Genomic DNA, 72,089 nt, shown 5'->3' with positions numbered 1-72,089 from the left:
ACCAATTTCAAAACTTTGGTCGAGTTTGACTCACGCAAATTCGTTTCTCTCTCGCAAGGGTGGGAAAAAATTTTGCGATGATAACAGACACACAACAGAAACAGAAAATCTACAAGAAAATGAAAGAAAAAGATGATGAAAAATCACCGAAATGCACATAAAGACAAACTGACAATTACCCATTAGTATGAAACGTAACAAAGAACCAAGCAATTCAACTACGTAGACATGAACTCATGAAATAATTAATTAAGATACTCGCTAATGTACTCAACTAATGCAACTAATGTAACCACTACTGTATCAAATAACTAACAGAATGAACATGTATTGCAGCCACTCATTTAGTTAACTAAACTAATATTGCAAGGGTTGACTCACAGGTTATATTAATCTATCCATCACACACTATAATACTAAATCAAACACTCAATCAAAAGAACATTAAACATGCTAACACGGTAAAACAAAATACTAAGAATTAAACATATGCAAGACCCTGACTCCTTGACGCCTATTGTGAATTAAACTGTGAACAGTCAGCGTCAATCATGCTGGCTGTTGGATAGATGCTGAATGATATTAAATAAAAAATATAGCATCAGAACTATACCCAACATCAAGAAAACGGTGATGCTCAGGCCAGCACTCACGCTAATGCAAAACACTAACCTACTAATGATGAATGACTGTATTTAATGGTGAAAATGAATACTAACAGAACTAATCTTGCGGTTTTGAATCTACAGCAACAAAAAAATTAGACTATGCAAATCAATCGAACACATGGGCTTATAGACGTTAAGACTAACTAACATAAACACCGCAAAACAAAAACAGAATGCAGATCAATCAAACGCAGGCTAAAAACAACATCAAGACTAAACACGTTAAAGAAAAACAAAAACACAACTCATTGACAAACTATGACATGCTGAGATCGGGATGTAATGAAAACAATATCAAAACCGAATGGTGAAGGCAACCCAAACGACAGACCCACTTATCACAAAAACACATTAACCCTAGGATTAACAACACTTCTTAAGGAAGAACTCGACATATATGTATATTTTTTCATAAAGAAGACATGAAACGATGGGCAGTACGTTGAAACATGTAAAAAAAATGAGAAGAAGAAGAAGATCACTCACTAAGCGCGTCCGACGGACTGGTTGAGAAGAGATACGGCTTTTCCACTTGTGTGACGCCTCCCAATGAAGAAGAAAGAAGGACCAACGATGGTAAAGGCAAGAAGAAGAAAATAAAAAAAGAAAAGAGAAACAAGAAAAAGAAGAGGAACCGATGTAGAGAGAAGGAGAGGAAAGGAAGAGGAGAGGGCTAGAATTGGGGGTAGAGAGAGAGAGGCGTGAACTCCAACCAGGGAAAAACGCCTCCTCTTGAGCTTTAGTATCTTATTTATAATATAATATTAGGTTAAAGCAAAATTTTCAACACAAGTCCAATATTTTCAATAATTTTCAAAAAGACCCACTTTAGTAAAACTTGTTTTATTGTCTAAACAGAAAACTTCCTAAACTAATTAAAAATTAAAAACTAGCTAATACAAACATAAGCTAACTAATCTACCATTAAGAAAATCTATATCTAATAAAAATACTAAAATCGTAGGGAACACTTTGAAAACTTGATTTTCTAATAAGATTTAATTCAATGCGATTTCTCAGAACTAACAATAAAAATGGGTTTTTAGAGCGATTTTAACACAAATCATGCATAAATAATGATTAATAAAATGCAAATATTATGCATGATCAAATACCCCCATGCTTATCGGTTGCTAGTCCTCGAGCAACTGAAGCAAAAGCAAAGATACTAAACTAGACACAATAAAAACCTAACTCACTTTCGTAGGAATCACGGTTGTATTTAGCATATGCAACAAGCCCTTTCAACCCCTGAGTTACCATAGTGGACGAGTAAGGTCTCGTTAGGGTTTGCAGTGATGCTACCCACAAACATCTGTGTCAAGTATGCATAAGAATTTTAAAACACAAAGCATTAGGCAGTTAAGGAGTTCGTTTTCACAAATATTTCATGTTATTGCATCATCAAAACATGATTAGAGTCTTCTACTTGCCACCACAGAATAAAATCTTTTCCTTCACTTTTCTAAATAGCATAATCATTTATGTTTCATCCTCAGAAATTCAAATACATACATATCATTATTTACTTATCCTCACTCGTATGTGTTCTGCACAAGTTTTCTCAATATTTGCTTTTAAGCAATGAACTTTTCTCTTTTACACTCTTTTCTCTTTCTTGATTTTCAATTTTCCACATTTTTCAAATTTTTTCTCTCAGCACTATACCCAATTTCCAGTTTTTGTGACCCGTGTAACGAGCTTTGGGTCAGTGACTCCCATGCCAGACGACCTTAGGGCACTAGATAAAAAGTATCCCTCAGACTTAATTGCTCGAGTCACTAGACCTTCAATTTTTTTTTATAGTTTACGTATAGTCTACTTCTCTGTCATGTGCAATGTCAATATCTATTAGGCTCTCTATAATGTCCATGTTACGGGCTTTCAGACCGATGGCTCCCAAACCAGATGGCTTTAGGGCACCAGGTGTAAACACCCCTCAGGCTCTACTTGCTCGAACAAAATAGGCCACAGATATCAACGTAGACAAAGAATTGACTTCCTTCGTTATCCTTTTCAACATGGAACTCAAACACTTCAACTTGTGTCTAAACCCAGCTACTAGGGAGTACGAAGATATCAAACAACTAAACGTATGCTCGTTTCACTTTTTGAGCTCTTAAATGCAATATTGTTCATTTGCTTAGTTTTTAAAAAAAATAAAAATAAACTGTGCATATCCATACTTGTGATTCAAAATAAACTCTAACATGCATCTATAATCATTTCTTTGAAATCCACATAAGTAACCATGGTTTTCTAGATTCGTGTTAGAAAAAGTTTTTCGTGGGGCTTAAAAATTCTCTAAAAACGTTAGATGTTGCAAAGCAGTCATATAAGTTCAAACTCATTCCCTAAAAGCCTAATTTTAATGAGTTGACATAAAAAAATGCAAGTACAACGACATGAAAAGTTTAGGTGTGCAAACTAAACCCTCCACTATTTTTAGTAGGATCTAGTAAATATCCATTTCCAAGTGTCCAGGAGCCCATTTTAGTCCATTTCAGCTCTTTCAACTGAAATTGAGTCGAGTTCAGCCAATTGAGCTAGTGTTCAAGCTTTGATTTTAGTTCACCTCAGTATTACTGACCTTTGTTTCAGCTCAAACCCAGTTCAGGTTCGTAATTCACTTCATTCCAATGACCATTCCATACCATTTCTCTAAAAATGACAGCTTTTCTTGAAAATTCAGTTGGAAAGGTCAGTTGAGTCAGTGTCTGGTGAGTTCATTTGAGTTCTGAAACTCTAAAACCCAACTCAATCCAGTTCATTTCAGTTGAATCCAGCTCAAACCCTAATTTTCAGTGTTACTCTAGCTTGGCAGAGCTCGAAAATCATTTCTTCAACCATTTTTGCAAATTTTGTCAATTTTAACACTTTTTGAACTGGTACAAGTGTCAATCGGGGTCTAACATCCAAAATTCTTCATTCAGGGTTAGCATTTCGAATAGCATTTCATGTCATTTCTCATCATTTCATATCATTTCTCAGCATTTCATAACATTTCATCACATTTCATTCCATTTTCGAAGTCCAGAACTCCAGTTTTATAAATTTCAATCCAGATTGAGTTTTAAAAGTTTTCAGAAATCAATTTCAAACCCTGGGTTTTCAAAATTGACATTTTTACCCCCAAGATTCTAAATTTAGAAATATTTTCTCGAGAAAAACAATATGGATTTCTTTCAAAGTTAAATTTTCAAATTCTATACTGGATTTGCTTTGCAACGAGCTATTAAACTTCAAAATTGAAGCTCATTTCAAAAACTGCCAAAAATAGCTCATTTCGTTTGGAAATATTTTCTCGAGAAAAACAATCTGGATTTCTTTCAAAATCAAATTTTCAAATTCTATACTGGATTTGCTTTGCAACGGGGTATTGAACTTCAAAATCCGAGCTCGTTTCAAAAACTGCCAAAAATAGCTCGTTTTGTCTGAAAATAGATTTGGAAGCATTTTCTCAAGAAAAACAATCTGGATTTCTTTCAAAATTACATTTTTAAATTCTACATTGGATTTGCTTTGCAACGGGGTATTGAACTTCAAAATTCGAGCTCGTTTCAAAAACTGCCAAAAATAGCTCGTTTCGTCTGGAATTTTTTTGAAAAGACTATTTTACCCCTTTAATTGTCAATATGAATTTCAAAAGTGGAATTTGGACCCGCTCTGAGATGGCCCATCCATTTGCATTTTCTTGTTTTAATTTATAAGAAATTTTTTTTTATCTTTTTCTTTATTTATTTATTTATTTTTTTTGTTTGTTTTATTTTATTTATTTTAATTTTTTTTAATTATTTTATTCTTCCTAAGGTGGGACCCACAAGGGGGTCACCCAAACCTCTAGCCCATTCACTTTCTTTCTTCCTCCATTTTCTTTTTTTTATATTTTTATTTTTATTTTTATTTTCTTTTCTTTTCTTCTTTATTTCTTTTCTTTCTTCCTTTCTTTCCTCCTTTCTTTCCTCTCCCTCCACTCACGTATACCCCTTTTCAGCCCCCTTCTCTTCCTCTTTCTCTCTCCTTTTCCTCCCTTTCTTTCCTTTTCTTTCTCACCTCTTCTTTTCTTTTCCTTTTCCTTCTTCCCTTCCTTACTCCTTTCTTCCTCCAAAGCCATACGGCTGTAGCCTTGGGCGTTACACAGCCTTCTTCATTAATCAATGGTAACTTAGGGAAAGATATCATCTTTCCTAAGTTACCAATCAAAAACAAAAGGAAAAAAAGAACGGCTGGCCTCCCAAGCTCAATTCACGTCTCTCTCTTTCTCTCTCCCTTGAGCTCTCTCCTTCTCTCTTGGCTGTTGCAGCCACAACAGCCATCCTCCTTGTAGCAGCTCCTCACCATTGCTGCAACATCCACAGCAGCTTCTCCACCTCTCCTTCCTTGACAGCACCACCTACACTTGATGTAGCCCATCTTTCACCACAGCACAGTAGCTTCATCTTCAAGTTCCAGCAAGCTCCTCCCTAATCAAGGCAGCAGCAACATACTATCATCATTAGCTCCAACTTCCATCGTTGCAGCACCTTCAAACTTCAAGCTCTCCACAGCAGCAGCCTTCTCCAGCCACCTGTGTCAACCACACTTTGACAACAACACAGCCACCTCCAGCAGCAGCCCTTCATCAGGGAGCAACTCCTTCCTTTGTAGCAGCCATTGCCACGCCTCTTTACAGCAAGACAGCCTCCTTGGACGCCCTGCCCAGCCACACAGCAGTGCAACCAGCCACCGTCAGCCTCTTCTCCACCACTGGTTCAGCATAGTAGCAGTGATCTTGAAGCAGCCGCTGCAGCTCTTCCACCTTCATCCTTCATCCTTCATCACGACAGCAATCTCCAAACCATCCAACCTTGAGTCCAACAGCACCCTTCCATGTTGGCAGCATCAAAGGCCTCATTGGCGCCCAGCCTTTTGCTTCCTCTCCTTTGCAACTGGTTATCATCTACAACCCCATCAAGTGCAATCAGTCCACATCCATACCATTATCTCCAACCACCCTTTCGGGCCTCGAAACCTCATCCTCAACCGGTTCATTACCATCGTTCCCACCAGTACAAAGGTAAATCCAAGTCTTATTTATTTTTATGGATGCTATAACGTCAAGTCGAAGATTGAATTGGCAGTAGTATGAATGTTTTTTTTATATATATATATATAGTTCTTAAATTAAAAAAAAAATATGATAGTAGTTTCATCTCACGTATTTAGGCTAAGTAAACGATGAGATTCGTCTATCTATGGGATTGATTCTCTCGTTTTGAGAGCCAACATCAAAATAGGTCATATACCCTTCATGATGGTTTTGATTTTATTTCCATGTTTCATACAATTTTAGATTTAAAATTTGCATTTAGTTAAATTCCATTATGTATTTTGTTCATTTCATATAGTTCTATTAATAGTTGATTTAGAATCCATAAGAATTTCAATTTTGTGTAAAATCCATGCATTATTTTATGAGAATTTCTGCACCAATAAATTCTGTAAATTTTAGATCAAGTAGTATTATATGTCTTTGTTTTATTGCCGAAAATTTGATTCAATTTGGATTTTGGAACCTTTCTAAACTGATCAAACCCTAAATCGGGTTTTCTGTCATCCAAAAATTTCAATTCCTGCTTTAGCAGACAAAAACCTTCGGATTCACCCTTTTGTGGGATTTGAATCATTCTTTAAAAATCACAGTGGATTCATGATTAAATCTACTAATGATCTGGAAATTTTGAGGTTTTTCCAATTAGTTCTGACCTCTGTAAAAAATCGGATTTCTCAGACCCCTGGGAAAATATCGATTTTCTTTTATCAGGGTATAGACATACTCTAATTCACTGAGTCCATACAATCTGTAGCCCTTATGCGAAATCTTTCAACACAAAAGTTGTTCCTAACATAATTTCCTGTCATTTCCCAAAATTTGGGAGTTTTTAGATCTGTTTCATTATTTTTCCTTGATTTTCCCTTTCTGTCTAACAGATTCCAATGTCCAGAAATTCCAAAGATTTAGATCTCTGATAACAGTATGGCCTTTTCCAAACCATAATCCGAATCCAAATGGTGTCAAAATATCAAATCTTCCTCTGTTTGTCAGAAACATTTTCCCACAATTTCAGCCTTTTTCCTATCTTTATTCTATTTTTCCCATGTTTTCTACCGAAACCTGTCTGTTTCCCCTAAATCCTAGAGTCGTCGGATTCTGATCCGACTTGCCGGAGTGACACAGCTCCGACCATTGGTCAAAACCAGAAAGTGTAAAAGGGAAAAATCCTTGCCTTACTGTCCTCTGTCACCCCATAAAATATGGGAAATTTTTATGGAATTTTGATATCCTAAATTTCCTTTAGAATCAACATTTTAGGCAAAAATCACAAAATTTAGGGTTTTTATTTGTATTTTCATATTTAAAAAAACAAAAAAATTAGATTTTCGAGATCCATTCTGTTTTTAGTGTTATTTTAGGTTTCCATGCCAAATTTGGTTTAATTCCAAGCTCATTTTCTCCATGTGTTAGTTTATCTTTAAGTTCAGAAGCGAAAATCAGGTTAAATTTGATATTTTATGATATTTTCTTCATTTTAGGGTTTTTATCATGCACATAAGCATGTAGAATCATATTAGGGTTAATTTCAATCTCCTTTTCATTTCATATTTTTCAATTTTGCAAAATTTATTTCAGAAAACCCTGGTTTCAAGGCCATAGTCTTGTTATCAGGGGTATTTTGGTCATTTTGACCTAAATTTCGAAATTTTAATTTCTAATTCTCCAAAATTTCATGCATATCATCATATTTTATCATGTTATATTTGATTTATTTCATTTGATTTTCAAAATTCCAAAATTTATAAAATTTCTTATAGAAAAAACCCTGATTTCAAGGTCATCAAAGGTATTTTGGTCATTTTGACCTCAATTTCGAATTTTCAAGTTTATTTTCAAAATTTATTCATTATTTATCATGTTTATATCAAATAGGGTATGAATTTGGGTTTATATTTGAATAATATCCGATAATTTCCCATATTTTCGGATAAATTCAGAAAAACCTACATTTTTGTGCTAACATTGTTTTCTAGTTTTGCAGAAACATTCAAGAAGAAGACTTAGCTTTTATTTTTTTTTATTTCAATTCAATGTAACCTCAAATGTAATAATTTGGAATAAGAGTTACTTTTCTGCTTAGAATAGGGTTGCATTGCATATAGTTTAATTTATGCATATTTCAATATGTGATGTATGATTCATGCACATTATTTCAAATTCACTATGCTTTACACGAATGGCACGTGCACTAGCTTTTATGGAGTTTATAAACTCGGTGGGATTCATATTTATGGCCATAGTCAGAATATGAAGAAAACCAAGATTTATGATCTTTATATCAGCCACATTCAGCCTACACTCTTAGGCTAACTTCAAAATGCACTGCATTTTTCAAAGTTTTAAAAGGATTTCTCAATTCATCAATGAAATTCCCTTTTCAAATTCATATTCATTCATTCATATTATTCAAATTGCATTGTTTTCAAATTCATTTTCCAATTTCAATTTAAAAAAAAAATCAGTTTTCTCAAGAATTTCCAAGTCTTTCTCAGGATCTGATTTTCTCAAAATCCTTAGTTTTCAAATGACATTTCAAAGCATTTCCCAAGTTCAAATCAAGATTTTCCTATGTTTTCAAATTTTGAAAATTCAAAATCCCAAGTTTTCAGAAATCGATTTTCTCATATTTTCCAATTTTCCTGAGAATTCATTTTCCATTTCAAAAGTCATTTTCCAATAAATTTCTTAGATTTTCTCAGAATTCTCAAATCCATTTTCTCAGAAAAGCAATTCCAAATTTCAAAATCGATTTTCTAAAGTTCAAATTTTCTTGAGAAATCACTTTCTAATGCAAATTTCTTATTTCCAATAAAATTCAATGATTTTCCCAGGAATTCCATTTTCAAGCATTTTCCAGTCCTTTTCTAAATGCATTTCAAATTTCAAAAGCAAACATCATATTTTATCAAACTTGCATCTTTTCATAATTTCATAGCACTAGCCTGATTCTTTGTGCATTCTAGGAAAAAGAGAGCATAATTTAGATATTTGAGTCAAGTTAAAGCACATAATCGATCCTTGGTTCAATTACCCCTGGTAAAGGTGCCAGGAATGGTTGAACCTCGTACCGACAGGCGGATCCCATTCCACGGAATTTTCCCGCGAATTTTAAAAACGGAGGCGAGTAATTTTCAAAACCAATTTCAAAACTTTGGTCGAGTTTGACTCACGCAAATTCGTTTCTCTCTCGCAAGGGTGGAAAAAAATTTTGCGATGATAACAGACACACAACAGAAACAGAAAATCTACGAGAAAATGAAAGAAAAAATATGATGAAAAATCACCGAAATGCACATAAAGACAAACTGACAATTACCCATTAGTATGAAACGTAACAAAGAAACAAGCAATTCAACTACGTAGACATGAACTCATGAAATAATTAATTAAGATACTCGCTAATGTACTCAACTAATGCAACTAATGTAACCACTACTGTATCAAATAACTAACAGAATGAACATGTATTGCAGCCACTCATTTAGTTAACTAAACTAATATTGCAAGGGTTGACTCACAGGTTATATTAATCTATCCATCACACACTATAATACTAAATCAAACACTCAATCAAAAGAACATTAAACATGCTAACACGGTAAAACAAAATACTAAGAATTAAACATATGCAAGACCCTGACTCCTTGACGCCTATTGTGAATTAAACTGTGAACAGTCAGCGTCAATCATGCTGGCTGTTGGATAGATGCTGAATGATATTAAATAAAAAATATAGCATCAGAACTATACCCAACATCAAGAAAACGGTGATGCTCAAGCCAGCACTCACGCTAATGCAAAACACTAACCTACTAATGATGAATGACTTTATTTAATGGTGAAAATGAATACTAACAGAACTAATCTTGCGGTTTTGAATCTATAGCAACAAAAAAATTAGACTATGCAAATCAATCGAACACATGGGCTTATACACGTTAAGACTAACTAACATAAACACCACAAAACAAAAACAGAATGCAGATCAATCAAACACATGCTAAAAACAACATCAAGACTAAACACGTTAAAGAAAAACAAAAACACAACTCATTGACAAACTATGACATGCTGAGATCGGGATGTAATGAAAACAATATCAAAACCGAATGGTAAAGGCAACCCAAACGACAGACCCACTTATCACAAAAACACATTAACCCTAGGATTAACAAAACTTCTTAAGGAAGAACTCGACATATATGTATATTTTTTCATAAAGAAGACATGAAACGATGGGCAGTACGTTGAAACATGTAAAAAAAATGAGAAGAAGTAGAAGATCACTCACTAAGCGCATCCGACGGACTGGTTGAGAAGAGATACGGCTTTTCCACTTGTGTGACGCCTCCCAATGAAGAAGAAAGAAGGACCAACGATGGTAAAGGCAAGAAGAAGAAAATAAAAAAAGAAAAGAGAAACAAGAAAAAGAAGAGGAACCGATGTAGAGAGAAGGAGAGGAAAGGAAGAGGAGAGGGCAAGAATAGGGGGTAGAGAGAGAGAGGCGTGAACTCCAACCAGGGAAAAACACCTCCTCTTGAGCTTTAGTATCTTATTTATAATATAATATTAGGTTAAAGCAAAATTTTCAACACAAGTCCAATATTTTCAATAATTTTCAAAAAGACCCACTTTAGTAAAACTTGTTTTATTGTCTAAACAGAAAACTTCCTAAACTAATTAAAAATTATAAACTAGCTAATACAGACATAAGCTAACTAATCTACCATTAAGAAAATCTATATCTAATAAAAATACTAAAATCGTAGGGAACGCTTTGAAAACTTGATTTTCTAATAAGATTTAATTCAATGCGATTTCTCAGAACTAACAATAAAAATGGGTTTTTAGAGCGATTTTAACACAAATCATGCATAAATAATGATTAATAAAATGCAAATATTATGCATGATCAAATACCCCCATGCTTATCGGTTGCTAGTCCTCGAGCAACTGAAGCAAAAGCAGAGATACTAAACTAGACACAATAAAAACCTAACTCACTTTCGTAGGAATCACGGTTGCATTTAGCATATGCAACAAGCCCTTTCAACCCCTCAGTTACCCCAGTGGACGAGTAAGGTCTCGTGAGGGTTTGCAGTGATGCTACCCACAAACATCTGTGTCAAGTATGCATAAGAATTTTAAAACACAAAGCATTAGGCAGTTACGGAGTTCGTTTTCACAAATATTTCATGTTATTGCATCATCAAAACATGATTAGAGTCTTCTACTTGCCACCACAGAATAAAATCTTTTCCTTCACTTTTCTAAATAGCATAATCATTTATGTTTCATCCTCAGAAATTCAAATACATACATATCATTATTTACTTATCCTCACTCGTATGTGTTCTGCACAAGTTTTCTCAATATTTGCTTTTAAGCAATGAACTTTTCTCTTTTACACTCTTTTCTCTTTCTTGATTTTCAATTTTCCACATTTTTCAAATTTTTTCTCTCAGCACTATACCCAATTTCCAGTTTTTGTGACCCGTGTAACGAGCTTTGGGTCAGTGACTCCCATGCCAGACGACCTTAGGGCACTAGATAAAAAGTATCCCTCAGACTTAATTGCTCGAGTCACTAGACCTTCAATTTTTTTTTATAGTTTACGTATAGTCTACTTCTCTGTCATGTGCAATGTCAATATCTATTAGGCTCTCTATAATGTCCACGTTACGGGCTTTCAGACCGATGGCTCCCAAACCAGATGGCTTTAGGGCACCAGGTGTAAACACCCCTCAGGCTCTACTTGCTTGAACAAAATAGGCCACAGATATCAACGTAGACAAAGAATTGACTTCCTTCGTTATCCTTTTCAACATGGAACTCAAACACTTCAACTTGTGTCTAAACCCAGCTACTAGGGAGTACGAAGATATCAAACAACTAAACGTATGCTCGTTTCACTTTTTGAGCTCTTAAATGCAATATTGTTCATTTGCTTAGTTTTTCAAAAAAATAAAAATAAAACTGTGCATATCCATACTTGTGATTCAAAATAAACTCTAACATGCATCTATAATCATTTCTTTGAAATCCACATAAGTAACCATGGTTTTCTAGATCCGTGTTAGAAAAAGTTTTTCGTGGGGCTTAAAAATTCTCTAAAAACGTTAGATGTTGCAAAGCAGTCATATAAGTTCAAACTCATTCCCTAAAAGCCTAATTTTAATGAGTTGACATAAAAAAATGCAAGTACAACGACATGAAAAGTTTAGGTGTGCAAACTAAACCCTCCCCTATTTTTAGTAGGATCTAGTAAATATCCATTTCCAAGTGTCCAGGAGCCCATTTTAGTCCATTTCAGCTCTTTCAACTGAAATTGAGTCGAGTTCAGCCAATTGAGCTAGTGTTCAAGCTTTGATTTTAGTTCACCTCAGTATTACTGACCTTTGTTTCAGCTCAAACCCAGTTCAGGTTCGTAATTCACTTCATTCCAATGACCATTCCATACCATTTCTCTAAAAATGGCAGCTTTTCTTGAAAATTCAGTTGGAAAGGTCAGTTGAGTCAGTGTCTGGTGAGTTCATTTGAGTTCTGAAACTCTAAAACCCAGCTCAATCCAGTTCATTTCAGTTGAATCCAGCTCAAACCCTAATTTTCAGTGTTACTCTAGCTTGGCAGAGCTCGAAAATCATTTCTTCAACCATTTTTGCAAATTTTGTCAATTTTAACACTTTTTGAACTGGTACAAGTGTCAATTGGGGTCTAACATCCAAAATTCTTCATTCAGGGTTAGCATTTCGCATAGCATTTCATGTCATTTCTCATCATTTCATATCATTTCTCAGCATTTCATAACATTTCATCACATTTCATTCCATTTTCGAAGTCCAGAACTCCAGTTTTATAAATTTCAATCCAGATTGAGTTTTAAAAGTTTTTAGAAATCAATTTCAAACCCTGGGTTTTCAAAATTGACATTTTTACCCCCAAGATTCTAAATTTAGAAATATTTTCTCGAGAAAAACAATATGGATTTCTTTCAAAGTTAAATTTTCAAATTCTATACTGGATTTGCTTTGCAACGAGCTATTAAACTTCAAAATTCAAGCTCATTTCAAAAACTGCCAAAAATAGCTCATTTCGTTTGGAAATATTTTCTCGAGAAAAACAATCTGGATTTCTTTCAAAATCAAATTTTCAAATTCTATACTGGATTTGCTTTGCAACGGGGTATTGAACTTCAAAATCCGAGCTCGTTTCAAAAACTGCCAAAAATAGCTCGTTTTGTCTGAAAATAGATTTGGAAGCATTTTCTCAAGAAAAACAATCTGGATTTCTTTCAAAATTACATTTTTAAATTCTACATTGGATTTGCTTTGCAACGGGGTATTGAACTTCAAAATTCGAGCTCGTTTCAAAAACTGCCAAAAATAGCTCGTTTCGTCTGGAATTTTTTTGAAAAAACTATTTTACCCCTTTAATTGTCAATATGAATTTCAAAAGTGGAATTTGGACCCGCTCTAAGATGGCCCATCCATTTGCATTTTCTTGTTTTAATTTATAAGAAAAAAAATTATCTTTTTCTTTATTTATTTATTTATTTATGTATTTTGTTTGTTTTATTTTATTTATTTTAATTTATTTTAATTATTTTATTCTTCCTAAGGTGGGACCCACAAGGGGGTCACCCAAACCTCCAGCCCATTTCCTTTCTTTCTTCCTCCATTTTCTTTTTTTTATATTTTTATTTTTATTTTCTTTTCTTTTCTTCTTTATTTCTTTTCTTTCTTTTTTCTTTTTCTTTTTCTTTCTTTTTCTTTCTTTCTTTCTTTCCTCCTTTCTTTCCTCTCCCTCCACTCACGTATACCCCTTTTCAGCCCCCTTCTCTTCCTCTTTCCCTCTGTTTTTCCTCCCTTTCTTTCCTTTTCTTTCTCCCCTCTTCTTTTCTTTTCCTTTTCCTTCTTCCCTTCCTTACTCCTTTCTTCCTCCAAACCCATACGACTGTAGCCTTGGGCGTTACACAGCCTTCTTCATTAATCAATGGTAACTTAGGGAAAGATATCATCTTTCCTAAGTTACCAATCAAAAACAAAAGGAAAAAAAGAACGGCTGGCCTCCCAAGCTCAATTCACGTCTCTCTCTTTCTCTCTCTCTCTCTCCCTTGAGCTCTCTCCTCTCTTGGATGTTGCAGCCACAACAGCCATCCTTCTTGTAGCAGCTCCTCACCATTGCTGCAACATCCACAACAGCTTCTCCACCTCTCCTTCTGTAAACACCCCAAATTTTCACTCACCTCCCCTACATCTCCACCAAACATCATCATTCAACCTCTGAAATCGTCGGAGGGCAAAATGGTCATTTTTTGAGCCCTGACCTTGCAAAAGTCTAAATTTCATCTGCAACTCTCAATTTCTTTATTTTTTATCTCAGATGTTCAAAATTTATTCCTGAGAGGAGACAGACAGCTCCAAGTCTTGGTTCAAGATTGCATTTCATAAGACATGACATTGCATATCATTGGATGAGCATTTCAAATCACTGCACTGCACAACATGTCATTTCGAGGTCCAGAACTCTTGATTTCAAAATTTTCAATCCAGATTAGAATTTCAACTCTTTTCAAAATTGATTTCAAAACCCTGGGTCTTCAAAATTATCAATTCTTCCTATTTTACCCCCAGGACTCTGAATTTCAAAATATTTTCTCAGAAAAACGATCTGGATAGTTTTCAATATGGATTTCAGCCACTTCACCTTAGATTTTGCCCTTTTGACTATTTCAAATATCTTCCTTTTACAAAATTGCCCTACAGGAGCCAACTCTCTCCAAAAATTCCTGTTTTACCAATCAGTCCAGATTTTATGAAAATTCCAAAAAGAAGTTGTTTTATCCTTATTTCAGTAAAGAAGCAATGTGGGACCCACACTGAGGTGGTGTCACACAAGCTTTTCTTTTGAAAATTTGAATTTTGAAAAACCCAAAAATATAGGAGCCTTGTCCCCTGGATTGGTGCCACTTGTCATTTCTCTCTCCTCCCATTTCCATGCCAAGTGTCAGTGTAGGGCTACCTTAAGAAGCCGCCACATGTCATCCCAGGTATCTGCCATGTGTTAGTATCCTATTATGCGCCATGTGTCATTCCAAGATTACCAGGAGATTCCAAGTGTCATAGGTTGTCCTATCTAGAAAAAGTGGAGCTTGTCTCCTCTGAGGTGGCGCCACTTGAAGTGTGTCTCCTGCAGGGGACACGTGTCAACCTCTCCCTCCTTCTAGAAAAGTAACCTGACACATGTCTCTCCCTACTTTTCTCAGAAAAGTAGGAGACATGTGTCACTCCTAGATTCCTCCAGAAAAGGTAGGCTTGTCTCCTCTGAGGTGGCGCCATTTGGAGTGTGTCTCCTGCAGAGGACACATGTCAAGCTCTCATTTCCTCAGAAAAAGCAAATGCCACGTGTCATTTCCTGCTCTCTCCAGAAAAACTAGAATTCAAACATTCAAATCTCCTCATAGGTGGCGCAGATCCTGAACTTCTACCTTTTTCATGTTGTCTGAGATGGCGCCACATGGCTTGGCCCTCCTTCTCTCCCCTCTACCACGTGTCATTCTCTGCTTCTTTCAGAAAAAGCAGGTGACACATGTCTCCTTCTAACTCCTTCAGAAAAAGTAGAGGACACATGTCTTCTCCCTACTTTTCTCAGAAAAGTAGGAGACACATGTCACTCCTGGCTTTCTTCAGAAAAAGCAAACCATTCAAAATTCAAACAAAGCCTAGGTGGCGCAAATCCTGAGCTCTGATTTTTTTTCAGATGGCCTATGAGGGCGCCACATGTCCTTTCCCTCCTTTTCCTCCCTCTTGCCACATGGCATTGTAGGAGCCACCCTGAGGTGGCGCCACATGTCCATCCTCCATTCCTCCAGGGCCAACCTCCATTTGAAATTCAAATTCTCCTCTGAGGTGGCGCCATTTGAGAAGGCCTCTCCAGACAACTGACACTTGTCTGCCACATGTCCAGACCTCTCTGCATCAGAAAAGGTAGAAAAAACCCCCTATGAGGTGGCGCATTTTGCTTCCTCCCTTCATGTTCTCCTGCCACATGGCATCGTAGGAGCCATTCTGAGGAAATGCCATATGTCAGCCCCTCCTTTCCTGCAGAAAAAGCAAAATTTCAAACATTTGAACTCCCCAGAGGTGGCGCCACATGGCATGCCCCTACTGTTCCAACTTTACACCTCAGAACACCTTTTGAGGTGGCGCAATTCCATGACTCCACTTGGCTCCATTTTGATTTTTATTTTATTTTTTATAAAAGTAGCCCACCATGAGGTGGCGCCACCTGAGGACTCCCTACAAAAGGAGAGTTTGAATTTCAAATTCCAAGAGAGCACCCTCTGAGGTGGCGCCATCTGGGAGTTCCCTGCAGAGAGAATCAAGCAAGCTTTTGAAAAAATTCCAAATTCCCCTGCTGAGGTGTCTCACCCACAAAATTTCCATTTTTTTTATTTTTCTCAAAAATCAAAATAGCCTCATGAGGTGGCGCCACCTGAGGGCTCCCTGAAAAAGCCAAATTCGAATTTCAAACCCCCAGATAGCACCCCCTGAGATGGCGCCACATGGAGGGCTCAGATTGAGCCTGTTTGAAATTCAAAATTTTTCAGAAAATCTATAAAAACATGGCTCCACGCCCAGGAGAGGGGGATCTTTGGAAACCATTTTTGTGAACTTGAAAATCCGACCTAGCCTTCCTAAAATCTGATTCTGAACTTTGGAAATCGTGCCCCCTTTGGCTCATTGGAGAAGGTGGGGTAAAGTTCGTGCAGTGGCCAATTCGATTCAAGCATAGGTCGATTTTGGGTGAACCATCCGAAGCCCGGAGTGAAGGACGAAGGAAGCTCGTGATAGCCGCCCCTTTCAAGAGCTTCTACGCTGCGTAACGAAGCAAGGTGCACTTCTTTTCCCCTTGATGTAATTCCATAATCCGATTCAGGAGTCGTTTGAAGAAAGAGCTCATCCGAAAGATGGATTGAGCTATTCTCATAAAACAACATATATAAAACATTTAATTATGCTTTCTTGATGATTTTTAACATTCATGTAGTTGGCTAGGTTTAATTTGCATTTTATTTCATTCATTTAGCACATTTCATGAATTAATTAGGATTAGTTTAGCATTTATTTCAACTCTGCTCATTTTCAGTAGGTCTCTATTTTTGTCAGTCAGTCCACACGTCATTTCATGCATTTGTTTTTTATTAAAAATCCCCAAAAAAATCACGAAATGCGCCCTCAGGTGTCCCTAAAATTTTGCCAAAAATTCGGAGGCATTTGAATTTGTTTACTACGGTAAACATTCAAAATGGCAAGTCGGGTTTTGTTACCCGGGATGCGTTTTGAAAATCATTTGCCGACTTGTAAAATTGAGATATACCTCATGGGAGATCCGATTTTCTATCCTAAAGATGTTCTGAACTCGGGCGAATATCTAGTTTTTAATATGATTTTCTAAAATTTTTCTGATTTTTTTTAATGTCTGAAAAAATCCTAAATTTTGGGACACGTGTCAGAGCCTAATTTGGGCCTATGAGATCTTGGATCGACTTAGGGCTATGGTTTCTCTTTGTGTGTTGCTCCAAATCCAAAACTGTAAAAAGTGAAAGTTGTGTCCGAAATGTCCTCTGTTTGCATCTGAAAGCCTGTGATTTTTAGAACAGTGTTGATACCTGCTTCGGATTTTTTTTTGTCAGTCTCCTGTTTTGCTACATTTGTCTATTCTGTTAGTTTAGGCAGGAATAGTTATATTTTTATCTGGGTTTTCGTTGATCAAATGCCGAAGTCATAAACATAAAAGTTGTTTATGTAGGTGTAGTGCGTAGTTCTGATTAATTTCATAAATTTCCATGGCCGTTTTATATTTTTTTGGCATTTTACATCAGATTAGGGTGATTTTTACCTCTGTCAGAACTAAACCCCTGTTGTCGAACTCACCATGGCTCAAATCCTGAGACTGTAAAAACCAAAAATGTTCCATTTCGGGTCTTTTAGCAGTATGCAAAATATCAGAGGTTTCCATGGTGTAAATCTTGCATTATCATATTAGGCATTGCATTTGGTTCGGATCCATAGGCAAAATCCACCATTTTAGGACTTTCTTTGAATTTTAGCATTTAAATCATATCATTTTGTGATTTTTAGCATTCCAGGTTGTTTATCAGAGTAAGTAGATGCTTCATACCGAATTTGGTGCAATTTGGAATCCATTTGAGGTTCGGATTAGCCATAATACCAAAACAGGGTCCCGCAGGACCCGGATCCAAGTGAAAAACAAGCGAAATTCATTATTTTGGATAAATTGCAAAATGCCAAATTCTGATTTTACAGTCCTAATGTGCTTAGCAGCATGTCATACTGCATTTCATCATCATTTGATTCAATTTGAACTTCAAAATCTCAATTTCACCAAGTTTTCCTTCAATAAACCCTGATTTTAAAGGTATAACTTTATAATTAGGGGTATTTTGGTCATTTTGACCACCATTCCGAATTTCAAACTATTTTATACTGAATTTCCTGCATTTACATCATTTCAAATATCAAGGAAGCATGAGAATAGGGTTTATATCCAATTAAATCCAATAATTTCATAATATTATTGGAAAATCTTGGAAAAACCCACATAGTTGAGCTAACCCTATTTCAAGTTTGGCAGGAACAATCAAAAGAAGGAGCTGAAGTCTGCAAATTTCTTTTACTTCCTTTATTTAGTGATGTAATAATGTAAATTTTGGAATAAGAGAATTAATTTCCTGCTTAGACTAGGATGCATATCATATAGTTTGAATTTATGCAATATCCTGCTTATATGATTCATGCATTATTATTTCAAAAGCACTATGGATGTTCACGAATGGCACGTGCACCAACTCTTAGGGAGTTGATGGACTCGGTGGGATCCATATTTACGGCCCTAGTCGGAATATGGACGAGACCCAGATCCATCATCTTTCTACTAGTCACATAGAGCCTACACTCTTAGGCTATCTTAAAATGCATATCATATTTCCAAAGTTTTCAAAATCATGTGCATCAAATCAACTAAGTTCTGAACATATCCATGGCCACAGTCAGAATATGTGAAGGACTTATTTGGACTTAATGCACATTTTCCAACCAATTCCTCAGAAAATCTTTTCAAAGGGCATTCATTTACTCATGTCATTTGCATCATGAAATCATTGATTTTCTCAAGATTTTCTCAAGAAAACTTCATTCTCAAGAAATCAATTTCTCAAGAAACTCTAAGGATTTTTCAAAATCGGTTTTCCAAAGACAAGTTTTTCCACAGTTTTCCCTGGAAAATGATATTTTCTTAAGAGATTCAAAAGAGTTTTCCAATCTTTCTCCAAGATCAAAATCGATTTCCAAGTATTTCAAGGGTAAAAATTCCTAGGATTTCAATTTCCCAAGTTTTGAATTTCCTTCCCCAATGAGTTTTCCTATAAATTTTCCATTATTTTCCTAAGAAAACTCTCAAAGTCCAAGTTTTCCTAAGAAGTATTTCCCTTTTCAAAGGTTCACCTTTTTTTTAAGAATCACTTCCATTTTCCCAGGATTTTCAACTATTCCTGATTTTCTCACATCTTTATAAGCTTTCTCATGTTTTCAAAAACCCTTTTTATCTGAGTTTCCTGAGAAATTGACCCTTTTTCTGAGAGATTCTTTCCAACTCCAAATGTTTTCTAAGCATACATCATGTTTTCCAACTTGCATTTTCCAAAATCTCATAGCACATGCCTGAATTCTTTGTGCATCTAGGATAGAACACGATTTTGATGATTTAACTAAGTCAAGCATAGTTTTGGTCCTTGGTTCGATTACCCCTGTTAAAGGCGGCAGGAACGGTCGAACCTCGTACCGACAGGTCGAGCCCCATCCCATGAATTTTCCCGCAATTTTCAAAAACGGAGGCGAGTATTTCAAAAGCAATTTCCAAAATCCGGTCAAGTTTGAAGCCCGAAAGCGTTTCCTCTTTCTCTCTTCCGCAAGGAAGGGAAGACGGGGGAAAATTTTCGTGACAATAACAGGTTTGGCGACCGTGATGGGACCTGTCCTCGTCTGACCTAAATTATGCTTGACTTAGTTTAATTATCAAAATTATGTTCCCTAAATGTCAGCTCTTTACTTTCAATATCATGTGAGCCTAGGAGCCTAGATTCTGACCTAGCTGACATTGACTGCATATAGCTTAGGCATGGTTTGGTAGGACCAGATTGAAGAAATATTTTCATGTTCACATAGACTTAGGTCTAAATACAACCCTCCTCAATTTAGGATCTGAATGCAAACAATGTATGCTTCTTCAAAGATTTTCAAAAGTCTATCTCTCTAGGACTTAGAGCCATCTATTTCTTGCATGTGATCATTTTTTCAAAACCCCAATTACCTATCATTACCCGGTCTTCACGTTGCTGGGCTCTCTTCCAGAACCATAGTTCGGAACAGAGCCTCACAACTGGGCCAATTATTTGGGTTAACACCCCCCTACCACGTACCGCGGGCCACAGTCCGAAGTATATCGGTAGGCGCTCAAGGATGTTAGAAAACCTTACCTTAGAACCGGAGTTGAAATTCTATGCCACGTATCTCGGATTTTGATTCGGATATATCGGCATAACTGGATTGGACAAAGATGATCTGAACCTAAAGTTAGGATTAAGGTCCTACAACTGTTTTCAAATTGATGCATCTAGAGTCAGCCTTTTAGAGAATGCTGAATGTGCATAAATGTTTGTGCAGGATGTGATTGTATGTATGATTTTCTCCATTCTTTATATTTGCCAAGGTTTAACTCATTAGGTCTTATTCAAAATATCCTTATTTTCCACAAGATCTTTTTCTCAAACCCTGGATGATTTTTTTCAAATATCCCATTTCTTCCAAAACTCCAGGCGATTTTACATTCTACCTTTCTACTGGATCTCGAATTTCTAGCTGCATTTTTATCCTGTCTGCAAAATTTTTCAAAAAATTTCTCACATTTTCCTAAGTCTCATTCTGAGTCTTTCTCTGTTTTCAGTTCGATGGCATCCAGTCAAGTCGATCCTATCTTTCCTGAAGGTCACATCTCCTTCGAGGTGCGACAAGGTCGTCCTGAACATCGAGCCCTTAGCACCGGAACTTTCATTCCCCGGTGGTATTATTCCTGGCTAAAGAGCTTTTCCCGAATGTTCCCGGACCATTTGAGCGAGTGCGGATTAGAGCTGGCATCAGCAGTCGGAAAGCATACCATCAATGGCAACCTGATCCATGCAATGGCGGAGCGATGGAATCCTCGGACGTGTACCTTCTGGTTCCCATGGGGAGAGATGACTGTTTTAATGGATGAATTTTCAGAAATCATGGGGTTACTAGAACCAGCCGGTCAACCAGGAGACCCATTAGAGCATCAATTCCTTATCAATGTCAAGGGTTTGGACCCCCGAGACTCCTTAGCTCGTATGACAGGCCGCCGATCTTGGCCCCTGATCCAGTTGGAAGGAAATGAGTATGTTGACCTACTTGAGTTGTACCGCCAGTACAGGACCTTCATGGAAGTCAGTTCACTATCAAGAACAGCTAAAGAAAGGATTCAAAATGCGATGGTTCTGTGCACTGTAGGATTATCCCTCTTCCCAGATGGGCAAAACTACATGGACATCAGAATAATCCAACTTATGAGAAGATGGGGAAGTCGGCAAACCAATCGCCTCTCTATAGCCATGGCAGCGCTCGCCTTCCTATATCGAGGTCTGACTCGATTCTCACTTGGAGAATCCATTTTAGTTGAAGGATGCATCTACGCACTTCAGTCCTGGTTTTTTCAACACGTTCCAACCCGAGCAAGCTCTTTCAGATACAATGGTCAAGAACTCCTTCCAGTGTCGCAGTACCGGTCTATGATCAACAACATTCAAGAGGATGACGTAGTCTGGGACCATTTTGATCGGCAGCTGTCTCCTCCCAGATATACCTACGCTTATGGCAAGCGGTTCAAGTTGCTAGGACCATTCTTCTGCACTTACTACCAACCAGAGAGATGTGTTCGGCAGTTCTCCCAGAGGCAGCAGTATGTCAAAGCCCGACTGTTATCAGGAGTTATGGCAGAGTTTGATCTCACTTCCGCACAATGGTCCGAGGCATATCATTCTGCCCGCTACAGCTGGGATTCTTTCGTTTCTCTTAAAATCTTTCCTGGTCCTAGAGTGTCTGTCGACTATCATGAATGGTGGCAAATTGTTTGTCCCCCCCCTCTTTGTCAAGATCAATAAAGTCATGTTTTTCTCATTTCTATAAAACTGTCTCTCTTTCCATTGTGGTTTGACGACCTCGCCTAGGTAACAAGGCATATTTTCGTTGTTTATCTCTTTTGCAGAAGGAATGACAACACAATTGTCGTGATCCCCACGATGACTCAGTCCCTAGTAATGGGACATCTTTTCCAAATTGTCTACCATATTTTCAGCAAATATTTCTTCCAAAAGCTAATTCCGTCATAATCTAATCAGGTCTTTGCCCTGCAGAGAGCATCCATTTGATGGTTGAAACAAGATCAGGCAAAAGAACCACGACATCCCACTACTCGTCAGCCTCGGAAGAAGAAATGGGTTCCCCTTGATCTGAGAAGAGTCGAGAGCAGCAGCAAGAAGACGATGGCATAGACCCTCAAATGTATGCCATGTTCAGAAAAATGATGAACAAAATGATGAATGAGCAGCCCGGGACCAGCTCAGAAAGAAATCCATTCAGAGAAAGGTTCCATGGTCGCAGGGGTAAGAAGGCTCCCAAGAAACAGATCCAACCAGAAGAGATTTCAGATGAATCAGATTCCACTGAAAACACAGATGAAGAATATGAGGTGCCTCCGGCATTTCAGAAGAGTGGCCAAAATAAAAGCCGCAGATCAAAGAGCAGAGATAAAGAAGAGCCTTTGCAAGCGCAGTTTAAAGAAATGGCCCGAGTTGTCAAAGATCTGCAAGCCCGCGACAAGGGCAAGAAAGTCTTCACCAGTGAGGACTTCTATGACGGCTTAGAAGGGGATGACGATTTGGAGAATCTCCCTCGTAAATTCATTAAGTTCGATGGTTCTGGCGACCCAAAAGCTCATCTCGCCACATTCTTCGCAGAATGCACGAGGTTCAGAAGGGATAACCGAGCATTGTTTCTATGCTTCCTCCGCAGCTTGGAAGGAGTTGCAGCCAAATGGTATGCTGAGCATATCAACCCCATCGAGCTCAAGGAGTTCGACAAAGTTGTGAATCTCTTTATTGAACGCTTCTTGTTCAACACAGAAGCGCTGCCTACACTGAGTCATCTCTGCAACTTAAGGCAGAACGAGAATGAAAAAGCACGGGACTTCATTCACAGATGGAGGGCAGCCTGTAATAAGATGAGAGATCCTATCTCGAAAAGGCATGCATTGTCCTTAATCCTCAACAATTTCTTGCAGCCGTTAAGAGGATTAATCTCCACAGCGCCGTCTAGGACCTTCATTGAGCTGACTGAACGAGCCGAATGGCTCGAGCTGAGTGTGGAAAATGGAGTCTATGAAGGCTTCACCTTTTCCAAGAACAACTCCCATGGTGAGCAGAAGAAGAAAGCTCACTTCACTTATTCTGCCAGCAACAACAACAAAGGCCAAAATCGATACAAAGGGCAGAAGAAAGATTACTGCTACGGCACAGGCAGTTCGAACAACAAGGATCAGAAAGCAAAGCCTGCTCCTCAGTACAGCAAGCCTCCTCAGTAGGATCAAGGGTCGAAACTGCGTGAGAAGACCAAACATGAAGGATGGAGTTACGACAGAAAATTTACTCCTCTTGACCAATCACTCGAGGACGTGCTCGAGTACATGCTATCAAAAGAGATGGTCAAATTGCCCAGATTGGCCGATCCCCCTGTGCCCATGGGGAAATGGAAAGATCAGTTCTGCAAGTTCCACAGGACAGTGGGACACAACACCGAGAACTGCTTTGTTCTCAAAAACATCGTGCAAGATCTCATTGAAAAGAATCTATTGGTAGAAGGAGAAGAAGAAGAGAAAATGGACATTCTTAATCACCCCTTCCCTTCACACACCACAGCAGTAGTGTCTGCACAACCCTTTCTACCGCATGAACATATCAAGCCATGTTCTGCGCAAGATCTCCAAGTTCAGCATCAGGTGACGGTGCTATGACAAGCAGCTCCAGATTCTAAGAAGATGGACCTAATTTCAGCATTCGGCAAAATGAAAGTTTCTGAAGCACCTGTGAAGTCAGTCCCCAAATCAAAAGGAACTCCTGACTTCTTCAAGCAAATCGTTAGACCAAGGCCAGAGAATTCAAGTCAGAAGCCTCTGACCGCTTTATCCAATGTCTCCATCCTTGACTTGGCCAAGAATTCTAGCAAGCACCGACAAGTACTGGATGATTTACTCAGGAAAATCAAAGTTAAGCCCAGTACCACTCCAGAAGACATGGCACAGATTGTGAACTCCGCCATGACCAATGCACCAATCACTTTTTCGGATGAGGACCTTCCAAAGCCTCATTCCTTTCACAATAATGCTCTTTACATCGTCGTTTGAGTCAGAGGAATGACAGTACCGCATGTGCTGGTCGATGGAGGCAGTAGCCTCAATATTTGCCCTAAGATGACCGCAAAAGCGTTAGGGATCAAAGATAAAGAATATATTCCAGATCCCATCACTATCTATGGATTTGACAACCATGGTCAAACGGCAAAAGGGAAGATATTCCTGGAGGTGTTCATCAACTATTCAGTGCATTCAGTGCTTTTCCATGTGGTTAACGTACCACCCACCTACAACTTGCTGCTCGGAAGGACGTGGATTCATAATGCTAATGCAGTGCCTTCCACCCTCCATCAATGTGTAAAATGGTCAAAAGGTGGAATGATAACCACAATACTGGGAGAAGACCCAGAAGAAAGGCTCCCGCAGCCCATGATTCCCCGGCCATCATTCAATGCAGATATTCCCAGCATCAGGGAAAGCGAAGAGATCAATCTCGGAGAGAATCGAGAAATACTTCAGGCACCATCAGAGCCATCTCTGCACACAGTAGCCACGGCACGATGAAAAGGTCCTCAATTCTTCAAGGTTGGAGGCTGAATCGACTACAGCACCATTAAGGATCATCCCTTGTTTCCTCAATTCATGAAGTCAAGAAAGGGATTCGATTTACTCCTGAAGCATGGCTATCAACCCTTCAAGGGACTCGGCAAGAACGAAGATGGCCGCATCGAGCCAATGATCCAGAAACATCGTCCCCACAGAGCAGGACTAGGGTTTGCCGGCGGAAGTTCGTCAAAGGAGACTGTTTTTGTCAAAGGGGCACAATAAAGACCATTTGTTATTTCTTTCTATTCTTTTCCAAATAAATGTCTCATTTTACCAATGTCATTGATCAATTCAATCAATAAAATTCCAAGTTTCTTTATCTATCTGGATGCCATCTACTCCCTTCCTGTCTATCTTTTCATTTCATAATTCAATTGTATGCATGGTTCTCTTCAAATGATTGCTTGTCTTACTATAGGCCGATTTGTCTGAACCAGATTTCTTCTCCAAAATTTCAAAATGACTTCTCGGACAATCAAGAAGCTCGTTCTCAATCCCAAGGCCTTTCAGAAGTCGACAGCAATTCACAGAATCAAAGCAAGCACCGGAAATGATAAGATTGTAAAGCAGTCAGATGATTGTGCAGAATACGATCAGTCTCTTCAGAAATTACCAGAGTTCGTCGCTGTTCAGAAGCAAGATGAACCATCTCCTCTAGTACAAGATCCAACTGAAGGTGTCAATATCGGTTCAGAGGAAAATCCCAAAATTCTCCAGATCGGAACCAGTCTGAGTCCGCAAGAAAAGAAAAGGCTTACAGATTTTCTCAAGCGGCATGAAGAAGTGTTCGCATGGACATATGAAGACATGCCAAGCTTAGACCCCAAATTAGTCGAACACCGTCTCTTCTTGAAGCCGGATGCTAAGCCAGTCAAGCAGAAGCTGAGAAAAATGGATCCCAGAATAGAACAACAAGTCAAAGAAGGACTTGAGGATTTGCTCAAAGCAGGATTTATCCGAGCTATTGACTACCCGGATTGGTTAGCCAACATCGTCGTTGTCCCAAAGAAAAGCGGCAAAGTAAGGATCTGCATAGACTTCAGAGACCTCAATAAGGCAACTCCGAAGGATGACTATCCACTTCCAAGCATCGATCTTCTAGTCGATAGCACGGCAGGACATGCCATGTTCTCTTTCATGGACGGATATTCCGGCTATAATCAGATTAAGTTGGCCGCCCGCGATCAATCGAAAACTTCCTTTACTACGCCTTGGGGCACTTTTTGCTATACAGTTATGCCTTTTGGGCTCAAGAATGCTGGAGCAACGTATCAACGGGCAATGACTATCATCTATCACGATCAGATGCGCAAAATCATGGATGCGTATGTTGATGATATCCTCGTGAAATCTAAAGAAGAAGAAGATCACCTCAAAGCGCTTGATCAAGTCTTTAAGCGACTCATCCTTTATAAGTTACGGCTTAACCCGCAAAAGTGTGTCTTTGGAGTCGAATCAAGCAAACTGTTGGGTTTTCTGGTAAGCAAAAAGGGAATTGAAGTTGACCCGGCCAAAGCAAAGGCTATCATTGATATGCCACCCCCGAAGAATCTCAAAGAACTACGTAGCCTTCAAGGACGTATGCAGTCAATCCAGCGATTCATTTCCAATTTGGCGATGAGATGTGAGCCCTTCAACCACTTACTCAGAAAAGGAGTTAAGTTCGAATGGGGACCAGAATGTCAGCAATCGTTCGATCGAATCAAGAAGTATCTTCTCAATCCTCCCATCCTGAAGCCGCCAGAATTGGGAAAACCTCTTCTGTTATACATCTCAGTCAATCAAGTCGCATGCGGCGGATTCTTGGAGCAATACAAAGAAGGCAGCCTGATAGAACACGCCATTTATTACGTGAGTAAGACTTTCATAGATTATGAAAAGAGATACTCTCAAATAGAGAAGACCTGCCTAGCCTTGGTGTGGATGTGTCAGAAGCTAAGACACTACCTGTTGGCATCAGAGGTCAAAATCCTATTTAAACTCAACCCCCTCAAATACATCTTAGAGCAGCCTTTCCTCAGCGGACGAGTCACAAAATGGCAAGTTTTACTGATGCAGTATGACTTAGAATATGTCTCGCAGCAATCAATCAAAGGCCAAGCAATTGCAGATCAATTGGCGGATTTTCGAGCTCCATTCTGTTTTTAGGGTTATTTTAGGTTTCCATGCCAAATTTGGTTTAATTCCAAGTTCATTTTCTCCATGTGTTAGTTTATCTTTAAGTTCAAAAGCGAAAATCAGGTTAAATTTGATTTTTTATGATATTTTCGTCATTTTAGGGTTTTTATCATGCACATAAGCATGTAGAATCATATTAGGGTTAATTTCAATCTCCTTTGCATTTCATATTTTTCAATTTTGCAAAATTTATTTCAGAAAACCCTGGTTTCAAGGCCATAGTCTTGTTATCAGGGGTATTTTGGTCATTTTGACCTAAATTTCGAAATTTCAATTTCTAATTCTCCAAAATTTCATGCATATCATCATATTTTATCATGTTATGTTTGATTTATTTCATTTGATTTTCAAAATTCCAAAATTTATAAAATTTCTTTGAGAAAACCCTGATTTCAAGGTCATCAGGAGTATTTTGGTCATTTTGACCTCAATTTCGAATTTTCAAGTTTATTTTCGAAATTTATTCATTATTTATCATGTTTATATCAAAGAGGGTATGAATTTGGGTTTATATTTGAATAATATCTGATAATTTCCAATATTTTCAGATAAATTCAGAAAAACCTACATTTTTGTGCTAACATTGTTTTCTAGTTTTGCAGGAACATTCAAGAAGAAGACTTAGCTTTTATTTTTTTTTTATTTCAATTCAATGTAACCTCAAATGTAATAATTTGGAATAAGAGTTACTTTTCTGCTTAGAATAGGGTTGCATTGCATATAGTTTAATTTATGCATATTTCAATATGTGATGTATGATTCATGCACATTATTTCAAATTCACTATGCTTTACACAAATGGCACGTGCACAAGATTTTATGGAGTTTATAAACTCGGTGGGATTCATATTTATGGCCATAGTCAGAATATGAAGAAAACCAAGATTTATGATCTTTATATCACCCACATTCAGCCTACACTCTTAGGCTAACTTCAAAATGCACTGCATTTTTCAAAGTTTTAAAAGGATTTCTCAATTCCTCAATGAAATTTCCTTTTCAAATTCATATTCATTCATTCATATTATTCAAATTGCATTGTTTTCAAATTCATTTTCTAATTTCAATTTAAAAAAAAAATCAATTTTCTAAAGAATTTCCAAGTCTTTCTCAGGATCTGATTTTCTCAAAATCCTAAGTTTTCAAATGACATTTCAAAGCATTTCCCAAGTTCAAATCAAGATTTTCCTATGTTTTCAAATTTTGAAATTTCAAAATCCCAAGTTTTCAGAAATCGATTTTCTCATATTTTCCAATTTTCCTGAGAATTCATTTTCCATTTCAAAAGTCATTTTCCAATAAATTTCTTAGATTTTCTCAGAATTCTCAAATCCATTTTCTCATAAAAGCAATTCCAAATTTCAAAATCGATTTTCTAAAGTTCAAATTTTCTTGAGAAATCACTTTCTAATGCAAATTTTTGATTTCCAATAAAATTCAATGATTTTCCCAGGAATTCCATTTTCAAGCATTTTCCAGTCCTTTTCTAAATGCATTTCAATTTTCCAAAGCAAACATCATATTTTATCAAACTTGCATCTTTTCAAAATTTCATAGCACTAGCCTGATTCTTTGTGCATTCTAGGAAAAAGAGAGCATAATTTAGATATTTGAGTCAAGTTAAAGCACATAATTGATCCTTGGTTCAATTACCCCTGGTAAAGGTGCCAGGAATGGTTGAACCTCGTACCGACAGGCGGATCCCATTCCACGGAATTTTCCTGCGAATTTTAAAAACGGAGGCGAGTAATTTTCAAAACCAATTTCAAAACTTTGGTCGAGTTTGACTCACGCAAATTCGTTTCTCTCTCGCAAAGGTGGGAAAAAATTTTGCGATGATAACAGACACACAACAGAAACAAAAAATCTACGAGAAAATGAAAGAAAAAATATGATGAAAAATCACCGAAATGCACATAAAGACAAACTGACAATTACCCATTAGTATGAAACGTAACAAAGAACCAAGCAATTCAACTACGTAGACATGAACTCATGAAATAATTAATTAAGATACTCGCTAATGTACTCAACTAATGCAACTAATGTAACCACTACTGTATCAAATAACTAACAGAATGAACATGTATTGCAGCCACTCATTTAGTTAACTAAACTAATATTGCAAGGGTTGACTCACAGGTTATATTAATCTATCCATCACACACTATAATACTAAATCAAACACTCAATCAAAAGAACATTAAACATGCTAACACGGTAAAACAAAATACTAAGAATTAAACATATGCAAGACCCTGACTCCTTGACGCCTATTGTGAATTAAACTGTGAACAGTCAGCGTCAATCATGCTGGCTGTTGGATAGATGCTGAATGATATTAAATAAAAAATATAGCATCAGAACTATACCCAACATCAAGAAAACGGTGATGCTCAAGCCAGCACTCACGCTAATGCAAAACACTAACCTACTAATGATGAATGACTGTATTTAATGGTGAAAATGAATACTAACAGAACTAATCTTGCGGTTTTGAATCTACAGCAACAAAAAAACTAGACTATGCAAATCAATCGAACACATGGGCTTATACACGTTAAGACTAACTAACATAAACACCACAAAACAAAAACAGAATGCAGATCAATCAAACACATGCTAAAAACAACATCAAGACTAAACACGTTAAAGAAAAACAAAAACACAACTCATTGACAAACTATGACATGCTGAGATCGGGATGTAATGAAAACAATATCAAAACCGAATGGTGAAGGCAACCCAAACGACAGACCCACTTATCACAAAAACACATTAACCCTAGGATTAACAAAACTTCTTAAGGAAGAACTCGACATATATGTATATTTTTTCATAAAGAAGACATGAAACGATGGGCAGTACGTTGAAACATGTAAAAAAAATGAGAAGAAGAAGATCACTCACTAAGCGCGTCCGACGGACTGGTTGAGAAGAGATACGGCTTTTCCACTTGTGTGACGCCTCCCAATGAAGAAGAAAGAAGGACCAACGATGGTAAAGGCAAGAAGAAGAAAATAAAAAAAGAAAATAGAAACAAGAAAAAGAAGAGGAACCGATGTAGAGAGAAGGAGAGGAAAGGAAGAGGAGAGGGCAAGAATAGGGGGTAGAAAGAGAGAGGCGTGAACTCCAACCAGGGAAAAATGCCTCCTCTTGAGCTTTAGTATCTTATTTATAATATAATATTAGGTTAAAGCAAAATTTTCAACACAAGTCCAATATTTTCAATAATTTTCAAAAAGACCCACTTTAGTAAAACTTGTTTTATTGTCTAAACAGAAAACTTCCTAAACTAATTAAAAATTATAAACTAGCTAATACAGACATAAGCTAACTAATCTACCATTAAGAAAATCTATATCTAATAAAAATACTAAAATCGTAGGGAACGCTTTGAAAACTTGATTTTCTAATAAGATTTAATTCAATGCGATTTCTCAGAACTAACAATAAAAATGGGTTTTTAGAGTGATTTTAACACAAATCATGCATAAATAATGATTAATAAAATGCAAATATTATGCATGATCAAATACCCCCATGCTTATCGGTTGCTAGTCCTCAAGCAACTGAAGCAAAAGCAAAGATACTAAACTAGACACAATAAAAACCTAACTCACTTTCGTAGGAATCACGGTTGCATTTAGCATATGCAACAAGCCCTTTCAACCCCTGATAACCCCCAGTGGACGAGTAAGGTCTTGTGAGGGTTTGCAGTGATGCTACCCACAAACATCTGTGTCAAGTATGCATAAGAATTTTAAAACACAAAGCATTAGGCAGTTAAGGAGTTCGTTTTCACAAATATTTCATGTTATTGCATCATCAAAACATGATTAGAGTCTTCTACTAGCCACCACAGAATAAAATCTTTTCCTTCACTTTTCTAAATAGCATAATCATTTATGTTTCATCCTCAGAAATTCAAATACATACATATCATTATTTACTTATCCTCACTCGTATGTGTTCTGCACAAGTTTTCTCAATATTTGCTTTTAAGCAATGAACTTTTCTCTTTTACACTCTTTTCTCTTTCTTGATTTTCAATTTTCCACATTTTTCAAATTTTTTCTCTGAGCACTATACCCAATTTCCAGTTTTTGTGACCCGTGTAACGAGCTTTGGGTCAGTGACTCCCAGGCCAGACGACCTTAGGGCACTAGATACAAAGTATCCCTCAGACTTAATTGCTCAAGTCACTAGACCTTCAATTTTTTTTTATAGTTTACGTATAGTCTACTTCTCTGTCATGTGCAATGTCAATATCTATTAAGCTCTCTATAAAGTCCATGTAACGGGCTTTCGGACCGATGGCTCCCAAACCAGATGGCTTTAGGGCACCAGGTGTAAACACCCCTCAGGCTCTACTTGCTCGAACAAAATAGGCCACAGATATCAACGTAGACAAAAAATTGACTTCCTTCGTTATCCTTTTCAACATGGAACTCAAACACTTCAACTTGTGTCTAAACCCAGCTACTAGGGAGTACGAAGATATCAAACAACTAAACGTATGCTCGTTTCACTTTTTGAGCTCTTAAATGCAATATTGTTCATTTGCTTAGTTTTTCAAAAAAATAAAAATAAAACTGTGCATATCCATACTTGTGATTCAAAATAAACTCTAACATGCATCTATAATCATTTCTTTGAAATCCACATAAGTAACCATGGTTTTCTAGATCCGTGTTAGAAAAAGTTTTTCGTGGGGCTTAAAAATTCTCTAAAAACGTTAGATGTTGCAAAGCAGTCATATAAGTTCAAACTCATTCCCTAAAAGCCTAATTTTAATGAGTTGACATAAAAAAATGCAAGTACAACGACATGAAAAGTTTAGGTGTGCAAACTAAACCCTCCCCCATGCTTAAATGACACTGTCCTCAGTGGCACTCCCCCATGCTTATATGAAACTAAGGGACTGCATATGAAAAACAAGATAATCGGGAGAAAAGAGTAGAAGTCACCTGAGATGTAAATGCATGTCGTACGAATGCACAAGAATGGATACCTGATCTAACAATATACTCATGAGATACAAGAAAGCAAGGCAAAATAACGAAAAACCATCTATGATATTTACTAGATCCTACTAAAAATACAACATACAAACCTGTGCTCCCCCTCATGCATCCATGAGGTTAATAACCTCAATGTCTTGCTGCACCACCATATCAGAAATGTAGGGCTTCAGTCGCTGCCCATTAACTTTGAAAATGCTACCCGTTCGAGGGTCCAAAAGATCTACCGCTCCATGTGGAAAAACTCTATGGACTATGAATGGTCCATCCCATCTAGACTTCAGCTTCCCTGGAAAAAGATGGAGACGTGAATGATAAAGCCACACCTTTTGACCAGGCTCGAACTGCTTCCTCACAATATGTTGATCATGGAAATGTTTGGTTCGAGCCTTGTATATTTTGGCACTCTCATAGGCTTCATTGCGCAACTCCTCAAGCTCACTCAACTGCAACTTCCTCTCAGCGCCAGCTTGGGCCATATCAAAATTGAACTTCTTGATAGCCCAATATGCCCTATGCTCCAATTCAACAGGAAGGTGGCATGGTTTCCCAAAAACCAATCGGTATGGGGACATGCCAATCGGAGTCTTGAAAGCAGTCCTATAGGCCCAAAGGGCATCATCAAGGTGCTGAGACCAGTCCTTGCGGTCTGGCCGGACTGTTTTTTCAAGAATCTGCTTGATCTCCCTATTGGAGACCTCGACTTGGCGACTAGTCTGTGGGTGGTAGGGTGTGGCAATCCGATGATGTACCGAGTATTTCCTAAGTAAGGAAGCTACTTGTACATTACGAAAGTGCGTACCACCATCACTAATGATCTCTCTAGGGACTCCGAACCGACTAAAAATGTTGTGCTTGATAAATCGGAGCACCTCCTTATGATCATTGGTTCGGGTGGCCACGGCCTCGACCCATTTGGAGACATAATCAACCGCCACTAGAATATAAATAAATCCGAACGAAGGCGGGAAAGGACCCATAAAATCAATGCCCCACACATCAAAAATCTCAACAATCAAAATAGGAAGGAGGGGCATCATATCACGCTTGGCGATGCGTCCCGTCTGCTGACAGCGCAAGCACCTCCTACAAAAATCGTGAGCATCTCTATGCAATGTCGGCCACCAAAATCCTGACTGGAGGACCTTTGTGGCTGTCTTTCGACTAGAAAAATGACCTCCACAAGCCAAGGAATGACAGAATGATAGAATGGAGTCATACTCCTCCTCAGGAACACACCTCCGAATCATCTGATCCGGGCATAATCAAAACAATTCTTGTTCCTCCCAAAAATAGTGCTTTACCTGCGAGAAAAATCGATCTCTCTCATTCGGTTCCAGTGCAAAGGGTACTCTCCAGTCACCAAAAAGTTGATGATATGCGCGAACCAAGGCAAACGCTTGACATGAAAGAGCTGCTCATCCGGAAATAAATCATCAATCTGCCCCTGATCAGTGGATGTCTCCACTGTCAGTCTGGATAAATGATCTGCTACAAGATTCTCACATCCACTCTTATCTCGAATCTCAAGATCAAATTCTTATAACAGAAGGATCCATCGAATGAGACGCGGTTTGGCATCCTTTTTACTCATCAAATATCGCAATGCTGCATGATCTGAGTAAATGATGACCTTGGAGCCTAACAAATATGATCGAAACTTCTCAAGAGCAAAAACTACGGCTAGTAATTCCTTCTCTGTGGTGGTATAATGCATTTGCGCATCAGAGAGGGTCCTACTAGCATAATAAATCACATGAGATCGTCGCTCAATCTTCTGACCGAGAATCGCTCCAACCGCGTAATCTGACGCGTCACACATAATCTCAAATGGCACTGACCACTCAGGAGATCGAAGAATAGGAGCAGTAGTCAGAGCTTCCTTCAGGGCCAAGAATGCCTTAAGACAGGCATCATCAAACACAAACGGCTGATCTTTCGTTAGCAGGTTGCACAACGGTCGAGAAATCTGGCTAAAGTCCTTAATGAACCTTCTATAAAAACCTGCGTGCCCTAGAAATGATCGCACCTGCCGCACAGAGGTCGGTGGAGCTAATCTAGCAATGGTCTCTACTTTGGCCTTATCAACCTCGATTCCTTTCTCAGACACAATATGTCCAAGAACAATCCCTTGTCTCACAATGAAATGACTCTTTTCCCAACTAAGAATCAGATTTGTCTCCCTACAACGTTGAAGCACACGAGATAACTTTTGGAGACAATCGTCAAATGAAGAGCCATAGACCGAGAAATCGTCCATGAAAATCTCCAGGACATCATCCATCATATGTGAGAAGATCGCCATCATGCACCGCTGAAATGTAGCCGGGGCATTACAGAGCCCGAACGGCATTCTCCTATAAGCAAAAGTGCCATATGGACAGGTGAACGTCGTTTTCTCCTGGTCCTCGGGATGAACGGCCACCTGGTTGTATCTTGAATAACCATCCAGGAAACAAAAATACTGCTGGCCCGCAAGTTTCTCCAAGATCTGGTCGATGAACGGCAGAGGGAAGTGATCCTTCCTAGTTGAACTGTTCAACTTTCTATAATCTATGCATACTCGCCATCCCGTGGTAGTCCTCATGGGGACACTTTCTCCTTTTTCATTCGTCTCTACAGTGAGCCCAGACTTCTTGGGGGGGGTAGGGCTCACCCACTGACTGTAGGAGATGGGATAAATGATCCCCGCATCCAACCATTTGACTACCTCCTTCTTTACCACCTCCTTCATATGGGGATTTAGTCTCCTTTGCGCCTCTCTTGAGGGTTTAGCCCCCTCATCCATGATAATTCGATGCATGCAAAAGGAGGGATCTATCCCCTTCAAATCTGCCACCGACCATCCAATCGCCTCTTTATGCTCGTGCAAGACCTGTAAAAGCTGACACTCCTGTGTGTCAGTCAGGTCTGCAGAAATAATGACGGGGAGAGTCTGATCCTTGCCTAGGAAGGCATACTTGAGTGAGGCCGGTAAGGGCTTCAACTCAAGCTCATGCAGACTCTCTATGGATGGTCGGGCTGGCTTTTCTGCCAATTCAGGAAGCGACTCGAAGTGCCAGGTCCAACTCAGATCACCTGTCCGACTTTCTATTGACCCATGGCAATCTTCTTCGAGTGATTCATCAACCTCCTCTTGAAGTGGATCACTCAATAACCAGGTATGCTCTGCTGCTACCAGGTCCTGAATGAAGTCGACCTCAAAAGAAGCCTCATCGCCGGCAGGTCCCATCGCCGCATGAAAAATGTTCAGCCTCATTTTCCTGTTGCCAAATGAGACATCCATCGCGCCTGTGCGACAATTAATGCATGCATTGGCAGTGGCCAGAAAGGGGCGTCCAAGAATGATGGAGGTCTGTCGCATATCATTAACTCCCTCCATATCTAAAGTGATGAAGTCGACAGGAAAGTAGAAGTCCTCTACTTTGACTAGAACATCTTCCAGAATCCCTCGCGGGACCTTGATTGATCTATCTGCAAGCTGCAGGGTCATAGGTGTTGGCTTCATCTCCTTTAATCCAAATTTGTCATAAAAAAAACCCGGCAAGATATTGACACTTGCCCCAAGGTCGAGCAATGCACGCTCGACAGTGATGTCTCCTATGACACATGAAATAATTGGAGTCCCTGGGTCCTTAAGCTTTGGTGGGGTTTGATGCTGCAACACCACACTCACCTGCTCAGTCAAGTATATCTTCTTCGGTACTTGTGACTTTAACTTTCTTTTCTGCGTACAAAGCTTCTTTAGAAACTTTGCGTATGCAGGGACTTGCTGAATGGCATCAAGGAAGGGGAGGTTTATCTGAACGTGCTTGAATATCTCAAGCATCTCCTGCATATTCACTCCATGTTTGCCTAATGACTTTGGCCTCTCTAACGCCTCAGGAAAGGGGGCTTTGGGAATATAGGACTTTGAAGGCTCAGATGGTAGAGCCCTCTCGCTTTCTTGAGGTGGGACGGTGGGGATAGGCTGCTTCTCACTCGTTCTCTCTCTTTCTTCTGCAGCCTCCCTCGCCTGGTATTGCTTCCCATTCCTAAGGGTGATTACCGCTTGAGCCTGCTCTTGATGGGCATCTGTCATGTGCAGGCCATGCATCGGCTCCTTACCCCTAGGGTTCACCACCGGTTGGCTAGTAAAGCCCCCTCACTCCGCCTGCTAAGCGCCTCGGCGAGTTGTCCCATTTGCGTCTCAAGCTTCGCAATAGAATGTGTATGGGAGCTCAGATTGGCCTTGATATCTGAGAAGGCTTGCAACATCTTGTCCTCAAAAGACTAGCTGGACGAAGGCTCCTGGGACTGAGGTTGACTATAAGTAGGCTGAGCTGAAGGGTAGCTGTTTCTCTGAAATCCAGGCACATAACCGCCTTGCCTGGGTTGGCTTTGGGACGGGTTGGGAGGTTGGGCTTGTGGATTTCTCCATGAAAAATTGGGATGGTTCCGCCAGCCCGGGTTATATGTACTGGAATATGGATTGGGTGCGGGCCTAGCGAAACTCTGCGCTATCTGAGCTTGTTCCTGGACAAACTCAGGGTACTGTGGTGCAACGGGGCAATCAGCAACATGGTGTGCAGGGCTAGCACACAACGCACACACCTGTAGGACTGGAGAGGGACCCGACAACAACTGATCCAATTTCTGGGACAGTTGGTCGACCTTGTTTTGCAACTCAAGGTGCATCCCTATCTCGAATATACCAGCCTTCTTCGCGCCATCTTGCACAGGTGTGGCCCTCTCAGATCGTGAAGCAGAAGCATGGTGCATGGAGTTCTCGCTCAAGGTCTCAAAAAGGGACCATGCTTCATCTTCACTTTTAAGCATAAAAGTGCCCCCACAGGCAGCGTCAACCATTTGACGGTTCTTCTCAGTGAGACCATCATAAAAATATTGCACCAGCTGCCAACGGGGCACCTGGTGGTGGGGACACTTGCGGAGAAGATCTTTCATCCTCTCCCACGTTTCATGAAACATTTCTCCCTCGATCTGTGAAAAGCTGGTGATGGCTTTTCGATACTGGTTCGTCTTACCAATTGGGAAGTATTTCTTTAAAAACTCCCTTTGCATATGTTCCCAAGTGGTAATTTGAACTGTATCGAGGGCCTTCAGCCAATGCTTGGCTTTATCCTTAAGGGAGAAGGGGAATAACGTCAACCTTAACGCGTCATCTCCAAAATTGTTGATCTGCACCGTAGAGCAGATCTCGAGAAATTCGTCGAGATGACGGTATGGGTCTTTGTTGCTAAGGCCATAAAAGGAGGGTAACATCTGGATGATACTGGCTTTGATTTCAAAATGGTTTGCTCCCACATCAGGTCTTGTGATGCAGGAGGCAGGAGTGTATGTGTTGGGCATGAAGTACTCCCTAAGAGGACGGATCAACTGCTGATCTTCAGCCATGGGGCTGGATTGATGGGCTCTCCTAAAGAAAGATTCGGGATCCTCAACAAATTCGGCAAGCTTAGGTTCAAGCGAACGTCGCCCGTGCATGCACCAAAGCGTAGACCGGTGCAGCAACCGTCCTAAATTGGGTTTTTCTACCTAACTAACGCGCTAGCGGCCAAACCACACAAAGCGAGTAACACAAACAATTACTGAAAACAAGAAATAAACAAGCACCACGCAGTTGCACTCAGTAGAGAATTTACAAAAATGAAATCTATGTGCACGGTACCAATCGTACACAGTCACTTCTAAGGGGATCCTAATGGGTGAGCTGTGCAGAAAAGTAAGCTTGTCTCTACGGTATGCACACACGTGGTTCTAAGCCTAAATGCGAAAAGCAAACTAAACAATCCTAATTAAAGAACTGAATTAAACTAACAACCTATAAATACGAGAACAAACACAAGGCAATAAAGTGAATACTAGTATTTCGCCGTTCCCCGGCAACGGCGCCAAAATTTGGTGTGAGTTTTAGGAAAACCTTTTTTCAAAACAATATTTTTAATGAAAATCTAGTGAAAGCCAGACACCAAAAATTTAAAAACCGGCTCGCACGAGTGGTGGAGTCCGGGTCGATCTCAGGGAACAGGAGATACTTGTATTCAACACACACAACTACGCTACTCTTTATTGCCCAAAAAAAAATAATTAATTAAACAAATGTGCAACTAAAGAGTGTTTCCCTACACCGAGGGCTTAAATGAATAAAAGAATAAAATGGCCTTATTACAACCCAATGAATTGAATAAATAAAATCCTAGTCTAAAAGAAAAGGGAAAAATAGTCTTCAGTGTTGAGGTTTTCTTGTCTCCTTTTGACACGTTGCTTTTCTTATTTGCATATCACTTTGTGGTCTATAGAGGGACCTTTCTGAGGGCCCCTTCTAAGGGTCCCTTGAGGGAACCTTTAAGAGACCTTAGAGAGCTCTACCGCACGTCTACCCGCTTCCCTGCAAAACAAAAGAACAAGACACACAACAGAAACAGAAAATCTATGAGAAAATGAAAGAAAAAATATGATGAAAAATCACCGAAATGCACATAAAGACAAACTGACAATTACCATTAGTATGAAACGTAACAAAGAACCAAACAATTCAACTACGTAGACATGAACTCATGAAATAATTAATTAAGATACTCGCTAATGTACTCAACTAATGCAACTAATGTAACCACTACTGTATCAAATAACTAACAGAATGAACATGTATTGCAGCCACTCATTTAGTTAACTAAACTAATATTGCAAGGGTTGACTCACAGGTTATATTAATCTATCCATCACACACTATAATACTAAATCAAACACTCAATCAAAAGAACATTAAACATGCTAACACGGTAAAACAAAATACTAAGAATTAAACATATGCAAGACCCTGACTCCTTGACGCCTATTGTGAATTAAACTGTGAACAGTCAGCGTCAATCACGCTGGCTGTTGGATAGATGCTGAATGATATTAAATAAAAAATATAGCATCAGAACTATACCCAACATCAAGAAAACGGTGATGCTCAGGCCAGCACTCACGCTAATGCAAAACACTAACCTACTAATGATGAATGACTGTATTTAATGGTGAAAATGAATACTAACATAACTAATCTTGCGGTTTTGAATCTACAGCAACAAAAAAAATAGACTATGCAAATCAATCGAACACATGGGCTTATACACGTTAAGACTAACTAACATAAACACCACAAAACAAAAACAGAATGCAGATCAATCAAACACAGGCAAAAAACAACATCAAGACTAAACACGTTAAAGAAAAAAAAAAACACAACTCATTGACAAACTATGACATGCTGAGATCGGGATGTAATGAAAACAATATCAAAACCGAATGGTGAAGGCAACCCAAACGACAGACCCACTTATCACAAAAACACATTAACCCTAGGATTAACAACACTTCTTAAGGAAGAACTCAACATATATGTATATTTTTTCATAAAGAAGACATGAAACGATGGGCAGTACGTTGAAACATGTAAAAAAAATGAGAAGAAGAAGAAGATCACTCACTAAGCGCGTCCGACGGACTGGTTGAGAAGAGACACGGCTTTTCCACTTGTGTGACGCCTCCCAATGAAGAAGAAAGAAGGACCAACGATGGTAAAGGCAAGAAGAAGAAAATAAAAAAAGAAAAGAGAAACAAGAAAAAGAAGAGGAACCGATGTAGAGAGAAGGAGAGGAAAGGAAGAGGAGAGGGCAAGAATAGGGGGGTAGAGAGAGAGAGGCGTGAACTCCAACCAGGGAAAAACGCCTCCTCTTGAGCTTTAGTATCTTATTTATAATATAATATTAGGTTAAAGCAAAATTTTCAACACAAGTCCAATATTTTCAATAATTTTCAAAAAGACCCACTTTAGTAATACTTGTTTTATTGTCTAAACAGAAAACTTCCTAAACTAATTAAAAATTATAATCTAGCTAATACAAACATAAGCTAACTAATCTACCATTAAGAAAATCTATATCTAATAAAAATACTAAAATCGTAGGGAACGCTTTGAAAACTTGATTTTCTAATAAGATTTAATTCAATGCGATTTCTCAGAACTAACAATAAAAATGGGTTTTTATAGCGATTTTAACACAAATCATGCATAAATAATGATTAATAAAATGCAAATATTATGCATGATCAAATATCTAATGTGGTAACCGGAGATGCTACAGAACGAAAAAACCACCTGTGGGCGACACGCAGCCAGGAGAAACCTTTCGTAGGGGTAAAGGATTGCAATCCGTACTACTGCAGTAGCAAAGGTCCCTGTAGAGGGCAACCTCGACCTCCCTAACTCCGAGTGACTGGAGGTCAGAGGGCACATCGGCTCCTCAAAAGAACAAGTCGTAGTAACGACACGTCACTCAGGGCTGTACCATTCACCCTCTCCCTGGGTGACCAAATTGTGAATGGGGCGTGCCAGGCTTATCTTATTTAGGCTCAAACTTCCATTCGTACCTCCTCTCGAGGTAGTCGTGCCTCATGGTCCCCGCGGGGTACGCAAACGAGGACTTGGCCTGCCCATTCACGTGCTCAGCCTCACACGGCCACCACGAGCACATCGCCTATGAAGACGATAATATACCATTTTATTTTATGCCTAGAGTGACATGAATATGTGAGCACATTCTCACGAACCCGAGCCATTGCCCATAGACTCCAACCGAGTCTCAGAACCTCAATAGGTCAAAAGTGTCAAACCCTACAGTGTTTTCAGTTCCTTTCAAGTGTATGTCATGTCGAGCGCAAAGCACGCCTCTGGTGCAGCGTATATCCATCGATATACGAATGTGAGCCAATCAAATGAAAACTCGACAAACAAAACCCATTGACATACGTGGCAGGATGTGCCAAAGTGCACGTGCGAAACATGGAAAACCATAAAACTTCAATCTCGCACAAGTAACGTGCTGTGAGCAACAATACACCAATGGATCGGTAAAGTGTCACCAACTACCAAAACTGAGCGACACAAGGCTCAAAATACATATGCGATGCTCATTGCATGAGCGAGGAGCGACCAGGGCTTGAAATACGTATTTTTCCAATACGCGTATTTCAACTCTCACCCTGTGGCAAAAACTCACATGGCGAGGCCATCGACATAGGATTACCGCAGAATCGACACCCAAGTATGTCGAGAGCGAGGTCAACACAATTCCGATCCGAATGGAAACCACATCGTCGCTAGCAGAGTATAGTCGCACTCTGCTTGCGCAACCGGAGCACAGAGCGCCAATCGTTGCAAGCATCCGACGAGAACAAGCGAGGTACACACAAACGTGTACCGTGACATAAGTCTCAACGCAAACACCTTGCTGCCAAGGTGGTCAGCGGGGTATTAGCACCCGAATCCGCGGCTGCAAGGACATTGTTGCTAAAAACGAACGTTGTCACTAACCGAGCCAAATCCGCTTGGCGGCGACGAGAGGGACAACTGCTGTCACCGAAGGACAGCCGCGGAAACTCAATGCGCATCATGATGACCCATCTGAGTCTGCTAATGGTGCAGACTATGTGCTGGGGTCCCGCTCGTGACTGCCCAACGATGCCAAGGCTACCGGGGACCTTAGCGCACGGTGCCTAGCTTGGCGCCAAAGTGAACCAAGGCATGGCCCTTATGGAGCCTGCAGCCGATGGCCACCTGGCCCCACAGCCACCATGGTCTGCACACTGCGTGCGGACCATGTGCTACTAGGCTGCAGCATGGGCCAACACGCTGCTGAGCACACTCAGGTGCACCCGCACCCGGCTAGCCGCCAAGGGAGCTCCTTAGCGGGCTCGGCGCCACTAGGCCCAAAAGGGGCCAGACCTAGCCCCCCTAGTAGGTCTGATCCAACAAGGATCAGACCCACTAAGGTCACTAGGGAGCCCCTGGACTGCACCCTAATGGGTTCAGTCCAACGGGCTAGGCTTAGCCGGCACCCACATGGGGTGCGGCTAGCCCAAAAGCCCAAAGCCAAGGGGCTGGGCCAAAACAGCTTGGCCCAGATCCTGCGGGTCTAGGACCAGCTGGGCTAAGGCGGGCTGGGGCACACAAGTGTGTCCCCAGCCACAACCCCTGGTCTGTCCCAAGGGTGGGCTCAAACCAGGGCGCAAGATGGCTCACACCCGCACCAAGGGTGCGCCCAGCGCCCAAGGCGGGTGGAGCCGCCCAAGGGTGACAGTCTGGACCCAGCGGGTCCAGACCAGCTGGGCCAAAAAGGGGGGACCTTAAAAGGGAGTCTGCACCCCCTGGTCTGACCCGTGTCTGGGTCCAGACCAGGCCGTGCTAGGGCCTGACGCACCACCATGGTGGGTGCGTTCCAAACGTACTTGGACTGACCCGCCAACGGTCAGTCCGGGGCTTGGCTGCAGCGAACCATACGGCCATGAGGCCCATCGAGCCCCACAAGGGCCTGGGCTGGCTGCGGAAGAGCCCAGCCCAGCCACCCAACGAAGAAAAGCCCCCTCAAGGGGCGTTATAAAAAAAAAATAGCACATATATACGTATATATATATATATATATATATATATATATATATATATATATATATATATATATATATATATATATATATATATATATATATATATATATATATATATATATATATATATATATTTATATATTTCAAAAATTGCAGCTGAAAGGATTCCATTTTCCGGCAGTCATCTGGATGTTACGGCAAAAACTATAAACACGAAGCTCGTATAAAGTTTTGTTAGCTTTCTACAGAGTCCAAGAACTCCGAAAACCGATATACGGTTCGGAAAACCTGGCGTCACTCAAGATCTTTCTGGATTGCTGACGGGAAAAATAGTCGGACAGAGATGTGGATTTTCAACGGCTTTACAAGCCGAACCAGACAAAGTGGCCAACTACGAAGTTGTAGGGCCTTGTCTGCACTTTCCGAAAAGCTTAAGAACACTCCAATACAACACGTATCCAGGGAGATACGCTCATTTTATCGGGAGGGTCTCCAATAACTCGGAAAACGAGAAACGGACAAATAGTGTTTACAACTTCAAACAACCACAAAAAAAAAATGAGAAGGTGCAGACTATGTGCATCCGCTGAACATATTTGTTGCATGAGGCCACCATGGATCGTTTTGCACTTTGCAAGTGCAAACCGACTCCATGCCAACTTGCCCTTCATGCAAAAATAAAACGACAAAAAAAAAGGAACAAGGGAAGGGAGCTTGCTCACCTTGAGTTGGAGCTGAGGTGGAGTTGGAGGAGGGGCTGGGGTTCCTCAGCTAGAGCTGTGCCATGCCAAGAGAGAGAGGGGAGCTGCTGGAGGGGAAGAGAGGAGGAGGAGGAGGAGGAGAGAAGAGCTGGGGAAGAAAGGAAGAGGAGAGAGGGTGTCGACCCTCTCTCTCTTCTCTTCCTTTGCTTAAAAAGGAGAGGAAGGAGGATATGGGGTGGGGAGTGAAGGAGGGGAGATGGAGGGCCCTCCTCAATCCCCTCCCTAATCCCAACAAGTAGGTCAAGGGGGGGGGGGGGTCAATAAGCTGACCCCACCTACTCCCAACCACTCCCCTTGATTCAAGGGGAGTGGTTGGCTTTGACTTTTCAAAGCCAACCCCCAAAAGAAGAATCTGTTTTTTTTTCAAATTTGTTTTATATTATTATTATTTTTTTTTGAAAGCATTAAATGGGGGGGGGGGGGTTAGGGGCTACCCCCAGCCCAAAAAGTCGTGGCCCTATGCCCATATACTTTTTGAAATCCCACTTTAAGACCTCAAGTTTTGGTTTCTTTACAACTTTTCAAAATGCTTACAAAAAAAGCATCTTTTTGAAAATGATTTTTTTCACCAATCCTTAAAATGGCATGGGCTTAGATAGAGACCATGCCAACCACTTTTATAAATCCCCTAGACAACCTTCCATACCAAATATTTTGAGAAACTCCTCTTTTATTTTACAATCTCCTTTTTGGTTTTTAAGAAAATTGCCAATTGCTTTATGAAAAAAATTAATTTACATGATTAAATAAATTTAAAAACCAAAATTTTAAATTACATCTCATGAATTAAAGTTTAAATTATAATAAAGTATATTTAATTTCCCAATTTCAATGAAATTGGGCCTCGGTATGACTCAAAATTACCGATATACCCTTTTCCAACAATTTCTAAGAAATAACGAGAATTTTTTCTCGTTTAGGCTCCAAATTTGGAGTGAACCCAAATGAATATAATATAAGTCAAATCTACAAATATTGGGGTTCGATTCCTTGCGGTTTGCCCTGAATCACCTCGTGGAGCGAATCTACGCGATTCAGAACCTCAGAAAGCGATGATTGCCAAAATTACGAGTATTGCTCGTGCCAAAACTAGAATTTTTGCCACCATGGAAATATATTCCAACTAAAATCCTTTAGAAAAACATTGGGGCTTACAATCAGGTACAACATATCTCCTATAAATATTCTAATGAGTTCAACATGGACAGACCTATACAAGGGAAAATGCAGAAGCGAATTTGCAAGCGGCAAAGTATTTGTCCAGTAAGCTTTGCTCTAAACACTTGGACCTGTTATCAGTCCTGCACATGCTCTGAATCAGCCCTTTTGACAGGATGAGCAAAAGAGACCAAATTTGCTATTGGTCTAGAATATGAGACAATAAAAATGTACCCAGGTATGCACCCCAAATCAGGCACGTCAACAATAGAGAAAAATATGCCTCCAATTTCTCATGCAATCAACATACTAAGACACCCAATTGCCCACCACCATTTAATCAGAAAATGGTAGCATCAAACGAGCTTCAATAGGTTTTAAAAAGAGGGGAAAATGAGTAATTAGATATACAACTTGAACCAATGGAAGCCTTTGGCATTTAAACCAATTCACACATCGTGATCAACATATAGTGAAAAAATGCTCACCAAGATACCATAGGCCCACTTACCATTGCTTCAGATCGGAACGATCGACTGTGCTCGAAGATAACAATGTTGTATCCTCCTTCGAAGATGGCAGATCAGGGAGAGAGAGTCCTTCCTTTCCTTTCAACAGCTCAAGCCTGCCATTCAAAATTTATTCTCCCAACAAATCAGACCTGCCGTTACAGTAGCCCAGACTGATGATCACATTTGCTTTAAGTTAGGTCCACTGCTATAGCAAATCAGATCAGCTCATGATATTTGTAACTTTGGTAAATTCTTGGATGAATATATCCAACTCTCCTTTTCTTTTAGCCCAACCCTGTTTACACATAATCATCCCGGATTAACAGGATGAGAGGCTTTTGAACAGGGATTCGGTGTTACCAGTTATTAAAGATCTCATAAATTTGCTGGAATGACTCTAGAGGGCTTGGTGATGCCAAAGATCAAGTATATCCGGCTATCTGTATCTAAGTGAAGCATATAATTAGGAACTAAGAGACAGAAAAAAAAAAAGCCAACCTCAAACAGTTGTGAGAGCAAAGAGAAGCCAATTATAAGACAAGAACCACCTGAAACATCATACCTCTGACTGTTTCTATTTCTTCTTCTCCCCTTTTTTAAGTTTTTGATCTCCATACCAAGTACAGCCTAGACTATATCATCCTTATTAAAAAAAAAATACTAGGAAATTACTCAAAAGGATCACACCACCAAAAGAATCGAACTATGTAAACATCGACTCTATTAGACGTGAGCATTAAACTTGCAATCATAGAATTCATGATGTTAGAAACATATGTTGGCACCAAAGGTTAACACCAGTTAGTTATTACAGATGTCACAAAGCATTTGTCCATGACCTCCTGTCAAGCAGGTCCAGCTGAAAACCTCATATCCACCTTGAGAAGCACGAGTTGAGAAATCAGGAACATCATGAGCAATACGAGATCCTTGGCTCTTGAAATTATCAACTAAGAAAACCCCTCACGAAAAACTCTAATCCATTTCTTAAGCTGGTTGTATCTGGATGATACTGGGTAATGCTACACTAGACCAACATACACAGATACCAACGCTCAGACATTAAGACCAGACTAAGGGGGGGGCATGAATGAATCATTTGAGCATGGGTGATATGATAAAGACATGCTAGAACTCTACTGAAATGAAGACCTCAGGTGATCCAATGCCATAAAACAAGATATAGGGCCGGCAGAAGCTTCAAAGGACCAAGGTTCGATCAAGGGATCGACACATATTGCAGGATATAAACATAAAATATCGTGAAGACAATACAGGGAACAAACGATGAAGTCAGAACAACTAATAAAATGATGAATGATCAATACAAAACACAATGAGATGAATATATAATGCTTAAGATGCGTGAATACAATGAACATATAGTTCAAATGATGCCGATTTAATGCCAAGATATATCATGAACAGGTCATGCAATCCAAGGAAACCAACTAAGACTGCATGATATGCATCTGAAATCAATCTACTGTAATAACAACCCAACCACAATAGTCAAAATTGGCGTATCAGCAGAAACAATGTTGTTACCATAAACAAGAGTATTGAAAACACAATAAAATTCCTCCAATCACACGGCGATGGTGCACTATATCTTCTTTATATTGCAGCAAATGACGATTGGCGAGATGACCAAATGTATGCCGAAACAAGCGATCAAACATAAATCAGGAATCTAAAAAAATAAATATAGAGGCAGAGGGAAAATATAGAATGAAGAAAAAGAAAAGAAGAAATAAAAAAAGGGGGGGGGGGAAAGGAGATCTAAATATAGAGATATGTCGAATCAATCAATATCCAAATCACTTAAACGAAGGAAGATTTGTTAAAGGAAGCAGAACAAGTGTTGGAATCAAGGTTCCATTTGCTATAGCGACAGGTGGGTCGATCCGGCTATATGCAAGTCGATTCCCACCTGTTGTGCCTTAAGATATAAACGAAAGAAAAGAAAAAAAGAAGAACAACAACAAACAAAAGAAAAAATAGAAAAATAAAAGAAATAGAAACTGAGAAATGCAAAAAAAAAAAATGAAAAAAATAAAGGGAACGAGATGCTTACCGAAAATGAAAAGGGGAGGAAGGGTACCTGCTGCAGATTGATCGAAAGAAGGCGATGTCTCTTTTGGATCTACGTTGGCACAATCGGCCTTCTTCGTGGCTAAACTTTGATCGGGAGGAGGCAGTAGATCGATGGGTTTTCAATATTTCTCCCTTGATAGCGATGAGATGGACCCCTTTATCGACTTGCAGGAGGTACCAGAGAGAAGGGAGGTGTATTCGTGAAAGGGAGAAAGGTTGAAGAAGGCGGGAGGTGCAGGGTGAAGAGGCTAATGGATGCTGGATGATCGATGATCGATGGCGTTAATGGATTGAAGGAAAGAGCAAGGGGGAAAAGAAATCGTGAAGAAGCAGAAAGGGGAAGGGTGAAAGAGGATGATGCATGAAGAAGGGTGCGGGGGTGAGAAGCGGTAGCTGGAAGGGTTTTCGTTTGCCGATTTTAAAGGGGAAGAAAGAGGTTTTGGTTGGGGGATGAGAGGCTGGAGAGGAAGTTGTTGGCGATGGGTGGTTGGAGGCTTCGAGAAGTGGTTGGAGGCACATGGGTGCTTCCGGAAGGCTATGGAGAGGGGCCATCGGCCATGGAGGTTCAAGGGTGAGAGAGGGAGAAGGCGAGAGTTAGGGTTTTCAAAACCCTAACTCGACTCTTAAACAAAAATAAAGTTTTTCACAAAAGGGGCCTCTTTAAAAAGTTTTTTTTTCCAAAAACCATTTTTGAAATTTCCTTCATTTATTTCTGATTTTTTTTTTGTTGTTTTCTCAATATTTTTATTTTTTTGTTTTTTTGTAATAAAAATCTAAGATTTTACGAGAAAACAAAGATTAAACACTAATTTTTTTTTATTTTTTTGAGAAATATTTACAAAAGTATTTTTCTGAGAATTTCCGACCATTTCGGGGAAATTTCTTCAGAAGAATGGGTTTTGGACCCGAGTTTTGAGAAAATGTTCAAGTTTTTGAAACTCGAATCGAGAAATACATGTGATGGATCCAAACGGATGTCGGATGGATTGTCTGATCCTTTCAAAAGGTTATTTTGGTAATTTTAAAAATTTGATTTAAAAAAATGGGACAATGAAGCTCAGATTTGGATCTTTTATCTGGATCTAGATCCAAAATTGAGTCAGATATACAAAAAATGAATTTAATTTCAGAAACTGGAGAAATAAAATGGGATTTATATTTAAAAGTGACTCAATTACCCAAAAAAATGAAGATAAAGGGCAAAAAAGGGAATATTTACAAACTTTTGAAAAATTTGAGGTGTTCAGAATGCATCAAAGAACATAATTCAGCAATGGATCAACATTTATAACAAGGTATGCATCACAGAACATAAAGTATTAATGTAGCTAATCGAAGAACCGTAATAAGCATGAATCAGTGTAAGTGGGCAAGCATGAGTGATTAACTACGACTATTCATGTTATAGTTCATATCGAATAGTAAGGTATGCATCACAGAACATAAAGTGCTAACAATAGGCTGTTCTTATACAAGTAAATGTGACATCGTGAACTGTGCACAAGTATCAGTGGCATGTATGTGTAACGTATCATAAGTGCGAGAACTAGCTAAATGATGATAACAAATGTTACTCATCAAGATGAGACAGTTAGAAGCATTTGTCATGTAAAGCGTGACACACAAGCAGTGCCAAGGTTCACAACCCATACATTGCAACCATAAGCAAGCTCATCTCGCTAACCATTCGCCAAGGAGTTCCAAGGTCGCGTAAGTCATGCACCACTGCAATATCCATAGGCTAAATCGCATAAGTCTCACACGACTGCAATATCTATAGGCTAAATCGCATAAGTCTCGCACGACTGCAATATCCATAGGCTAAATCGCATAAGTCTCGCACGACTGCAATATCCATAGGCTAAATCGCATAAGTCTCGCACGACTGCAATATCCATGGTGCACCGCAAGGCATAGCGAGCATGATTATGCCCATGTTCCTTAGGTGACAAACATCCAAGATTCACTAACATGAGTTAGTGATTACATTCATTACGCGTGCCAGCTATGTACTAAAGTGTGCACCAATTACGCTAAGTAGCATCATCATGATACATTACATCGGTCCACACACATGCAACGCATAAGTCAAAACACTTAGTGCACTCGTTGGGATATTGGATCCCACTCCAAACACAATTGCAGCCCTTTTTGGCTGCAGCTCGGAGGTCTGCTAACAAGGCTAAAAGTACGACGACAAAAATGGAAAATTACATATAAAGTTTGCTTTGGTTGTCAAGCACAATCCATTTGCGATACAATGAGTCGAATCCATCACGTTGTTGGGGTATTGGACCCCGTGCCGTGAAGACACACATGCAGCCGCATGGGCTGCACTCCGAGTGCGCTAAAACCAGTAAAAGTGGCGAAGAGAATACCAGTTGCGGACAATATTGACCGAGACAGACCTACACCAATCCGCCACTTGGTGCCATGGGGCACCACGCACACTACAGACTCGACATGGGCAAAACGGCAAGACTGGAACAGAGACAACTATGCTGTCATAAAAAAAAATGCAAAGGCCAAGTGTTGAGACTGTGTAGGAGCTGGTCCGGAGCATGACCCCGACATGGGTCTGTATCAACGCACGACAGCCCAGGTCTGGACTAGACGTCCAGACCAGGTGGGCTCAGCTCACCAAAATCGGTCCAAGTCTGGACCGAATGGTCCAGACCAAAAAGGGGTGTGTTCACTGAGCACGGTCTGGACCGAATGGTCCAGACTCAGCTGACTACAACCAGCATAGGGTGGGGGCACAGGCCTTCCGTCTGCTCCTAGTGGCAGCTGCAAGGCTACAACCAAGGCGGGAACAAAAACATCAAAAGCAAAAAGGGCTTAAGGCCCAACCTGGCTGGGTTGGGCTCGGCCGGAGCCTATGACAGGTCTGGACCGAGTTTGGTCCAGACCATGTCAAGCCAAAAGAGGGGGGGGGGGGGTAACCAAGACCCCAACCACCGAATGGGGCTCGGCTCAAGGGTTTTAAAATGCTGAGAGGCACATGGGCGCGGAAGGGCTCTGGCTGGCCCAAGTAGAGTATGGTCGGCCAGGGCACCCAAGCTAGGCAAGTCCAGCTGAAACAAACTCCATCCATCGTCCATGGAGTCTAAAACCAAATACGTAGAAAAATGCAAGGCTGAAACGGGAAAAATGTTGTGCATGCGAAGAGGAAAAACCAAGGTTTGTGAATGGCATGCTCAACTTAAAATCTTGTTGGTAATGCATGCAAGGTTGCCCAAAACAAACGACAATGTGGAGCCAAGTTGAAAACCAGATTTCAGTTCATGCAAACACACTCGTTAAATCCTCAAAACTGAAAAAGAAATAAAACATGGGATAGTAGCACATGAAACCCACAAGAATCATATAGGGCTTAATCAATCGAAACCACATGGGGTAGGTAGAAGGTGTCTCACCTTCGCGGCTTTACAATAGAGAGGAAGGAGATGAAGGAGGTGCTCACACTCACAAACTCGGTTTGAGAAGGAGGAGAAGAGGAAGGGAGGAGAGAGAGGCTCCTCCAAGAAAATCGCCCAAGAGAGGGCTCTCTTCTCTCTCTTCAAGGGTTAAGTAGGTAGGGTTAAGACACTGGATGTCTAGTATTAATCCAGCCTAGATGGAGGGCTGAAGTGCTCCACGCCCCCATGGCCAGCCCACAACCAATGCATGTCTCTCATTTGAAGTTTCTAAAAAGGTTTGCAAATATGCCATTAAAAAGTTTTGAAAGAGCCTTTAAAAGTTGATGAAATTACAATGGCTGCCCTAAGGCTAGCCAATCAGTTTTGGCTATTTGAATCTCTTTGAAACAATTACAAAAGCATCATGGGGCGCCAACCCCATGGTCTCCTTTATTGAAAAACGCCCTTCATGATGAGTTTCAAGACTCATCATGAGTTTCAAAAGAAGAAAATGGCCAATCGTGGCCTATATTTTAAAATTCATGCAAATCTTTTCAAAAGTGCCACCCAGCTGGTCAGACCTTGACCATCTGGTCAACCATAGACAAAATCGTCCCCCTAGAGGGGCACACATAAAGTTTGGGTCCTCTAGTTGACCCAGAAACAAGATCCAAAATCGCCAATTCAATACATTTTAAAACAACACTTAATTAATGCATTAAAACATTAAATAAATTTCATTGAATCTTTTAGTGCTGTATATAACCTCAATTACTACAAAATGCATTAGCCTTATAAGGAAATTCTCACCTAATTGCGAGAATTAAGCGTATCACGATTCGGGTCCAAACTTGGGTCCAAACTCGTAGTTCACATGCACTGACGAGGTTTTTACATCATACAAGTCCCAAATTCGGGGACAAACCATAAAAATATATTATAACTTAACCCTTAAATTTTTAAAAGCTAATTCCTCCAGAATTAGACACTTCTTACTTGCACAATATATTTACGCGATTTTCAGGTCGCACATACAAGGCAGAAATACAAAGCATAGTCAAATCTCACCAAATCACGTGCTACACCTCAGAAGTACACACAAGCATGCATTCCAACTCAATTCAAACAATAAGGCACTCAGAAATTCGCGGGTCTTACATTGTATAGTAATGATGGCCTTGCGATGGATGTTGGCATTCGTTATTCCATCGCAACGTAGCGACAAAACTGGCAACAGATACAGTCTGTCGCTGCTTAGCGACGGAATGGGCGACAGATATATTCTGTCTCTATTTAGCGTCAAAAAATTTGTGATAGAAGATATCCATCGCTAATGCACCACTAATTCGTTGCTAAGCTGTTTAGCGACGACTTAACGATGGATTAGCGATGAATTTAGGTCATCGCTAATCCACAGGTTTCTTGTAGTGACTTATGGATAGACTCTTGAAGAAATGAGAATAGATTCAAACCTGGAAATTTTGAAAGATCAAGGGAATTTAGAAAAAGAACTTTTAGGGTTTTTGAAGAAAATTTGATCGAAAAGAGAAAAAGAATGTAGGTAGAGAAAATATACACCTGGGTTTTGAAAATAAGGAGGATGTTTTGAATAATATACCCAGGGTTTTGAAAAAGTTGATATATATAAGGAAACATCACATACTCATAGCTGCACAAACAAGGATGCGCACATAGCACTCCCTAAAAGGCTGACTCTAAATTCAATATTTGAAATGGCTTGTAGGACCCTAATCCTAACTCTATGGTTTAGATCATCTGATTCCAATCAAGATATGCCAATATACTCAAGTCGAAGCTCAAAGTACGTGGCATATAAATAATTCTCCGGTTCTAAGGTAATGACTTCCCAACATCCTTGAGCACCTACTGATATACTTCGGACTATGGCTCTTAAGTACGTTGTAGGGGGTGTTAACCCAAATAAGTGGTTCAGTTGTGAGGCTCTCTCCCAAACTATGGTTCAGTGAGACAGCCCAGCAACATGAAGACCAGGACAATATAGGTAGGGATGTTTTCGAAAACATGTTCAACATGCAATAAAACCAGATGTTTCTAATACAAGTCCTAAAGAGATAGAATTAAAATGAAGAGAAGCATACACTTGCATATATTGTTTGCATTCAATCCCTAGAATTGAGGAGAGTTGTATTTAAGACCTAAGTCTAAGTGAACATGGAATAATCTCCTCAATATAGTCCTACCAAACCATACTTAAATCCTATATGCATTATGTCAGCTAGGACATAGTCTAGGCTCTTAAGGTTTGCATGAAAATGAGACTGACATTTATAGAATAAAGACTTAGATAATATAAAAGCAAAGTAAAGGCACAAATTCGATCGGACGAAGATGATCCCATCACGGTCACCAACCTCTGTGATTATTGCAAAATTTTTCCTCTTTTTTCCCTCTTTTCCTCCTCTTTCCCTTCCTAAGCCTCTATTCCCTTTTTTGGCGGGGAATAAAAGATAGAAAAGAAGATAGAAGAGAAAAGAAAGAAGAGAGAGGAACTCTTTTGCAAAGGTCTCACTTGACCTTAATTTTGAAAATGTTTTGAAATTACTCGCCTCCGTTTTAAAAATTTATGGGAAAATGGAGAGACGGGATTTGTTCATCGGTACGAGGTTCGACCATTCTTGGCGCCTTTACCAGAGGTAATCGAACCAAGGATCGAACTTATGCCTTTTGCTTTGCCTAAATATTATCTAAGAATTTATTCTAAGTCTAAAATGCAGAAAGAAGTATGCTTGTGTAATACAAATGCAAAGATGTATGCTTTTGAGAAAATAGTTTAGAAATTTTGGTATTTTTTCAGTGACTCTGAAATAAATTTGATAATGTAGTGAAGAAACGATTCAAAGGTTTGAAATTGATTTGAAAAAGTTAGATTTTGAATCTAACTTAGAACTTGAAATATATCTAGAAAGAGAGACTTGAGATTCCAAGTCTTGGAATAATCAGAATTTGGAAAATGGATTTTGAATTTGAAGAAATAAAAGGAAAAGAAAATTTTGAAACTTGAGATAGAGTCTTGAAAAAAATGGAGTTTTAAAGTCAAAATAGACTTTGAATTTGAACGGATCGATTCTGAAAAAGGAATTCTTAATTTCAGAACCTAAAAGAGGAATTGAATTTGGATTTAAGAAATAGATTTGAAAATAGTTTTGGAAATAGAACTGGATTTGAAATCTGGAATCCTAGATGGAATTTGATTTGAAATCGGGAATGGGAAATGGATTTCGAAAATGGGATTTTGAATTTTGGAAATCTAGATAAAATTCGGAATTGGATCTGAGAAATCCTAAATCGATTTTGAAATTAAAAAGGAGGATAATTGTTTTTAAAAAAATTGATTTTCTGAGTGAATACTAAGTTTTAAAGTCTGATTTTGGATTTAAGACTTAGAATTTTGGAATTTTGAGGAATAGAGAATAAATCTTGAATTCAGACTTGAATTCTGAATTTAGAAGATGATCTGAAATATTTGGACACCTGAAGTGAAGAATAAAGAATAAAACTTGACTTTAAAACTGGAATTTTTCAAATCAGGTGATGAATCTGGGAATTTCAAAGTTAAATTAAACTTTAAAATTTGATCTGAAATGTTAAATGGAATTTGAAATTGAATCTTGAAAATGGAAATGAATTTGAATTTTTAAAGTTGAATTGAACTTTGAAATTGGATTTGAATTGGAAATTGAATCTTGAATATAGAGACGAATTCGAAATTTCAAAGACAAATTAGACTTTGAAATTGAAGTTTTGAATTTTGAAATAAGATAGAATTGAGAATAAAAAGATGAATTTGAAGTTATAAATAAGAATTGAAGATTGATTGAGAAGTGAAGAAGATGTTTGAAGAATTATCTCAGAATCACTTGGATTTTTGAAAGAATTTTGAAAATATGATGTAATTCTATCCCAAATGATGAATGAATTAAAAGAAATTTAAATTGGGTTTTTGAAAAGCATATTTCATTCTTTAAATGAATTGAAATAAGTTTGTCAAAAAAAATTTATAGTGATTCAATCATGTATATATGTATTCTAATGCAATGAAAAAAAATTAGTTGTGATTCAATCATGCATATATGTGTTCTGATACAGTAAAAAAAATTTATAGTGATTCAATCAAGCACATATATGTGTTCTGAGGCTGTAAAAAAAAATCATAGTGATTCAATCATGCATATATGTGTTCTAATGCTGTTAAAAAAAAATTTGTAGTGATTCAATCATGCATATATTTGTTCTAAGTCTGTCAAAAAAATTCATAGTGATTCAATCATGCACATGTGTTCTAAGGTTGTCAAAAAATTTCGTAGTGATTCAATCATGAACATATGTGTTCTATGGCTGTCAAAAAAATCTCATAGTGATTCAATCATGCATATATGTGTTTTGAGGCTATCAAATTTTTTTTATAGTGATTCAGTCATGTATATATGTATTCTAATGCTGTGAAAAAAAATATATTGTGATTCAATTTTGTATATATGTGTTCTATTACTGTGAAAAAAAAATTATAGTGATTCAATCATGCATATGTGTTCTAAGGCTGTAAAAAACAATTCATAATGATTCAAACATGCATATATGTGTTCTAATGCTGTAAAAACAATTTCATAGTGATTCAATCTTGCATATATGTGTTGTAAGGCTGTCAAAAAAAATTCAGAGTGACACAATCATGCATATATTTGTTCTTATGTTGTCAAAAAAATTTCAATGATTCAATCATGCATATATGTGTTCTAAGGCTGTAAAAAAAAATTCATAGTGATTCAATAAAGCATATATGCATTCTAAGGTTGCCAAAAAAAATTCATTGTGATTCAATCATAGATATATGCATTCTAGGGTTGTCAAAAAAATTTTTTAGTGATTCAATCATGCATATATGTGTTCTAAGGTTGTCAAAAAAAAATTATAGTGATTAAATGATGCATATGTTTTCTAAGGCTGTAAAAAAAAATTCATAGTGACTCAATCATGCATATATGTGTTCTAAGGCTATCAAAAAAATTTCATAGTGATTCAATTTTGCATATATGTTCTCTAAGGCAGTAAAAAAATTTTTATAGTGATTCAATCATGCATATATGTGTTCTAAGGTTGTCAAAAAAAATTTATAGTGATTCAATCATGTGTATATGTGTTCTAATGCTGTCAAAAATAATTTATAGTGATTCAGTCATGCATATATGTGTTCTAAGGCTACCAAAAAAAATTGTAGTGATTCTATCTTGCATATATGTGTTATAAGGCTGTCAAAAATATTTCATAGTGATTCTGTTAGGCATATATGTGTTCTATGGCTGTGAATTTTTATTTATAGTAACTCAATCATGCATATATATGTTCTAAGGCTGTCAAAAAAAATTTATAGTGATTCAATCATGCATATATGTATTCTAATGCAATGAAAAAAAATTAGTTGTGATTCAATCATGCATATATGTGTTCTGATACAGTAAAAAAAATTAGATAGTTATTCAATCATGCATAAATGTGTAGTAAGGTTGTGAAAAAAATTCATAGTGATTCAATCATTCAAATATGTTCTAAGGTTGTCGAATAAATTTAAGAGTGATTCAATCATGCATATATGAGTTCTAAGGTTGTCAAAAATTTTTTATAGTGATTAAATCATGCGTATATGTGTTCTAAGGCTATCAAATTTTTTTTTTAGTGATTCAATCATGCATATATGTGTTCTAAGGCAATCAAAAAAATTTCATAGTGATTCAATCTCGCATATATGTGTTCTAAGGCTGTCAAAAAAAAATTATAGTGATTCAATCATGCATATATGTGTTCTAATCATCCATATATGTTTTCTAATGCTGTAAAAAAAAATTCATAGTGATTCAATCATGCATATATGAGTTCTAAGGCTGTCAAATTTTTTTTATAGTTATTCAATCATGCATATATGTGTTCTAAGGCTGGCAAAAAAAATTTATAGTGATTCAATCATGCATATATGTGTTCTAGGCCTATCAAAAAAAATTCTTAGTAATTCAATCATGGGTATATGTGTTCTAAGGCTATAAAAAAAAATTCATAGCGATTCAATCATGCATATATGTGTTCTAAGGTTTTAAAAAAAAATTATAGTGATTCAATCATGTATATATATATATATATGTGTGTGTGTGTGTGTTCTAAGCCTATCAAAAAAATTTCATAGTGATTCAATCATCCATATATATGTGTTCTAAGGATGTCCAAAAAAATTTATAGTAATTCAATCATGCATGTATGTGTGCTAAGGCTATCAAAAAAATTTATAGTGATTTAATCATGCATATATGCATCTAAGGTTATCAAAAAAAAATTATAGTGATTCAATCATGCATGTATGTGCTCTAAGGCTGTCCAAAAATTTTCATGATCATTAAATCTTTCATATATGTGCTCTAAGGCTGTCCAAAAATTTTCATTATCATTAAATCTTGTATATATATGTTCTAAGGAAGTAAAAAAAAAATCAATCAAGCATATATATGTTCTAAGGCCGTCCAAAAATTTTCATAGTGGAATCATGCATATATTTGTTCTAATGCTGTCAAAAAAATTCATTGTGATACAATCATGCATATATGTGTTCTAAGGGTGTCAATCTTGCGTATATGTGTTCTAAGGCTGTCCAAAAAAATTCATTGTGATTCAATCAAGCATATATGTGTTCTAACATTGTCAAAAAAACATTATAGTGATTCAATCATGCATATATATGTTCTAAGGCTGTCAAAAAAATTTCATAGTGATTCTATTGTAAATATAAGTGTTCTAAGTCTATCAAAAAATTCATTGTGATTCAATCTCGCATATATGTGTTATAAGGCTATGAAAAAAAATTCATTGTAATTCAGTCATTTATATATGTGCTCTAAGTCTTTCAAAAAAATTTCATTTGGATTCAATCATGCATATGTCTTCTAGGGATGTCAAAAAGTTTTATTGTGATTCTATTGTATGTATATGTGTTCTTAGTCTGGCAAAAAAAAATAATAAAGATTCAATCATGTATATATGTGTTTTAAGGCTGTCAAAAAAAATCATAGTGATTCAATCATGAATAGATGCGTTCTTAGGCTGTCAAAAAAATTTAAAAGTGATTTAATCATGTATATATGCGTTCTAAGGTTGTCAAAAAAAAATTATAACAATTTAATCATGCATACAACTCTTCTAATGCTGTAAAAAAAATTTGATAGTGATTCAATCATGCATATATGAGTTCTAAGCCTGTAAAAAAAAATTCGTGGTGAATTTATCATGAATATGTTTTAAGGTTGTCAAAAAAATTTAGTGATTCAATCTTGCATATATGTGTTCTAAGGCTGTTAAAAAAAATTCATAATGATTTAATCAAGCATATATGTGTTCTAAGGTTGTCACAAAAATTTCATAGTTATTCAATCATGCATATATGTGTTCTATGGCTGTCAAAAAAATTTCATAGTGATTTAATCTTGCATATATGTGTTCTAAGGCTCTCAAAAAAAATTCATAGTGACTCAATCTTGTATATATGTGTTTTAAGGCCATAAAAAAAAATCATTGTGATTCAATCATGAATATATGTGTTTTGAGGTTGTTAAAAAAATTATAGTGATTCAATCACGCATATATTTGTTCTGAAGTTGTCAAAAGAAATTTATAATGATTTAATCTTGCAAATATGTTTTCTAATGCTGTCAAAAAAAATTCATAGTGATTCAATCATCCATATATGAGTTCTAAGGCTGTCAAAAAAAATCATAGTGATTCAATCGTGCATATATGTGTTCTAAGGCTTTCAAAAAAACTTTATAGTGATTCAATCATGCATATATGTGTTCTAAGGCAGTAAAAAAAAATTCATAGTGAATCAATCATGCATATATGTGTTCTAAGGCTGTCAAAAAAAATTAGTAGTGATTCAATAAGGCATATATGTGCTCTAGTACTATCAAAAAAAATTCTTAGTAATTCAATCATCAATATATGTGTTCTAAGGCTATCAAAAAAAATTCATAGTGATTCAATCTTGCATATATGTGTTCTAAGGTTTTAAAAAAAAGATTATAGTGATTCAATCATGTATATATGTGTTCTTAGCCTATCAAAAAAAAATTTATAGTGATTCAATCATGCATATATATATGTGTTCTAAGAATGTCGAACAAATTTAATAGTAATTCAATCATGCATATATGCGACTAAGGTTTTCAAAAAAAATTCATAGTGAGTCAATCATGCATATATGTGTTCTAAAGCTGTCAAAAAAAAATTATAGTGATTAAATCATGCATATATGCAACTAAGGTTTTCAAAAAAAATTCATAGTGAGTCAATCATGCATATATGTGTTCTAAGGCTGTCAAAACAAATCATAGAGATTCAATCATGAATATATGTGTTCTTAGGCTGTCAAAAATTTTTTATTGTGACTCCATCATCCATATATATGTTCTAAGTCTGTAAAAAAAAAATCATAGTGATTCAATCATGAATATGTGTGTTCTAAGGCTGTCAAAAAAATTTCAATAATGCATATATGTGCTCTAAGGCTGTCAAAAAAAATTTACTGTGATTTAATCATGCATACATGTGTGTTATGGCTCTCAAATTTTTTTTATAGTAATTCAATCTTGCATATGTGTTCTGAGGTTGTCAAAAAAAATTATAGTGATTCAATCATGCGTATTTGTGTTGTAAGGTTGTCAGAAAAAATTCTAGTGATTCAATCATGCATATATTTGTTCTAATGCTGTCAAAAAAAATTCATAGTAATACAATCATGCATATAACTGTTCTAAGGTTGTCAATCACGCATATATGTGTTCTAAGGTAGTGAAAAAAAATCATTGTGATTCAATCATCCATATATGTGTTCTAATGTTGTCAAAAAAAATTCATAGTGATTCAGTGATGCATATATATGTTCTAACATTGTCAAAAAAAGATTATAGTGATTTAATCTTTGTAATATGTGTTCTAAGGTTCTCAAAAACGAATCTAGTGATTCAATCATGCATATGTGTTCTAAGGCTGTCAAAAAAAAATCATAGAGATTCAATCATGCATATACGTGTTCTAAGGTTGCCAAAAAAAAATTCTAGTGATTCAATCAAGCATATATTTGTTTTCATGTTGTAAAATTTTTTTTATAGAGATACAATCATGCATATATATGTTTTAAGGTTGTCAAAAAAAAATTATAGTGAAGAAATCAAGCATATATGTGTTCTAAGGCTGTCAAATATTTTTATAGTGATTCAATCATGCATAAATGTGTTCAAAGGCAGTAAAAAAAAATTCATAGCAATTCAATCATGGATATATCTGTTCTAAGGCTGTAAAAAAAATTTCATAGTGATCCAATCATGTATATATGTATTCTAAGGCTGTCAAAAAAATTCCATAGTGATTTAATCTTGCACATATATGTTCTAAGGTTGTCAAAAAAAATTATAGTGATTCAATCTTACATACATGTGTTCTAATGCTGTTAAAAAAAAGTTGTAGTGATTCAATCGTGCATATATATGTTCTAAGGGTGTCAAAAAAATTTATAGTGATTCAATCATGCATATATGTATTCTAAGATGTTAAAAAAAATTATAGTGATACAATCATGAATATATGTATTCAAAGTCTGTCCAAAAAATTTCTATCATGCATAAATTTGTTCTAAGGCTATCAAAAAAATTTCAATCACGCATATATGTGTTCTAAGGCTATCAAAAAAAATTCATAGTGATTTAATAATGCATATATGTGTTTTAAGGATGACAAAGAATTTATCGTGATTCAATCTTAAACATGTGTTCTGAGGTTGTCAAAAAAATTTCAATCACGCATATATGTGTTTTAAGGCTATCAAAAAAATTTCACAGTGATTTAACCATGCATATATGTGTTTTAAGGATGACATAGAATTTATCGTGATTCAATCTTAAATATGTGTCCTGAGTCAATCATGCATATATGTGTTCTAAGGCACTCAAAAAAAATTCAATCCAGCATATATGTGTTCGAAGGCTGCCAAGAAAATTTCACAGTGATTTAATCTTGCATATATGTGTTTTAAGGTTGTCAAAAAAAAATTATAGTGATTCAATCTTGGATATTTGTGTTTTAAGGTTTTCAAAAAAAAACTCTAGTGATTCAATCATTCATATATTTGTTTAAATGTTGTCAAAAAATTTTCATAGTGATACAATCAAGCATATTTGTGTTCTAGGGCAGTCAAAAAAAATTCATTGTGATTCAATCATGCATGTATGTGTTTTAACGTTGTCAAAAAAATTTCATAGTGATTCAATCATCCATATATGTGCTCTAACGTTGTTAAAAAAAAATCATAGTGATTCAATCATGCATATATGCGTTCTAAGGTTCTAAAAAAAAATCATAGTGAATCAATCATGCATATATGTCTTCTAAGCCAGTCAAAAAAATTTCATAGTGATTCAATCATTCATATATGTGTTCTAAGGCTATAAAAAAAAATTCATAGTGACTCAATCATGCATATATGTGTTCTGATGTTGTCAAAAGATTTTCATAGTGATTCAATCATAGATATATGTGTTCTAAGGCTATCAAAAAAATTTCATAGTGACTCAAACATGCATATAAGTGTTCTGATGTTGTCAAAAGAATTTCATAGTGATTCAATCATGCATATATGTGTTCTAAGCCTATCAAAAAAATTTATAGTGATCCAATCATGCATATATGTGTTCTAAGTATCTCAAACAAATTTCGTAGTGATTCAATCTTGCATATATGTGTTCTAAGGTTGTAAAAAAAAAATTATATTGATTCAATCATACATATATCTGTTCTAATGTTGTCAAAAAAAAAATTGTAGTTATTCAATCATGCATATATATGTTCTAAGGCTGTAAAAAAAAAATCATAGTGATTCAATCTTGCATATATGTGTTCTAAGGCTACTATTAAAAATTCATTGTGATTCAATCTTGCATATATGTGTTCTAAGGCTGTCAAAAACATTTCATAGTGATTCAATCATGCATATATGTGTTCTATGGTTGTAAAAAAAAATTCATAGTGATTCAATCATATATATTTGTGTTCTAAGATTGTCAAAAAAAATTATAGCGATTCAATCATGAAAAATATGTGTTCAAGTGCTGTCAAAAAAATTTGTAGTGATTCAATCATATTTATATGTATTATAAAGCTATAAAAAAAATCAAAGTGAATCAATCATGCATATATGTGTTCTATGGCTATCAAAATAATTTTATAGTGATTCAATCATGCATATATGTATTCTAAAGCTGTCAAAAAAATCTCATTCTAATTCAATCATGCATATATGTGCTCCAAAGTTATAAAAAAAAAATTCATAGTGATTCAATCTTGCGTATATGTATTCTAAAGTTGTAAAAAAAAATTCATAGTGATTTAATCATGCATATATGTTCTAAGGATGTTAAAAAGCTTTATAGTGATTCTATTGTAAATATATGTGTTCCAAGTCGGGCAAAAAAATTTCATAGTGATTCAATCATATATATATATATATATGTGTTTTAAGGTTGTCAAAAAAATTTCATAGTGATTCAATCATGCATACATGTGTTCAACGGCTGTAAAAAAAAATTCATAGTAATTCAATCATGCTTGATTGTGTTCTAATGCTGTTAAAAAAATTTTATAGTGTCTCAATCATGCATATATGTGTTCTAACTTTCTCAAAAAAATTTCATAGTGATTCAATCTTGCATATATGTGTTCTAAGGCTGTCAAAAAAAATTTATAGTCATCCAATCAAGCATATATGTATTCTAACGTTGTAAAAAAAAATTCATAGTGATTCAATCTTGTAAATATGTGTTCTAAGGTTGTCAAAAAAAAAATTACAATGATTCAATCATACAAATATATGTTCGCATGCTGTCAAAAATTTTTGTTATGATTCAATCATGCATATATATGTTCTAAGGCTGTAAAAAATAATTCATAGTGATTCAATCATGCATATATGGGTTCTAAGGCTATTAAAAAAAATTTATTGTGATACAATCATGCATATATGTGTTCTAAGGCTCTCAAAATTTTTTTATAGTGATTCAATCATACATATTTGCGTTCTAAGGTTGCCAAAAAAGCTTCACAGTGACTCAATCATGCATGTATGTGTTCTAAGGTTTTCAAAAAAAAATTATAGCGATTCAATTATGCATATATGTGTTCTAATGCTATCAAAAAAAATTTATAGTGATTCAATCATGCATATATGTGTTCTAAAGCTATCAAAAATATTTCATAGTGATTCAGTCATGCATATATGTATTCTAAGAGTATCGAAAAAAAATCATAGTGATTCAATCTCGCATATACGTCTTCTAAGGCTGCCATAAAAAATGCTTTCTGATTCAATCATTCATATATGTGTTCTAACTTTGTAAAAAAAAAATCATAAAGATTCAATCATGCATATTTGTGTTCTAAGGCTATCAAAAAAAATTTATAGTGACTTAATCATGCATATATGTGTTCTATGCATGTCAAAACGCTTTATTGTGATTATATTATAAATATATGTGTTCTAAGTCTGGCCAAAAAAATTTATAGTGATTCAATCATGTACATATGTGTTTTAAGGTTGTTATAAGAATTTTAATAGTGATTCAATCATGCATATATGTATTTTAAGGCTGTCAAAAAAATTATATTTATTTAATCATGAATATATGTGTTCTAGGGTTGTCAAAAAATTTTATAATGATTTAATCATGCATATATGTTTTCTAATTCGGTAAAAAAAAATCATAGTGAGTCAATCATGCATATATGAGTTCTAAGGATGGCAAAAAAAATTCATAGTGATTTAATCATGCATATATTTATTCTAAGGTTGTCAAAAAAAAATTATATTGATTTAATCATGCATATATGTGTTCTAAGGCTGTCAAAAAAAATTCATAGTGATTCAATCATGCGTATATTTGTTCTATGGCTGTCATAAAAATTTCATATTGATTTTATCATGCATATATGAGTTCTAAGGTTGTCGAAAAAAATTCATAGTGATTCAATCTTGCATATGTGTTCTATTGCTGTTGAAAAATTCCATAGTGATTCAATCATGCATATATGAGTTCTAAGGGTGTCAAAAAAAATTCATACTGAATCAATCATGCATTTATGTTGCATTTATGTGTTCTAAGGTGTCAAAAAAATTCATAGTGATTCAATCATTCATATTTGTCTTCTGAGGTTGTAAAAAAAAATTCTTATTAATTCAATTATGGATATATGTGTTCTGAGACTTTAAAAAAAATGATAGTGATTTAATCATAAATATATTTATTCTAAAGTTTTAAGAAAAAATTTTAGTGATTCAGTCTTGCATATATGTTCTAAGGTTGTCAAAAAAATTTATAGTAATTCAATCATCCATACATGTGTTCTAACAATGTCAAAAAAAATTCATAGTAATTTAATCATGCATAGTTCAAAGGCTATCAAAAACATTTTTGTGATTTAATCCTGCATATGTGTCTAAAGTTATCAAAAAAAATTCATAGTGATTCAATCATGCATAAATATGTTGTAACGTTGTCAAAAAAATTTCATAGTGATTCAATCATTCACATATGTGTTCTACAGTTGAAAAAAGAATTATAGTAATTTAATCTATCATATATGTCTTCTAAGGATGTCAAAAAGCTTTATAGTGATTGTGTTATAAATATATGTGTTCTAAGTCTGGCAAAAAAAATTCATAGTGATTCAATCATGTATATATGTGTTCTGTGGCTATCAAAAAAATTTATATTTATTTGATCTTGCATAACTGTATTCTTAGGGTGTCAAAAAAAATTATAATAATTTAATCATGCATATATGTGTTCTAATGCTTTTAAAAAAATTTATTGAGATTTAATCATGCATATATGAGTTCTAAGGCTGTAAAAAAAAATTCATAGTGATTCAATCAAGCATATATGTTTTCTAAGGCTGTCAAAAAAATTTCATAATGATTCAATCATGCATATATGTGTTCTAAGGCTGTAAAAAAAAATCTTAGTAATTCAATCATGGATATATGTGTTCTAAGGCTATGAAAAAAAATTATAGTGGTTTAATCGTGCATATATATGTCTAAGGTTATTAAAAAAAATTCATAGTGATTCAATCATGCATATTTGTATTCTAAGGCTGTCAAGAAAAATTTATGGAGATTCAATCATGCATATATGTGTTCTAAGGCTGTAAAAAAAATCTTAGTAATTCAATCATGGATATATGTGTTCTAAGGCTATGAAAAAAATTTATAGTGGTTTAATCGTGCATATATATGTCTAAGGTTATTAAAAAAAATTCATAGTGATTTAATCATGCATATTTGTATTCTAAGGCTGTCAAGAAAAATTTATGGAGATTCAATCATGCATATATGTGTTCTAAGGTTGTCTAAAAAAAATCATAGCGATTTATTCATGCATACATGTGTTCTAAGGCTGTCAAAAAAAATTCAACCACGCATATATGTATTATAAGGCTATCAAAAAAAATTCACAGTGATTTAATCATGCGTATATGTGTTTTAAGGCTGTAAAAAAAATGTATAGTAATTCAATCTTGCATATATGTGTTCTGAGATTGTCAAAAAATAATTTTCTTGATTCAATCATGCATATATTTGTTTAAATGATGTCAAAAAAAAATTATAGTGATACAATCTTGCATATATGTGTTCTAAGGTTGTCAATCATGCATATGTGTTGGAAGGCTCTCAAAAAAAATTCATTGTGATTCAATCATGCATATATGTGTTCTTACGTTGTTAAAAAGATTTCATAGTGATTCAATCATGCATATATGTGTTCTAAGCCTGTAAAAAAAAATTCGTGGTGAATTTATCATGAATATGTTTTAAGGTTGTCAAAAAAATTTATAGTGATTCAATCTTGCATATATGTGTTCTAAGGCTGTTAAAAAAAATTCATAATGATTTAATCAAGCATATATGTGTTCTAAGGTTGTCACAAAAATTTCATAGTTATTCAATCATGCATATATGTGTTCTATGGCTGTCAAAAAAATTTCATAGTGATTTAATCTTGCATATATGTGTTCTAAGGCTCTCAAAAAAAATTCATAGTGACTCAATCTTGTATATATGTGTTTTAAGGCCATAAAAAAAAATCATTGTGATTCAATCATGAATATATGTGTTTTGAGGTTGTTAAAAAAATTATAGTGATTCAATCACGCATATATTTGTTCTGAAGTTGTCAAAAGAAATTTATAATGATTTAATCTTGCAAATATGTTTTCTAATGCTGTCAAAAAAAATTCATAGTGATTCAATCATCCATATATGAGTTCTAAGGCTGTCAAAAAAAATCATAGTGATTCAATCGTGCATATATGTGTTCTAAGGCTTTCAAAAAAACTTTATAGTGATTCAATCATGCATATATGTGTTCTAAGGCAGTAAAAAAAAATTCATAGTGAATCAATCATGCATATATGTGTTCTAAGGCTGTCAAAAAAAATTAGTAGTGATTCAATAAGGCATATATGTGCTCTAGTACTATAAAAAAAAATTCTTAGTAATTCAATCATCAATATATGTGTTCTAAGGCTATCAAAAAAAATTCATAGTGATTCAATCTTGCATATATGTGTTCTAAGGTTTTAAAAAAAAGATTATAGTGATTCAATCATGTATATATGTGTTCTTAGCCTATCAAAAAAAAATTTATAGTGATTCAATCATGCATATATATATGTGTTCTAAGAATGTCGAACAAATTTAATAGTAATTCAATCATGCATATATGCGACTAAGGTTTTCAAAAAAAATTCATAGTGAGTCAATCATGCATATATGTGTTCTAAAGCTGTCAAAAAAAAATTATAGTGATTAAATCATGCATATATGCAACTAAGGTTTTCAAAAAAAATTCATAGTGAGTCAATCATGCATATATGTGTTCTAAGGCTGTCAAAACAAATCATAGAGATTCAATCATGAATATATGTGTTCTTAGGCTGTCAAAAATTTTTTATTGTGACTCCATCATCCATATATATGTTCTAAGTCTGTAAAAAAAAAATCATAGTGATTCAATCATGAATATGTGTGTTCTAAGGCTGTCAAAAAAATTTCAATAATGCATATATGTGCTCTAAGGCTGTCAAAAAAAATTTACTGTGATTTAATCATGCATACATGTGTGTTATGGCTCTCAAATTTTTTTTATAGTAATTCAATCTTGCATATGTGTTCTGAGGTTGTCAAAAAAAATTATAGTGATTCAATCATGCGTATTTGTGTTGTAAGGTTGTCAGAAAAAATTCTAGTGATTCAATCATGCATATATTTGTTCTAATGCTGTCAAAAAAAATTCATAGTAATACAATCATGCATATAACTGTTCTAAGGTTGTCAATCACGCATATATGTGTTCTAAGGTAGTGAAAAAAAATCATTGTGATTCAATCATCCATATATGTGTTCTAATGTTGTCAAAAAAAATTCATAGTGATTCAGTGATGCATATATATGTTCTAACATTGTCAAAAAAAGATTATAGTGATTTAATCTTTGTAATATGTGTTCTAAGGTTCTCAAAAACGAATCTAGTGATTCAATCATGCATATGTGTTCTAAGGCTGTCAAAAAAAAATCATAGAGATTCAATCATGCATATACGTGTTCTAAGGTTGCCAAAAAAAAATTCTAGTGATTCAATCAAGCATATATTTGTTTTCATGTTGTAAAATTTTTTTTATAGAGATACAATCATGCATATATATGTTTTAAGGTTGTCAAAAAAAAATTATAGTGAAGAAATCAAGCATATATGTGTTCTAAGGCTGTCAAATATTTTTATAGTGATTCAATCATGCATAAATGTGTTCAAAGGCAGTAAAAAAAAATTCATAGCAATTCAATCATGGATATATCTGTTCTAAGGCTGTAAAAAAAATTTCATAGTGATCCAATCATGTATATATGTATTCTAAGGCTGTCAAAAAAATTCCATAGTGATTTAATCTTGCACATATATGTTCTAAGGTTGTCAAAAAAAATTATAGTGATTCAATCTTACATACATGTGTTCTAATGCTGTTAAAAAAAAGTTGTAGTGATTCAATCGTGCATATATATGTTCTAAGGGTGTCAAAAAAATTTATAGTGATTCAATCATGCATATATGTATTCTAAGATGTTAAAAAAAATTATAGTGATACAATCATGAATATATGTATTCAAAGTCTGTCCAAAAAATTTCTATCATGCATAAATTTGTTCTAAGGCTATCAAAAAAATTTCAATCACGCATATATGTGTTCTAAGGCTATCAAAAAAAATTCATAGTGATTTAATAATGCATATATGTGTTTTAAGGATGACAAAGAATTTATCGTGATTCAATCTTAAACATGTGTTCTGAGGTTGTCAAAAAAATTTCAATCACGCATATATGTGTTTTAAGGCTATCAAAAAAATTTCACAGTGATTTAACCATGCATATATGTGTTTTAAGGATGACATAGAATTTATCGTGATTCAATCTTAAATATGTGTCCTGAGTCAATCATGCATATATGTGTTCTAAGGCACTCAAAAAAAATTCAATCCAGCATATATGTGTTCGAAGGCTGCCAAGAAAATTTCACAGTGATTTAATCTTGCATATATGTGTTTTAAGGTTGTCAAAAAAAAATTATAGTGATTCAATCTTGGATATTTGTGTTTTAAGGTTTTCAAAAAAAAACTCTAGTGATTCAATCATTCATATATTTGTTTAAATGTTGTCAAAAAATTTTCATAGTGATACAATCAAGCATATTTGTGTTCTAGGGCAGTCAAAAAAAATTCATTGTGATTCAATCATGCATGTATGTGTTTTAACGTTGTCAAAAAAATTTCATAGTGATTCAATCATCCATATATGTGCTCTAACGTTGTTAAAAAAAAATCATAGTGATTCAATCATGCATATATGCGTTCTAAGGTTCTAAAAAAAAATCATAGTGAATCAATCATGCATATATGTCTTCTAAGCCAGTCAAAAAAATTTCATAGTGATTCAATCATTCATATATGTGTTCTAAGGCTATAAAAAAAAATTCATAGTGACTCAATCATGCATATATGTGTTCTGATGTTGTCAAAAGATTTTCATAGTGATTCAATCATAGATATATGTGTTCTAAGGCTATCAAAAAAATTTCATAGTGACTCAAACATGCATATAAGTGTTCTGATGTTGTCAAAAGAATTTCATAGTGATTCAATCATGCATATATGTGTTCTAAGCCTATCAAAAAAATTTATAGTGATCCAATCATGCATATATGTGTTCTAAGTATCTCAAACAAATTTCGTAGTGATTCAATCTTGCATATATGTGTTCTAAGGTTGTAAAAAAAAAATTATATTGATTCAATCATACATATATCTGTTCTAATGTTGTCAAAAAAAAAATTGTAGTTATTCAATCATGCATATATATGTTCTAAGGCTGTAAAAAAAAAATCATAGTGATTCAATCTTGCATATATGTGTTCTAAGGCTACTATTAAAAATTCATTGTGATTCAATCTTGCATATATGTGTTCTAAGGCTGTCAAAAACATTTCATAGTGATTCAATCATGCATATATGTGTTCTATGGTTGTAAAAAAAAATTCATAGTGATTCAATCATATATATTTGTGTTCTAAGATTGTCAAAAAAAATTATAGCGATTCAATCATGAAAAATATGTGTTCAAGTGCTGTCAAAAAAATTTGTAGTGATTCAATCATATTTATATGTATTATAAAGCTATAAAAAAAATCAAAGTGAATCAATCATGCATATATGTGTTCTATGGCTATCAAAATAATTTTATAGTGATTCAATCATGCATATATGTATTCTAAAGCTGTCAAAAAAATCTCATTCTAATTCAATCATGCATATATGTGCTCCAAAGTTATAAAAAAAAAATTCATAGTGATTCAATCTTGCGTATATGTATTCTAAAGTTGTAAAAAAAAATTCATAGTGATTTAATCATGCATATATGTTCTAAGGATGTTAAAAAGCTTTATAGTGATTCTATTGTAAATATATGTGTTCCAAGTCGGGCAAAAAAATTTCATAGTGATTCAATCATATATATATATATATATGTGTTTTAAGGTTGTCAAAAAAATTTCATAGTGATTCAATCATGCATACATGTGTTCAACGGCTGTAAAAAAAAATTCATAGTAATTCAATCATGCTTGATTGTGTTCTAATGCTGTTAAAAAAATTTTATAGTGTCTCAATCATGCATATATGTGTTCTAACTTTCTCAAAAAAATTTCATAGTGATTCAATCTTGCATATATGTGTTCTAAGGCTGTCAAAAAAAATTTATAGTCATCCAATCAAGCATATATGTATTCTAACGTTGTAAAAAAAAATTCATAGTGATTCAATCTTGTAAATATGTGTTCTAAGGTTGTCAAAAAAAAAATTACAATGATTCAATCATACAAATATATGTTCGCATGCTGTCAAAAATTTTTGTTATGATTCAATCATGCATATATATGTTCTAAGGCTGTAAAAAATAATTCATAGTGATTCAATCATGCATATATGGGTTCTAAGGCTATTAAAAAAAATTTATTGTGATACAATCATGCATATATGTGTTCTAAGGCTCTCAAAATTTTTTTATAGTGATTCAATCATACATATTTGCGTTCTAAGGTTGCCAAAAAAGCTTCACAGTGACTCAATCATGCATGTATGTGTTCTAAGGTTTTCAAAAAAAAATTATAGCGATTCAATTATGCATATATGTGTTCTAATGCTATCAAAAAAAATTTATAGTGATTCAATCATGCATATATGTGTTCTAAAGCTATCAAAAATATTTCATAGTGATTCAGTCATGCATATATGTATTCTAAGAGTATCGAAAAAAAATCATAGTGATTCAATCTCGCATATACGTCTTCTAAGGCTGCCATAAAAAATGCTTTCTGATTCAATCATTCATATATGTGTTCTAACTTTGTAAAAAAAAAATCATAAAGATTCAATCATGCATATTTGTGTTCTAAGGCTATCAAAAAAAATTTATAGTGACTTAATCATGCATATATGTGTTCTATGCATGTCAAAACGCTTTATTGTGATTATATTATAAATATATGTGTTCTAAGTCTGGCCAAAAAAATTTATAGTGATTCAATCATGTACATATGTGTTTTAAGGTTGTTATAAGAATTTTAATAGTGATTCAATCATGCATATATGTATTTTAAGGCTGTCAAAAAAATTATATTTATTTAATCATGAATATATGTGTTCTAGGGTTGTCAAAAAATTTTATAATGATTTAATCATGCATATATGTTTTCTAATTCGGTAAAAAAAAATCATAGTGAGTCAATCATGCATATATGAGTTCTAAGGATGGCAAAAAAAATTCATAGTGATTTAATCATGCATATATTTATTCTAAGGTTGTCAAAAAAAAATTATATTGATTTAATCATGCATATATGTGTTCTAAGGCTGTCAAAAAAAATTCATAGTGATTCAATCATGCGTATATTTGTTCTATGGCTGTCATAAAAATTTCATATTGATTTTATCATGCATATATGAGTTCTAAGGTTGTCGAAAAAAATTCATAGTGATTCAATCTTGCATATGTGTTCTATTGCTGTTGAAAAATTCCATAGTGATTCAATCATGCATATATGAGTTCTAAGGGTGTCAAAAAAAATTCATACTGAATCAATCATGCATTTATGTTGCATTTATGTGTTCTAAGGTGTCAAAAAAATTCATAGTGATTCAATCATTCATATTTGTCTTCTGAGGTTGTAAAAAAAAATTCTTATTAATTCAATTATGGATATATGTGTTCTGAGACTTTAAAAAAAATGATAGTGATTTAATCATAAATATATTTATTCTAAAGTTTTAAGAAAAAATTTTAGTGATTCAGTCTTGCATATATGTTCTAAGGTTGTCAAAAAAATTTATAGTAATTCAATCATCCATACATGTGTTCTAACAATGTCAAAAAAAATTCATAGTAATTTAATCATGCATAGTTCAAAGGCTATCAAAAACATTTTTGTGATTTAATCCTGCATATGTGTCTAAAGTTATCAAAAAAAATTCATAGTGATTCAATCATGCATAAATATGTTGTAACGTTGTCAAAAAAATTTCATAGTGATTCAATCATTCACATATGTGTTCTACAGTTGAAAAAAGAATTATAGTAATTTAATCTATCATATATGTCTTCTAAGGATGTCAAAAAGCTTTATAGTGATTGTGTTATAAATATATGTGTTCTAAGTCTGGCAAAAAAAATTCATAGTGATTCAATCATGTATATATGTGTTCTGTGGCTATCAAAAAAATTTATATTTATTTGATCTTGCATAACTGTATTCTTAGGGTGTCAAAAAAAATTATAATAATTTAATCATGCATATATGTGTTCTAATGCTTTTAAAAAAATTTATTGAGATTTAATCATGCATATATGAGTTCTAAGGCTGTAAAAAAAAATTCATAGTGATTCAATCAAGCATATATGTTTTCTAAGGCTGTCAAAAAAATTTCATAATGAT

This window comes from Nuphar pumila, chromosome 8 (genome assembly GCF_984573655.1).
Source record: "Nuphar pumila chromosome 8, dmNupPumi1.hap1.1, whole genome shotgun sequence".
Classification (NCBI taxonomy): domain Eukaryota; kingdom Viridiplantae; phylum Streptophyta; class Magnoliopsida; order Nymphaeales; family Nymphaeaceae; genus Nuphar; species Nuphar pumila.
This window is presented reverse-complemented; position numbering follows the sequence as displayed.